The sequence below is a fragment of the Drosophila melanogaster genome, chromosome 2L, assembly GCF_000001215.4.
Source record: "Drosophila melanogaster chromosome 2L".
Classification (NCBI taxonomy): Eukaryota; Metazoa; Arthropoda; class Insecta; order Diptera; family Drosophilidae; genus Drosophila; species Drosophila melanogaster.
In genome coordinates, this window is record NT_033779.5 from 11,639,927 (window position 1) to 11,710,837 (window position 70,911).

At 41.3% G+C, this 70,911-nt stretch overlaps 6 protein-coding genes and 4 long non-coding RNA genes across 13 annotated transcripts; 6 read left to right on the top strand and 4 right to left on the bottom strand.

Annotated features, from left to right (window-relative positions):
- Positions 1–4,692: 4,692 nt before the first annotated feature.
- Positions 4,693–8,913, bottom strand: CG6614 (uncharacterized protein). Of its 3 annotated transcripts, none has more exons than NM_001298916.1 (7): positions 7,524–8,913; positions 7,021–7,463; positions 6,632–6,963; positions 5,994–6,519; positions 5,675–5,935; positions 5,470–5,619; positions 4,693–5,415 (listed from the first exon to the last, which is right to left on the bottom strand). In NM_001298916.1, exons 1-7 carry the CDS (start codon positions 8,851–8,853, stop codon positions 5,281–5,283), a joined length of 3,177 nt encoding a protein of 1,058 aa, NP_001285845.1. In that variant the 5' UTR covers positions 8,854–8,913; the 3' UTR covers positions 4,693–5,280. The 3 variants fall into 3 exon arrangements, with proteins under 3 accessions (NP_001285845.1, NP_001285844.1, NP_609511.3); NM_001298915.1 differs by having other exon boundaries at positions 5,994–6,524; NM_135667.4 differs by having other exon boundaries at positions 5,213–5,415.
- A 2,491-nt stretch (positions 8,914–11,404) lies between these two features.
- Positions 11,405–12,084, bottom strand: CG12307 (uncharacterized protein). Its single transcript, NM_135668.2, has one exon. It carries the CDS (start codon positions 12,011–12,013, stop codon positions 11,465–11,467), a length of 549 nt encoding a protein of 182 aa, NP_609512.1. The 5' UTR covers positions 12,014–12,084; the 3' UTR covers positions 11,405–11,464.
- A 437-nt stretch (positions 12,085–12,521) lies between these two features.
- Positions 12,522–14,238, top strand: CG4983 (uncharacterized protein). 2 transcript variants are annotated; one of them, NM_001298917.1, is made up of 2 exons: positions 12,522–12,643; positions 12,695–14,238. In NM_001298917.1, exon 2 carries the CDS (start codon positions 12,729–12,731, stop codon positions 13,830–13,832), a length of 1,104 nt encoding a protein of 367 aa, NP_001285846.1. In that variant the 5' UTR covers positions 12,522–12,643; positions 12,695–12,728; the 3' UTR covers positions 13,833–14,238. The 2 variants fall into 2 exon arrangements, with proteins under 2 accessions (NP_001285846.1, NP_609513.1); NM_135669.3 differs by having other exon boundaries at positions 12,704–13,911.
- A 3,245-nt stretch (positions 14,239–17,483) lies between these two features.
- CG43167 (uncharacterized protein) lies at positions 17,484–18,066 on the top strand. The gene has a single exon (NM_001259063.2). It carries the CDS (start codon positions 17,543–17,545, stop codon positions 17,921–17,923), a length of 381 nt encoding a protein of 126 aa, NP_001245992.1. The 5' UTR covers positions 17,484–17,542; the 3' UTR covers positions 17,924–18,066.
- Positions 18,067–20,365: 2,299 nt separating this feature from the next.
- Positions 20,366–21,011, bottom strand: lncRNA:CR44497 (long non-coding RNA:CR44497). Its single transcript, NR_124202.1, has one exon. It is a non-coding gene; the product is annotated as a long non-coding RNA:CR44497 (long non-coding RNA).
- Positions 21,012–21,763: 752 nt separating this feature from the next.
- Positions 21,764–22,246, bottom strand: lncRNA:CR44479 (long non-coding RNA:CR44479). The gene is made up of 2 exons (NR_124203.1): positions 22,117–22,246; positions 21,764–22,015 (listed from the first exon to the last, which is right to left on the bottom strand). It is a non-coding gene; the product is annotated as a long non-coding RNA:CR44479 (long non-coding RNA).
- lncRNA:CR44480 (long non-coding RNA:CR44480) lies at positions 22,076–22,478 on the top strand. The gene has a single exon (NR_124204.1). It is a non-coding gene; the product is annotated as a long non-coding RNA:CR44480 (long non-coding RNA).
- Positions 22,479–23,332: 854 nt separating this feature from the next.
- Positions 23,333–23,946, top strand: CG44477 (uncharacterized protein). The gene has a single exon (NM_001298918.1). The coding sequence runs from the start codon at positions 23,385–23,387 to the stop codon at positions 23,490–23,492; it is 108 nt and encodes a 35-aa protein (NP_001285847.1). The 5' UTR covers positions 23,333–23,384; the 3' UTR covers positions 23,493–23,946.
- Positions 23,947–25,314: 1,368 nt separating this feature from the next.
- On the top strand, positions 25,315–25,884 carry lncRNA:CR44481 (long non-coding RNA:CR44481). Its single transcript, NR_124205.1, has one exon. It is a non-coding gene; the product is annotated as a long non-coding RNA:CR44481 (long non-coding RNA).
- A 28,993-nt stretch (positions 25,885–54,877) lies between these two features.
- On the top strand, positions 54,878–56,181 carry CG4988 (uncharacterized protein). Its single transcript, NM_135670.2, has 2 exons — positions 54,878–55,280; positions 55,367–56,181. Exons 1-2 carry the CDS (start codon positions 54,954–54,956, stop codon positions 56,144–56,146), a joined length of 1,107 nt encoding a protein of 368 aa, NP_609514.1. The 5' UTR covers positions 54,878–54,953; the 3' UTR covers positions 56,147–56,181.
- The last annotated feature ends 14,730 nt before the right edge of the window (positions 56,182–70,911 follow it).

Genomic DNA, 70,911 nt, shown 5'->3' on the forward strand with positions numbered 1-70,911 from the left:
CAGGTAGCTGTAACCACAGTCGCAAAAAGTGTCCCATCGCAAAACACTCAGAAAAAACAAATGTTTTTTCTAATCATTCATATATTTTCCTTTATGGCAACCAACATAATTTGTGGATTGCGGTTTTTGCCATCAGTATTCATAATCAACGAATCATAATCATAATAATTAAGTAATTGATTATTTGCTTGCTAAACTCGAGGTCAAGGCTGGCTATTATATTCCTAAACCACAATGATTTTTAACTATACTGCGATTATACACCGCAATTAATATAATTTATATTTTTTTTTCGAATTTGATTCTAAGTGCTTTTTTTATTTTTACATATTACATTATACACAATGCGACTGAATACAAAGAGCAGTTGCTACGATTTTCTTTACGTGAAACAGAGGACATTCAATTAATGTAATTATTTATTTCTAGGACACATAAACACATACAAATTTGTTTTTAAAGTCCGACTTTATGTTTTCTATAATACATAACAGATGCGTTTCTTTTTTGCTGTGCGCACACAATACAGACAACACTCCTGCGGTCAGAAAACCGCCGATATCACAACGCTCGCCGAGGAGCAGAACTTAATCGCTTGCCGCTGATACTCGCATATGTGTGTGTAAACAGCAGCCTGGTGAGTAGCGCTAAGCAAAGGCAAACACTCGAGCAAATATCACACACCCCCACAGAACGGCCCAAACACATGAGTGTGCGCGTTGATTTCTCGAAACCAAAGCCATCCAGCCATGAGACCAACAACTAGCAACAAGCCAGGAGCAGCAGAACATGGGCGGCGGCAAAGGGTCCTGATGGTGCGGCAGTGGCTACAGTTTGTGGCAGGCGACGCATGGCCTTGTCAACGGAACAGTCGGGGGGACAAGAGGCCACAGATAGACAACCATAAATATGAATGCATGTCCTCAAATGGTGGATGAGAAGGGCGATGGGTGGATCACCCAGCGGCGGAAGGAAGTGGGCGGGGGTGGCCTGCTGGTCCGGCTTGTTATTTACAGCCGGTTTTCAGAACTTGTGGCATAATTTAAGCACCTTGTTTAGCCACTGTTTATGGTCTCTCATGTCACTGGTCCATCTGCCAGAGTGCGTGCACAGTGAAAAATAAGATATATTTTTTAATTCGGTGTCCTTCTGTGGAAATGAAATATAATTGATAAGCCACTAAAAAAACTATATGTTGCACTAGTTACATGGAACAGGTGTATCCTTTTGGCAAGGATAATATTTCTCAGTGTGCTTAGAGTGCCTCTCGTTAAAATGCTGCTGTTTCTTTTGGGGTCACGGGGTCAATGATGGTCAGCGCACACATTCATCAGGCCAAGCTGAGCTGGCGCGCTGCCACTTTAAATAATTTATAAATGCGACAAATCTAAAAACAACTTGGCCATAAAGCTGCTGGCAAAAGGATTTAGAGCCCGGCGACGCCCTTCGAACGTTACTTACGCAAATCAACAAACAAATCAACGGCACAAAAGTGGAAATCCTTTCGCCAGACATCCTCGAACGCTTTCTTTCTCCGACTTCTGTCAGCAGAAAATTCTTATTCGGCTATCAAATTGTAAAATGAAAACCGCTGACTTACTTTCCTCTCCAGCAGCACAAGTACACGTGTGAGTGGGTGGAAGTGGGTGGCTGTTGACTGGCTGGCATTATGCAAACAAGACAGATCCTGTGAAAAACCAAGAAAACCCTTTACCCCGTCTCCATTTCGCATTTGCGTGCGGCGCGCATTCAACGTGTTTCGTTTTCGCGTTTTTTTTTTTTTTTTTGGAAGTTGAGAATTTGCAAACATTGGAGCATAAGGGTCCAAAGTGGAGGTTAGCAAATGGAATCCCACCTGGGGTGTTTGTAGCGAAGAGGAAAAGGGAGCACGAACAGGTGCCATTTCTTTTTGGTAGATATGATTTTTAAGTGACGCCACCGATTTCATTTCGCGATTTCAAAGAATTCAGCACGAACTATCAGTATAAGGGAAGTTATGGATAAGTTGAGTGCGTTTAGTCATTATTTTGAAGGAACCACTTCGCACGTGGAAGAAACTGGTTCTTTATGTTAATATTTTCAATATTATATTTATGGCAACCATGAATAACATTAAATATTTCTATAATTAAAGCCTATAAATGACCTTTTTCTTAATACAATTTGCTGTTGCTCGACTATAAGCGTCGATTTCCCCCTGCCAACTTTAAACAATTTCGAGAATACGCTGCTTTCCTTAAATTGCATTAATCGGCAGAACGAACCGCGGGGGTCTTGCCACACCGCACACATATCATATTGATCGCAAGCCCATTAAATATGCATTTGCTGATATCACCTAAATCCGCAACGAATACAGCTTATGCGGCATTCACCGTGTGTACGGCGTACTCAAAATCCGTGGCTTTATCCGTCCGTGTGCGTGAGTTTGCGTGTGCGGTTGACAGTCGTAAAGAAATATACGGCAATCCGGAAAGGAGTGATGGGCGGCGGGTGGAAATTCAAGGAAAATGCAAACAAAACAATAGAATTTAAATGATTTTAATGCGACCATTGGATTTTATTGAAGCCGACGGATGTCGAGGCATTTTGGATGCTTGGTTATGAGCTACACGGGTGTCATATGAATACCAACCAAGCAAACATTCAAACATCCAAACATCCAAACAACCAGACCAACATCCAAGCGAACCCGACTCTTATTCGCACTGACAATAATAATAATTGTCAATTGCAGCAGCTGTCGCACAGGCGGCACACACGAGGCATACCATTTTTTTCATATTGAATTTCAAATGAAATTTTCATGTCATACCCCGGCAAACATTTGCCCCATCCAACGATTCTATAGCCAGTCTGGTGTAAATTTTACGTTAGCGCTTTGCTAACTTAATTCCGGGCGGAATCTTCGCATACTTTTTTTTGGCAGGTTCCGCAGCTGTTGTAGTTTTAGCCACCAGTTTTTTGTTTTTTTTTTATGCGGTTGCGATATTAGCTGGAGCTAAAGATATGTGCGGCGGATGAAGCTGAGCTATTTTGGTATTAAGCTGAGCTGCTTTGCGTCTGAGCTGCTTACAAGGTATTTGCATATTAGCCTGTCCATCGCATATTTTGATTAGAAATTGCTTCAGGTTTCCACACACCACACATTGTATCCTTCCATATTCTCAAGGTTGGCTTGCCTCTCCACTCGGCCTTGTTTCGGAATTTTGGCATATGAAATTCATACGAATTAATATTATGTGCAAGCAAGGTAGAGGCATTTCATATTCCATTTAGGCTATTGGTATCAGAAATTTAACGTTTAGTAGATAGGCGGAACGCAGTTCCATAATGCGATATTAAAGGTTTTCATTTCAGAATGGTTTTTTTTAGCAGAACAATGTAAATCCAACTCTAAAACTGAAATATCCGTTACAACAATAGGAACATTAAACTTGATATTCTTGATTTATTTCACTTGTACAAATATTTGTCTCCGATTACATTCAAAATGATACTGCTCCAACATTGACAACATTCACATTGTGACAGTTTGGCTTAACATCGATTTTGGTCTCATTTGGGTACAGCTTTAATTTCATTTGGTGTTTTGGGGGGGATGCCCACGGGTGCAGCCGCCTAACAGCATCACTTTGAGTGCTGTCAGACAGCAAAGTTCGCATAATGCAAATGCTAATGACATGTGTTCGCAGCCAGACTCAAATGGGTTCCCCCCACCGACCCCCATTGAACCCATGGAGAAACCATGGAGCCCACAAACAACAGCCATAATAGGCACATAACAACATTATCATTAGCAGGCGCAGGCAGCACATTAAATTGCAATTGTTGTTTCGCCGGCCAGTTGAGTGCAGGCATTATGGACGGCATCAGCAATCGGAATCGGTATGTAAATGCAAGTGTCTAATTGATTTTGTTGCGTTGGGGTGACGGCAAGTTGTTCCTTTCGGCAGGGCCCACGCGTCGTATGCGTGATGTTGATGGACCTGAAACGAGCGACTGCTAAAACGCATTTTAAGGCCGTCTTAAAACATTAGCAGCATGTGTCCCGGCTACCTGGCTGGCTTACTTGATTCACTTTATGTGTTTGCTCACAAATTTCATTTTGATGAAGCCAATGTGTGCGTGCTAGTGGATTCTAGTTGGTTACACTGTGCCCCAATGTGTGTGCTCAGCAGCCGAGAGTTGTTGGCCTTAAACTAGCTCAACAGCCCGAGCTGAGTGGCTGTCCCTGCCCCATCCTGACTGTCCCGTCATTAGCATATGTAGTTGAGGGTCAGGCCCAAACAAGACAGGCAAAAAAGTGTACAGCACCCCAGTTCCACTTCCAACCCACTTCCACCACTTCCACTTCCACTTCCCGGCAACAGGACAACACCCCCTGGCTTGGTTTGAGTTGAGCTGACAGCCGAGCTGTCAAAGCGGATTTTAGAGCACTCGCTGCCAGGTAAACAACAACAGAAAAGCCACGTATATAGGCCAAAGAATATGGGATGCCCTTTAGTTGGTGAAAATTGTTTATAGAGAAATATTAAAAAAAATGTATATTAAAAAAAAAAGTATGTTAAACTTGGTCAATTCTAACAGAATATTCATATTATTGAATCTGCTGTGCTAGTAAAAATACCTAATATAAAACAAAACAGTATTTCTAAAAACTTGTACATTACAAATCAAAATTAAACATTTATCCAAAATGGGGAAAACAATAGCGGTAATATTAAAATTATTATTTGGCCAAATAAATTAAACAAAAATATTATGAGAATATTACATAGGTGAACCAAAAAGTTTTTGATTTTCATTGAAGATAGCCAAGCTAATTGGTAAGTTCCTTATACCCCACTAAGGCTTTGCAGAGCAAACACCTGTCATGGGTTGAGTGTTGGCCAAAAGGGTTTAACTACGTATCTCACTTGTTTCTGTTTTGTCGTTGTTGGTTTGTTGGCGGTGTTGCTTTTGTTATTGCTATTGCTGTGGCGGTTTGCCCTTGGCCAAAAATGCATTGTGTTGGCATATGTGCTGCTGCTCTGCGGCTAAAATTTTGACAAGCGCCAGCTCGACGAGGCAGGCGAAGGACATTTAGGGACCGAAATACCTTGTAAACATATGCGTGTGCTTATACTTAATTTCACCTAAGCGCTGGGCACTGAATTTAAGTGATAAATGCTGCCAAAACTTGATGAAAGGCGTGACTTCGGAGGTGTTTGTTTAGGATCATTTTACTCAGTGGCTCATATTTTCTTGGGTAACTGCAAAGCCTTTTGTTTCACCAAATTACAAAGGAATAAAGTCCATTTTCGTCATCTTTTCGGCTGGATTTCCATCATCATCAACAAGGAGATGTACATCCGAGTACTGGATCTTATCAAGTTCGGCATAAACGCTTTTGCTGATGCTTACTTCGGGGTACTTTAAAGAAGTATTTAAATGTAGCAAATAATATAGATCGCTAAATATACTTACCAGTTTAGCCACCTTCCAACATTCCAAGGCCGTCTTATTTCGGCTCAGTCGTAGGTTAATGGTAGCTAAATATCCCCAGACATCTGGTATAAAGATGTCGACTTCTGTGCAACGCGATAGATACGGAATGGCTTCCTCAAGACGATTGAGCTGTTGGTGCGTATGCCAATAAACAGCATATTGAAGCACTTCAATAAAAACTCACATGGTACAGTGTCAGGCCCATTCCATAGTTGGCTATAAAGTTCTTGCGTCTGGCAGGCAAACAGATATTAAATGCTTTTTCGGCCAGTTCATATTGTTTTCTTTGTAAGGCTAATTGACCGAGACGCAGGAAACTCAACTTGAATAGCAAGTTATCCATCGGATCTACTACAGACAATAGTTCCTGAAAGTATTTGAGAGCTTCATCACAGCGCCCACGGGAATACTCTACACTGCCGTTTATGTGAAGTTGGTAACAGCGCTAGACAATAATTTCAACTTAAATATAAATTTCGTTTTGCATAAAAAACTCATCTTACCTTCAACTTTCCATACACACTGTTATCCGTAGGCATCTTTATGATCTGGAACTTATCATCGATCTGGCGCTGCAGTATCTTCAAAGTGGTTCTAATAAGATAGACCTCAGCTTCCGTAAAACACTGTTCAATTTCGGAAAATATGACTTCAGCAAATGCGTATGCTCCTAGGCGGGCAAAGAGTTTAAAAACAGGATAAAACTGAGTATTCATCGGGGTTGAAGAGCTCTTCATTTCAAAGTCGACCGGCAAGTAAAGTTCATAAAGGGAAGTAGGAGTATAGTTTAGAGCCTTGGGTGTAATTTTCGTTAGATTCTGAAATTTCCAGCGCGTCAACTCCATTCCGGGTAAATAACTATGTTCCTTGTAATAGCAGTACAAAAGGATCCAGATTTCCGATTCCAGACTGTTCTTATTCGCAAACTGACGCAGACTCTCGATCATATTAGATTTGACCGTACTTACGACCTCTTCGTCGGTTGATCTTAGATCCATCATATAGTTAATATAGAGCTGTAAGATCAGACTGCGCTATAGAAGTAAAATAAATGTATAAATAAATAAATACAATTATTAGGGCACAAGACTAAATGCATTAAGCTGTATTGGCCCTGCTCAGATCCGAATCCAAAACTCACGTAAAGTAATATCCACTCCAATCGGTTGTTCGGGGTTTCGTGAAGTATCTCGCCGCTTGTTCAAACTGCAGGTTTTCGACACTATTCAGCAGGGTTACAAAGTCGAATACAATGCGGTTGGTGGTGCTGTGGTCAATCTCATCGTACATGTGAATGGCCAAGTCTCGTTGACCAGTGTTGCTGACCAGTCGCATTTCATTCATCATCCGATTCAAGCCATGTTCCTCTTGATCCTGATTCGACGTTGTGACACAATTATTTTTCCAACAGCAGGCGGTAAATACACCCTCAATGCGATCCATCAGTTCCTTATACATGTGCGTCAGCATTTCCTTATCGATTAATGGATAACTTATTTAATACAATTACATTTTCGATTAGATACCCACTCTGAATTCAATGTTCGTTTTTGTTGGCATTCGTACGTTAAAGTCGCAGCCGCATATTTTCAGCACCAGATTACAGATGTTCCCCAGCTGGCAGCAAAAGAACTCCTTTCTATCATTGATGTCTTGCACATCTCGCTTGATTATGAACTCGATTGTATCGGTTATAAGATCATCAAAGGCTCGGTAGAGCTCGAGTAGCACATCACCATCCGTCTCGTCCTCTTTGAGGAACTCCATGTCGAAGCAGCGTCGCAGCTTTGCCCTTTTGAGGAGGCTCTCATTGTATTGGTCCAGGGGTTCATTGCGCTCGCAAATGGGCTGAAAGAAGCAAATCTTGAAGGTGCAGAACATTGGGCCCATTACCAAGGTATCCCTGGGAAGGCTTAGCTTGATGGATGGCTCGAAAACGGGATTAAGCCTACATGCGAAGCGGCAATAATTCACTGGGGAAGGTAATGCGGAACCATGCTATCGTATTGATATCTAAACTTAAGAGCCCTCACCTCCTGGGTAACCAAAGATACTTGGATTAATGACTCCTTCGTACAGGACATTGGTCGGTGTCTCCTGGTACAGTTGCAGCAACAATTCATAGTCATTGTGAACTACAGCCTCCTCGAGGATTTTCCTCATTTGCTCGTTGAGAACGAAACGGTGCAGAGAGTTGTTGATCAAGGCAAGGTCCGAAACAGGATCAATTTTATGGATCTGAAAGTCAACGTCCTGTTCCCAAAGTAGCATGCGAAAAAGCTTTGGAAGCTTCACCCTCGAATTGGTCTCCATTTGGTTAAAACTGAAGTTCATGTTGAGGTGCAGATCCCGCTTGATGTTCTCCCACACGATGATCGTGTTCTGGTCACTGATGATCTGTGAAATGAATCCTGAGTACGTGCACAAGGGAACCACCCTAAAGGCACCATCCGACTCCTCAGGCTGCGTTGAACGAAAAGAAACACTGAGGCCCAGTTCAGCGGATTTTGAGTGGAGATCCTCGGGAACATTGTATATCGATTCCAGGGTCAGAAAGGCCAAGTTCGTAAAGTTAAAGTTCTTCAGGATGGGCAGAATGGAATACATGTGCCAAACGCTGCACGTTGTCATTTTATCATTTATCTTTTTCGAACGATACTCCGGGTACAGATAGATGGTGATGTCGCTGATAAAGCGACGTCTTTGGAAAAGCTGTAGAAGATCGCAGTGGCCACGGGATAGGAGTTCCAGTCGCTCCTCCGAAAAGGTACCTCCCTCACCTTCCTCTCCACCTTCCTCACCATCACGTTCGGATGACCACTTACTTGATCTCTCCTTTAGAACATTTTCTTTACTCTCCAAGGCATCTGTGATTAATTGATTTATTTCACGCGAAGAGGATGTGCGTCCATGCTTCCTTGACTTCCCTTTCCCAGATCCTCCCTTGCGGCGCCTGGGAATCCTTTGATAGAGGGATATCAACAGCGGCTGATCGCTAAACGTGTTCATGTCCTCGATATCGTCCTGCATCACACCCATTGCAAATACGGGCTTCTTCAGATTGAACTCATGCTGATAGATTATGGTATCTGTCGTGTAGCGCTCCTGCATCTTCTGCAGTGTGTTCTTCGGATGGTAGAGGTGCAGCTCCAGAGGATTCCCCGTTTCGGGTAGCTTGCTCATTTCGTTCAGCTGGATGTAGAGGAAGACCCGTTGCTGTGGGGCCTGCCTCTGGTCCAAAGGAATCTCCACCGTTCGCTGCTCGACAGCCTTGTTCCTGCTAATCTCGTTACCTCCTGCTGAGCGCCTCCGTTTTGTGAGCCGAGCAGTTCGACGGAGGGTGTTTCGGATCTTTCTATCCATTGTGAATTGAAATAAAGGTGTGCTACAGAAAACTGGTTTTATCTTTAGATCGAGCTCAGCAGCTGTTGACAGCCGAAGCGCTGATTTCTCAGTTTTTAAGAAGTCCCAATACATACACAAGTGTTTGCAACCACACAAATCCTATCATTTTTCAGTCACACGCAGAGAATAGAGCATTTTGACGGCCAGAACTAATTCAAAATGTTGGAATGCGGTTACACATATCACATATTTAAATTTAAGAAAAACAGCCTGGGATACCTCCTTCACATTTAAAATGCGTATCCAATTCTCAGACATTCACCCAAACCATGCAGAAGTTGAAGAGGTTACTTAGCCGCCTTCGAAGACTCTCATCTGCGTATCTTTTATTCAAAAGGAAAAAATGTTTTATGTATTCTGATGCCGACGCCGCGGGATTCTAAACAATAAACACTTCAACAAGTCGCCTGCTCGTTTCCATTCGCCCTCGCAAAATTCCGAACGGTCTGGCCTAAAAAATCGTATGGCATTTCGACGGGAATGGCGGGGGCTGTGTGGGTTTTATTACTCCCAGACATATAAGTTTTATTAGACACGGTAGGGTCGTAAACCAAATTTCGGCAAAGTGTCAAGAAGCAACATGAACAGGTTGAGAATTAAGCTCGCCAAGTTTTCATTGGTAGATCTAATTTAATCAGTCATCGCTTTGAATTAGGAGAATTCTTAGAATTTACCCAGGGCATGGAAACACTTATTCCGCACATTTCTCTACTGCTTTATCCACACAAAAGCCAAAACAATTAAACATCAAGCTTCCAGTTGGCAATTAATGAATGCGAAAGAGAGACGAAGCGTAAATTGATTTAAATGCGCAGAACTGAAGCCAAAAGAAAGTCAATTTATTTAATTTTGTTTTATGTCTCGCTGCTCCAGTGACTTTGCAGTTGATAGTTGTCGGTTTTGTGGCGCTTTTTGTTGGTTGCCATTTTTTTTTTTTTTTATTGTTTTAGCGAAACGGTCAAAGTCAGTCCAAATGCATTTTTAAATTAAACTTTTACGTCAACTTTTCGCATAAATGTGCGCACACGCAAAGGCAAGGACAAGAACAAAAAAAAATGAAATAAAATAAGAGAACAAAAATTAACTCTTGACCTGCGGGCTGGCAGCAACAAAAAATTCCAGCTACTGCAACTATATAAAAATATTGCACATTTATACAAGCCAGGCGGCTTTTTTTTCGAAGGCGGCGGATTGCGTTGCGTAAACTTATGCCATATATTGCATTTATAACTGGCTCGACGTTCCGAATATTAATATTATTTTTTAAATGTGGGTCACTGCGAATTTGCATAGCGCACTTTTCGGCCAGCAGAGTCCTTTTGCACCCAAGATCGTGTGTGCAAATTCCTTGGCTTTGCCTTCGACTTCATGGCTTCGACTTCGTGGCTTCCTGCATTTATGGCATCGTCAAAGGAGGCGAACTTAAAATGCAGCGCTTGCAACTTTAATATAACTTAATCCTTTTGCGGCTCCTGTGTGTGTGTGTGTGTGTGTAACTTACGAATTATGGCGTTAATACCACTATGTGCTTAAGAGTCCGCTGTCCCTGTGTTTGTGCTGTGTGTGTGTGTGTATGTGCATGTTTGAGCTCGTGTTACTTTAGCAAGTTGACTTTTGGGATCATCATTAGAGAGCGGAGTGGGTATGTGTCAGTGTTTGCCAACATGCAGCTTGCGGTTTGAGTTTTCTCTTTAGCACAATCCCGATGACGTCAGAAGCTTAGCATCGAAGGCACGCCACAAAGAAAGTTATTTATGGAAATAATGTTAATTATCACAGTAAGCAGGAAAGTTGATTCCATAGTAACGTCCATTGCGATGGCATTAATTTGCTGAAATCCTAAACTTTGCTGGCATTTATTTGTGGTTAAATAATAAGGTATGCCGTAGAATAAATAATATAGCATAACCGATGCATCCCTTTCCATCTCCACCCTCAAGCTATAAGCAATGTGAAAGCGGAAATGTCAGTTCACTAATATCTTCGATTAATTTAAAGCCTAGCAAATTCTGATAAATATATAAATCCACGATTTAATATTTTAATGGCATTAGACACTTCTCATAAAACTACCATCACAACAGTCGCTGAATGCCAGTGAAAAAATCGGAAGCCACTAGAAAACCAGTTACAACCCTTTTGCCACACATGCTCCCCCCTATCCACTGATACCACCGGCAGCTCTGCATCAATAGGCAAATGGGTGGTGGTGCTGGGAATCCACTTTCAGTGGCACATGTATGCTGGAACGATTCGACAAAATGCTGAAAACGGAATTTGCAAAATGTCACGTCTGACGTTCGCTGGCAACTAAGACGGAAATTTACCACTAAATGACGACCAACCCCCGAAACGAGGTGCCACTGATACGAGGGGCAACCTCAGAGCTCGATGAAGTGCAAAATGGAAGCCCAGACGAGTAACTGCCATTATGGGGAACTTCTTCAAGAGAGATGAATACTTTTACAGTAGTCATGCAGTACGTACATTGATTGAAACAAATTCGAATAAATCAATCCACATTTAATTTCATTAATTGTTTTGGACAATGTTACAGAGGATAAAGGACTCAATCGGTAAGACTCCAGCCAAAGGTATACGGCTTGTTGGCATCCATTGGCTGCATCATGGCATAGCCGTCCCAGCCGCAGGAATCACCACCCGCATTCGTTGGCAGGTTGTAGTAGCCGCAAGGACTGCCCATGGAGGTTTGCATTTGCTGGCGCTGTAAAATCTGCGCCTGCAACGGTTGCATCATCGCGAGATTGTTAGACGGCGAGTGCTGCTGCACCATGACTGGGCCAGGACAACTCACAGAGCTCTGTTGGCTTGGCTTGGACATGTATGAGGGCGCAGGATACCGGGTCTCCATTCGTTGATATATAGGTTGTTGGACAATGGACTTGGGGCAGTTGGTATGTGGCGCCTGTGGCTGTACCTGCTGCATCTGCATGCGCTGTTGCATTGCTGCCTGATGAGCACCTAAGGGTGGCTGTATTGGCTTTCCGTCCACCAATACCGGATAAACTTTCCCGCCAAAGACGAGCCCGCTGCCATAGGTGACCATGCCATTCTGTGGCACTTGCGGTGAACTGTCTTGCACAGTTGAGTTTTTCATTGTAATGGTGTCTCTTTTTTTTTATTAGAATTTTCTAATTCGAATTTCAGCAACCGCACTCCTAAAAGTTGATCAAAATACTGACGAGAGATTTAGATAGATCTGACAACAGAATCTCAGCACTCGCTTGAAAATCCCTCGGCCTGCTAATTAATGTGGCTTAACTCTGAGCAACCACCCTATATTTGCAAGAAAGAAAAACTCAGAGGATTTTCGACCTTATCATCACGTACACTCCGAATTGATAAACTTTGTCAGCTCTCTAGGAAGCGGGAGTCATTTTTAATTAAGCCGAGAGTAGAACTTGAAGAAGGCACCCGAGATTGTCAGAGATAAAAAGAAAAACAAGAAAGGGATAACCAAGATTACTTGAATGTAAAATAACAATGTGAATTCATGTGGCCACACCAATTATGTATACACAAATAACAGAGAAAGAACCTAAAACAGAGTGATTGCCTTAATGGAATTGTTCAAGACTAGTATAAACTGATTTTTGTGTCAGTTCGTTTGAGATGCCTTAATCGAAAAGCCAATCAAAAATTAGAAAAAAATAGTTTGGCTTTCCGACACAAACACAAGAAATTACCACATCCTGGCCCATACCTTCTAAAATTTAATCCGAATCAGGTAAGTTTTTGTGGGTTCTGGGTGTTTAAGAGGTTAAGGTCAAACACGTAGGTCCCACAGGAAATTGCCAACCTGTCTACCCAACATGTTTCCTGATGACTTCGACGTAGAACCCTTCAATCCATTCAATGTGGGACCACCCAATAGTGGAGCCCGATCTGAATTCAAAATACCTACATGCGTTACGTATCCGCCACCGGTATTCGTACCCAAGTCCGAATATGTACAACCATCAGAGGAGTTGGTTTCCCGGAAGAGCAACCAAAGTATAGGCAAGTCGACTATCGGCGAGGTGGACATTTCCAAGGCCATCAATGAAGAGATGGCCGTGGCCAAGAAGCAGGCCGAAGTTCTCAATGAAAAAGATCGCATTGATGCGGGTGGTGTTTCAACAACGAAGCTGTCCAAGGTATCTCAATCAAAGGAAGCGGTTTCAAAGGACTCTTTGCGCACCCTAATGCCAATAAGGTCAAACCGTCAGGTCAGTGGTGATGGTAGAGCAAATTCCAAATTATCCATATCACAATTCAGTGCGGCATCCAAGACGAGCTGCACAAATAAGCAAAGTGAGGGTGACGTGGCCTCAAAGTCTTCGAACATAACATTGAAACGATCTGCAATAGGCAACAGTATTTCCTCAAATACCACCCTCACTCCGAAGTCAATTTTGAAGTCGAAACATTTCTCAGAAGCAGCCAAAGCTTCCTCTACCACAATGAAATCAAAAGTTTCAAATAAGCCATCAGAAACTGGAACGCAGCGCTCCTTCAAATTAAATCCTGCTGACTCAGACTCGAAACAATCTCTAAAATCTGCAAAACCAAAGCATTCCGATTTTAAAATGCAAGATAAGAAGCTGACCAGTTCTCAAGAACAAGCCCCGTCTGTTGTTGCCACAAGTAATGCAAGGCAAGACTCTTGGAATGATCGTGTCCCTTCAAAGACCAACAAGTCAAATGTACTACCTGAATCCAAGGATGGCCCCAGCTATATTCATTCGGAAGCAGCTTTATCCTACAGACAGTCCTTGAACCAGCAGGCTGCCGAAATGGCGGATCGCCTAAACGCCGGAAATGAAAACTTTAGGCGTTACAACTCCGTGGCACGGAATCACTCGATCAAAGTACCTCAAAAACTTACCGATGGGGATCGTATGACATTTTGGTTCAGCGATGCTGTACTTTCCTAGAAACACATTTCCTTGACAAACAAATTCTTAGTTCATATTTACTGAGAACTGCTAGCTATTAAATAGAAAAATCAAATCGAAAATTAAAAGTTTTTACAATATACTTTACTGTTTGGTTAACGAGTCAGAAGAGAGAAAACTAACCTGATTTGCGGTCTATCATTTTTTTTTTTACTGATGTTCAGTGTCATTAATTCAAATGCGCTAAAAATTTGCGGTCACTTCGTTCTGAATGCATTGACCCATAAAATATGCAAAAAAGGTGAGCTCAATTTTGCAAAATAAATGCGGATGCAAATAAAGTATACATAAAAAGGACGCGTCAAACCAATTCAGTAAATTACACAAATGTATACATATCTGATCATATGAAAAAAAAGGATATACATTTTAAATGATATGGCATAATATGATGATATATATGAGAAATTGTGTACTTATTCCATTATTCTTATTTCTTTAAAAACTTTGTCTAGAGTAAGTGTTAAATTTATTTCAAATTAAAGCCAGCCCAGAACAGCTCAGCTGACTTTTTGTTTGCAAAATCAAATTAATGAGGACAATTCGGTCGAGCGTTTTGTTTGGGGTATTGTGGTTAATTTTACTTTATTTATTACAGCGCAGAATGCTAATTGCAGCTGCCAGCGGAGGCCGACAACAATGTTAGTTTGTAGTTACCCAGCTGCCCAGCTGCCTAATCAGCGTCAGCATTTTGGCCAGGAGCGGAATCGGGGTGGTGAGGCTTGGAATGGCAAGAGGGGTGGTAACAATTATAATAAATGCCTGTGGCTTACATTTAATTGCATGTCAATTTGTAAGCCGCTGGCCCGAGCACACTCGTCCGTAAGTAGGCCACAATAAATGAGGCGAGTGGGTTGGGTGTGGGTGGTATATTTATATGGAAATACGGCGATTTTTATGCTTGTACTTGTACAATAGAGGAAACAACTGCAATAATGGCGCACGGCGCATAAAGTACCAGAAATAATAGCAACAAACAACTTTGCTGGAGTGCAAAAACCAAAAACGACAGCCACGACAGCAAAGGCTTCGCTTCGAAATGAAATGAAACAAACGTTGGTAGAGAAATATATTTAATACGAAAAGTTTTGCAATAACGGAAATGAAATGGAAATGGACGCGCGCCAATAGACATAAATGCGAGTGAACCTAAGTATATGTGAGTATTTTTCGTGTCTGTGTGTCAACAAATACCCAGGATACAAATAGGACACGGCAGCCGGAGCAGCCAACAACTACAAAAACCACAGTCTCAGTGCCCGGCCGTGTAAAACAAAAGCGCCATCGCACAATGCAAAAACAAACAGCTAAAGCCAACACGGATCTCAAAAGTAAAACTAACAACAATATCCGCAAAAAGCAATTGCACAAAGGCAAAAGTGGCAACGCCATCAGATGCAGCCCACATTGCGCCTATAAAGAGCATAAAATATTAAAAAAGGTGGAAATATGTAGGCGGCGGTTTCTTTAGAAATATTCGCAAAGTAATTTGAGCGCCATGATAAAAAGAGGTAGCCCAGCGAATCAGTTTGAAAAGTTGCGACCGAAAGCGTTGCCTCAATTACTATCTACAGATATTTTATGATTATCTTACGCTGGCATAACAAAATTGTTGGATAAATAAATTGAAAAAGTACTTACAACACCAAGTTGAGAACAAAAGCTATCTCTCAATATCTATCAATGAATTGTGCTTGCACTATTTTGGTTCTATTGTTAAGTAAATAAGAACATATTTTTTAATGCACTCTAGACTTTTTCTATTATCTAAGCGCTACACAATTACCCAATATGTTCTTGTGGATGGGTAAACAAAGGTATGCTAATTAATTGCTGCTTTAGAAAGGAGTAAATCAACAGACACACACATCTGTTAAACACACTTCAAACTGTCGCAGTGCAGATATTAGCAAGTATATGCATACGCTGGCTTATGCGGAGATACGCCAGGCCCCACTTTTAGCGCCGACATGTCTTTTTGTGTACGGCCCACACTGCGTATGCGTAATAAAATTGAATTAACGCAACCTACGACACAAGGTCGCCCGAGGCAATAGTAGTATGCCGTAAACATTGCTCCACGCTTTCGAGTGTGTAAGTAAGTATGGATTAGGGACAGTATTTCCTATTAATATAGACATAAATTCGAGATTGTGACTGCCTCGAGCTGGTTAAGTTTTGCCCTAATTATTAACTTATATTTAACAAGGCGACTGATACGAAAGCTGGCCGGCTAATCATAATGCAATTTTCGATTTCATGTTTATTTGACAGTTTCAAAGGGAAATGCGTCACTCGCCTGCAGCTTCAAATTAGTTTGGCTGCATTTAATAATCAGTGTGAAGCGCCCCAATTAAATTTAATTTATCCAAGTCATTGCTCGTATAATTCAACTCAACGCAGGGCGAGCCATAATCATGTACCTACAACTATGGAATAGGCTGAGATCATGATTGGTGTGTACATTTTACTAAAAACCAAACATTACTTTGTATTTGCGTTGGCTGATAATCGCAAATGCACCAGGGGCACGTGCGCAATTTTCCCACAGATCTGAGTTTTACTTGTGGAATTTAATATTTAAAGTGCCTCCTGTTTTTATGGCCACTATTCGCAGTTTCAATTAAGCCTAAATGCAGTTGATTAACGAATTCAATTTGCATGCCGCGACGGCGGCTGCGGTCGAGCGTGAATTTTTCGCCGATGCAGCAAGACTTGCATAATTATCAGCGTGGCATTAAAACATTTACATTATTATCTGCAGCATTCCGTTAAAATTTAATTTATAATTTGCATAATGATAAATGAAGAGCGCTTTTAACAGCGACTACAAATCAAGGCGGCCAAATGGCAAAAGTGAATTCAGAAGAGCGGAGTCAAGTCAGCGGGAAATGATTCATGGTCCCATTGTAAGGCTACGGCTCTGATTTCGTAGTGAAAGTCGACCGAGTCATTTGTCGTCATAACTTTTGTCATTAAAAGCTGTGGGGGCGGTGCGGGCAGGATCGGGTGCCAAGGAGACTGGGCGTGGCCGGTTACGTGCCGGGCGGACAAAGGCAGTCCTTCATTCTCCGCCGTCTGCCGTCTGTGTATATATTTTTCATAACATGCTAAACTTATGTGGCTGTGTTTGTGGTTCTCTCAGGACAGCCAAGTCACGTTCCTTAATATGTCTGTGTATGCGACCGCCTGGATAAGTGTCCACGTTGCCTTTCATATGTGTGGGTGCGTGTGGCTGCGAGTCTAACACATTTTTAATTTATTTTCATCCGACTCCCTTGCACAGTGGTGTGGATTTAGCCACAGCCTCAAGCACCGGGTTAAGAGCCTTCGTGAACCTTTGAGTGCTGGTCAGAAGCAGGCACAATCGCAGTGGCAGGATGAGGCTAAGGCTCAGTGGCAGGCCAAAACTGAATCCTTGAGAGCTGTCCTCCCAGTAAATAAACAATGCACACTTTTGCGTCCTTTGACTTTGTCTCAATGTCTTCACATTGATTGCAGAGAATTAATTTCAGTCTTCCAATTCCAACAATTTGTTAATAAATTCACAAATGATACTTCAAGTTTATTTTTAACATAAAAAATCGAGCAAGAGCCGAAGTAAAGCATGCGGTGGGTTTAAAGTTCCTTATATTACTATCCCTACATTTCTCAGAATATTTCAAGGTGTTCCAGCTAATATTTCAAAAATGGATTCGATTATTGAAAAGCTCAAGCGCTTTATTTCCGTGGCGTTTCTGTTTAATAAGCTGTTATTTTACGTATTCATTTCTGGTCTGTTTATCTTAATTTTTATTCGACTTTTCATGATGGAGCGCCTTCAACGATTGAAGGCAATAATCTGGAGAAGCTTTTCCGAATATGACCACGAATCTGAGCCAGAAGATGAAGGATACATAGATGATGAGTTTCTATTCAGGGACCTCAATCCGGAGCAGAGTGTCGAGTTGCATCGCCGGCAGCGATTGGAGGCGGCAGCTAAAGTATTGCGAAATGTGGCGGACAAGGAGGGATCTCACAAGTGCCCCGAACCGAGACGAAAGAAAACTGAACCAACAAAATCAAGATAAATTATGGATGGTTCCAGAAATATGCCAAATACCTAAGATAATTTCTATTCATCGGGAATTGTTAAAAATAACACATTTGACGTTACTGACCATAACCGAATATCCAAACGAAATGAACTAAATACAATTCCATGCCCAGTCGTAATCCTTTGAAATTAATTTGCTGCCATTGCTATCGTGTCTGGGGTCTTACAATTCCGTTGGCCATTTTAATTGGCTTGCGAGCACATAAGCCGGCCTTAAGTCGCCAGGTGGAACTGTAGCAAGGGTAAAAATGGCTATAAATATTTGTTCAGCTGGCTGGACCCAAGTTCCAGAAAAGGGGCAGTTGACTGGAGGCCTGGACAACTGCGGCGAACGGAAGGCGCTTAAGATTAAAAAGCGTCACGGGTACTGGATGCGATGGCAAAACCACAAAGCAAACACAAACACAAATAGAGATGAGAGGGTATGAGGAGGCTTAAATGGGGGTTCGTGGGTGCCGCAGTGGAAACAGTGGCAAAATAAATATGTAAGTCATAACTAAGAGGGTAGTCGAGGTTGCAAGTACCCCTCTTGAATATATATTTGCTGCAGTTGGGCACATCGAATTTGAGCAACAATAATGGGATACAACATAAAAGTATAATAATAATATGAATAACAGTAATTATTATCCGTTATATGCTAATTGATATCCTTGGCCAGTTCGAGGATAGTTCGACATGCGGGGTATCATCTGGGCGACTATTCCTACTTTAATGCTGCCCACATGTCCAAAAGCAAACATTTTAAAGTTCAAAAGAAGGTCCTTAACCTGCAGCCGGGGGCGGATTGCACTTGCACTCACGTACATCACTCGCAACTGATGTTGCTGCTGCTCTTGTTGTTGATGTGGCTGGTGTTACAAGAGTTGCTGCCGCCGCTGCCGCTGCTGCTGTTGATGCCTTTGTGAGGTTGCAACTGCATCTGCTGTGGGCTGCTAAATGAAGTGAGTGTCAACACAAATGCAAACAAATGGGAGGAGCGCATAAAGCGAAAAGTAAAAGGCGTCGCAAATCAACAGAGGACTTCCATCAAGTTAGGCGACAGGAGTTCCACGCCCCTACGCAACTACGCCCACCAGTGACTCTCCATTTCGACTTCAACTCCCCGGCGAGACAAATGGGGTCAGTGCTCCAGGCTAGCACTCCCATTGTTGTTTAGTTTTAATAATATTAATGCACACTAATGTGAAAAAAAAAACATTTAAATATATCTCGTTCAGTTGTGGCCACAAAAGGCATTTTAATGAAAGTTCTAGAGGTAGGCAAAGTGCAAAGTGCTACTATTAAAATAATAGACTTTCGTTCATTATTAAGCAAATGCATTTTCGCAAAAACGAAAAATGTGGATTGGAATTCGACAAGAATGAGGAAGCAAATATTGGAAGTGCATTACAATAAATGCTGAACGAAATGGATGTTTTTAAATTTGGTCTTTAAAATGTTAATAAACTGCTTAAATAAGGACTTAGTGCATTTATTTTTAAGTTATTCAAAAACAGAAACTTTCGTTATGATTTACTCACTTAAGGACGTTTTTAAAAGCTGCTTGAAACTTATACGACGCTCTGTTTCTTTGGTGTGCAATCTGCAAGCTCTCTTTTTCCTCTAAAAACAAACTTTGAAATTTGCATTTGGCTTATATGCATGGGTAATTATTTCTTGCCTTGCGTTTTCCATTTCATTAGTTGCCACTGCCCGTTTCCCATTGTTTGCTCCTAAAATGAAATTTTTAATTAAGAAAGCAAGCAGAATGGAGCGAAGACTTCGACTTCGATGAGTGGCCGAGTTGAGTGTACATATTTTATGAGCCACCAAAAACTTGGCCAGTCCCTGTTCGTGCGCCACGCCATTTATTGGGTTTCATAAACTTTATGCACTTTGCGCTCGTCGATGCGCGAGTTTGCATTTAGTTTTCATTTATATCCTCTTTTTAAGCTCATTAAGCGCATTTGCACGCTGCTGTGCATCGATTAACAATGGAAACAATATAAATTAATCTTTTAATGAATTTATATTGAATTAATATTAAATTTAGTTGGCATTATCATGTGCGTGCCAAAGTCAAACAACAACGAAAACAAAAATGATTAATTCCATCAGAACTTTATGCTGCAACTCTTTGGCGGATTAACATATAGGGGACATTGTGCCGTAAACATCATAAATAAATACGAGAGGCTAAATGTAAATAAAGAAGAATACCAATAATTGCACATTTACAAGCTAAATACATGGAAGGCCTTTCATGAACGCCTCTTAACAAAAGCAACTAAAGTTTTTTACCCAGTTTAGTGGTAAAATCGACTTGTATCGGTTTACATTTTTCACGCAATTGTGTTATCAATTATTTAAAACAAACTGCAAATATTTATTTTGATGTACGGCTCTTTAACATTTCACTCCAGTCAGTTATTTTAAAAACAATACGATAATTGCATGGTAGATATGAAAATACGTTGTCCTATTCTTCTCGTTTTGTGCATACAAATTTAATATAATTGAATTTCATTCCATTGTGCCATTTACATAATAATAAAAATATTTATTTCATTTTGCGATATGTTGACTTTTGTTCAATTTTACTCGAATGCGCTTTATTTTGCTATTTTCCTGGCTTTTGTACTCCACCTTGGCTTATTATGCCATCAGCGGCGTCTACTAGCTCGGATATTCCATCTCAGATATTTTTAATACGAGTTCGCTTTACACAATGGTGTGAATATTTAAATTGAATAAATGGCAAATTGGATGCCAAAAGGGGCGTGCCAATGGGCGGGCCTCACGTGTCGCCTGGCATTTGCATTTGGCTCAGTTCTACGACTCTTTTAACGCCACCAGACGGCTCCTCAGTAAACCATTCCAAATCCCTGCTCCGGTTGCTTCGGCATACAGTGCATACATCTGTCTTCTGCTTCTTCTCGACGTATTATTTCGTTGCATTCTGTGCACTGAAAGGACGATTCGTGCAGGAGCATAAATGGAAGAATATTCCCGCTGTTCAGAAGGAAGGTACAAGTATTTTAAGTTTAACAAGATAGTGACTGTTCAAAATATTTAACCGACCCGTTTAGAACATCTTTAAATAATAATATTTGTTTTTTCAAAACTCTTCCTTATCACACCCAATTCAAATTTGAGGTGAATATTCTGGAAACTTTTGTGGCAACCCTAGGCCAGGTTCGTATTCGTTTTGGTTTTCACATTTGTGCCAAGCAAGCTCATTCAAGTGGCATTATAAACTAAGTTAAAGCGACAATTTCTCCCGTACCTTATTGCTTGTTTGTTTGCATTCGCTTGTCGCAGCAAATCGAAGTTCTTTCTTGGCCCCTTTTGTGAATGTGTTACCTGAAGGGAAGTGACCTCATCCATATCACATATATTCCTTAAGGAATGAAGGAATTTTTTAAATTGTCTAGAACATACTTACTACGCGAAATATTTTTCAATCAATCTTTTGCTGCCAAGTTAAAGGAGCTGAGAAGCAAATGTATCCCTTTAAACGACAGATAAACTTATAATATATGCGCGCTTTTGCTTTCAGGCTTAGACGGCTCTTGACTTGTCCTAAAGGTTAAGCTTGGCCAGAGCGAAACACAGAAATTGCTAAGAACATATCGATGGCACTTCACTTTGTCGCACTCAGCAATTAGGAGGCACATTAATCATACGCCGCGTTGTCAATAAACTTGTTGAAGACATGAATCAGTGACAGTTCAACGACATTAGCATTTTCTTCCATACACTAGAAAAAATTCAAGCACATTGTCTTAGATGCAACAAAAATATATGAATATAAGCATTAATATTAAATTTTAATTGCAGATTCTAATATATTTTTTCGGTAACTTCATGCAAAATGTAACATCATGTAATATAGCTGATAAATATTTAAAATGCATTCAAAAACATTCTTTTTCTGCGAGTGCTCACTTCAGCTGTCTCTCTGGAGGTCCTTGTCTTGTTGATATTGCATTATCTTAATTGTGGTCCGTGTAGGTCCTGGCACGTGTGCAGAACACATGTGCGCTGCTATTTTCGTGTGCTCCGGATGAAGTGCAGCTAATGACTTTGTTTGCCATGCGCCGGCTGGTGATGATGGATCGCCGTCGCCATCTGCCGTGGAAAATTGCCTAATGCCGCGGTGCATTCAGTTCAGCATCAGTCCACCTGCTGTCCGGGTGCCAATCTGCTTTGCTTGTCCAGCAATGACACACCGCAGCCTGAAGTTTCCTTCGTCCTCGCTCCTGCTGCTCCTCGCTATGCTTCTCTGCCTGTTCGCAGGACTTGCGAACAGTTGTTGCCGCTGCTGTTTGGGCGAAAGTTGCACGGACCTCAACTGCTGCCCCTGGTGTCCAAGCGCAGTGACTTTAGATTGGAGGACGATCTCTTGAAGGATGAAACCCGTTGCACTATGTATACATTTTTGATCCAAATAACGCTTTCAACAAATTTATTTCCCGTTTGCAATATTTCAATGTCCATAATCATATGGGACTGACGATAAAATCGATTGTTTCGAGGACCAGGTTAACTGCAGACAGAGTCCTCTTTATGTGTTAAACACATTCTCGCATTGCCACAGAGTGCTTCATAATTCGCATGCAAGACACATCAATTCATTGCTCGAAAAGCAGAAGGCTGACAAAGTGTTTTCCCAATGACTTACTCCGCCCTGGCAGTTTTCCCAGTTCTCCCAGTTTTCCGACCAACTGTCGACTGAGTGACGGACTGAGGGACTTCCTGACAGCCAATAAATGTCACTTTGGCCCGGCTGATGCATGAATACATCCGTCGCCTGCCTGGTGTCTCCCCAAACAGGACCTGGTAACTCTCCGAAGTGGCAGCTTATAAAGTCCTGCTGTGTCGCCCAGATAATTGACAGCGATGTTACGAAGAAATTGAGGCAGACAGTTGTCTAGATGCGAATTTAAAGGTAAGCAGCTGCAAATGACTCACTTAGGGAGTCGGTCGAATCGAAAGTTTCCATGTCTGGAGCAGATAAAAGTATCAAATCAATAGTGGGCACCACTTGGCAAAACGTGGGGCACCACCAGAAAGTTAGCCAAGTCATCGACATGTGGATGAGCCATGGCAATAGTCAAATGGCCATTTCGCTAGCTCTCTAATTGCCAAGCCAAAATAACAGTCAACAGAGGTCAGCTAAAGTCAAAAGTCTAGACAACAACTGTTATTTTCCACTCCCACCAAGCTGCTCCGTAATGTGCTCCATTAGTTTGGGAAAAATGTGAGGATGACTGCGGATATGGACGTGGATATGGGTATGGAAAATCTGCAGTAAATTCGATTAACTATGCATGCAAATGCCATTGGAAACATGAGATATGAAATTAATTCGACGTACCATGAAACACACGTCAGGAACTCATTTGGATGGCAGAGCTCGATGAGATCCGTGTAAGCGTTAAAGCGCCGACATGACTGCGGACAGGAATTCCGCGTGGTGTAATTCACGGAATGGAATGGAACAGGATGACGTTGTGATGAAATGGGATGGCTTGGTCGTGCTGCAAACCAAATATTAGCTCTGCACAGCTGCACTGTTTTTCAATTAAACTAGCTGAATGCTCCTTCAGTCGTGCATTAAAATGAAAATTTAATCACGCCAACGGCCATGGCTGCGAAATGAATCACATTCGCTGACCAGAACCTGAACCCCGCGACTCGATCGGGGAAAAGGAAAAATGCGAGGCTGAGGCCATGGAGGCGCATACGTATTGTGAGGAAATATGTAATTAAATTTTTCTCCCGTATGTCATGTCTTCGCCTCGGCTACGATGATGGTTTTTTTATGAAGCCTTTATGGGTGGCAGTAGTTCTTCACACTACAACGGCTATCAAGCAATTGGAATGTAAATTATTACAAAATGTGATGGATAAATTCCTAATAAAATGCCTTTTGCCACACTTAAGGGAACTATTACATTTCAAAACTATTTCTTTCCTTTAGGTTTTAGTGGGATTACTTTGATAAAATATAAAAGAACAAAACTGCAGGTTATCATAGCATAGATTGCAGTGTGATTGTGTGACTGTTTGCCGTCCGCGCTAATGGGTAACAATTAATCGTTTCCATGCGAGACTTTGCTTACGTGCTCGTTCATTATTTTAAAATGCGCATCACAAGTGTTGGATATATATTTGTTTATCGCTGGCTGCGACTTGCAGCCCGTTTAAAATGGCTGTGGCAAGACTCTGACCACACGCCCACATTTTCATGCCACGTGAAAAGGGAAAAGACCGCGCACACACGATTTTCCACGCTGATAGAGTGAATGGAAATGAATGAATGAGGAATTTCACTTACCCCATCCCCATCCACATTCACATCCGCATCCGCATTCATGTCCATGGCTGCCGCTTTCTTATCGCAGCTCTGGGCTGCGCGCTGCATTTATATTTAAATGTATTTAAACGACCGACAATTTGAGAGCATCGCCGTTGTCAGTGGCAGAGCTGCATGGTCCCAAATACGGAAAACGGACAACGGACTACTCTCCTCTCATTTGTAGTCCAGACCAGGCCAAGGAGCCAAGGAGAAGGAGTCCGGATGAAGAAGGATCCGCCCCTCCAGCTGCAGTCCCATTTGTTTGTGCTCTGCCCGGCTTTGGCTTTCCCTGGGGTTTCTGGGCTCCGGCTGCTCGGGCTGTGATAAAAGTAAATATGTGGCATTGGTTTGTGGCCTGGCGGATTCTCATTTTGGCTCGCTTCGAATTCGGTTTTCGGACTTGCTTATTTTCCGCTGGAAATGCGTTCTAGCGTAATTTTTAATTAATTCACACTCGGCCCGGATCGCGCCCACTTAATTAATATTTGCATTTGTTATGCGAAACTTATTTTAAAGTGAACATTTCAATAGCCCAACCAGATATTGCTTTTGCCAGAATAAGAATTCAAAAAATATTATTTTTAGGCAAGAATAAAAGGGAGAGGTATTCATTAAAGTTTCCAGATCCAGATTTGGCAACGTTTCTAGTATACCCTGGAGAAGTACATGCAGCTTGTAGACAAGCTCTATTAGAAAAAAAAAAAACACAACACTATTCGTTTGGATATCTGTTTAGTTCGGTTCGACTTTTCCGAGCGCAGCTAATTTTGTCGAAAAGTTTAATACATTGAAAACTAATTTACGCTCGCAGTGGAAAATAAGTTTCTGTTCTGGTAACTTTCGACACATCCTCCACTGCCTGGCATTGCATTTGAAATGTGAATTTAATAATTTGGTTCGGATTCGGCAGCCAGCTAGCTAAACTAATTGCTGAATAAATACGAAAAATAGTAAATGCCAAACGCTTCCACGAATATAATTAACTTTCTAAAAGTAAACACAATCTTGACTGCCAACTCAAGACAACAGCTGTTAATGAGTGCAGTTTGCTGGCAAGTTTGTGGCCCTGCACCCGCAACTTTTACCAAGGAGTCATTGTTCTCAATCCGAGTGCAACTCCACTCGCAATTTACGCATCTGGCACCCCGCAATCGCTGCTGACGCCCGCTTAGTTAATATTGGCCAAGTTTATGGCAAGTGGAAAAGTTTAGCTCGAGCACCCACCTCCCGTCCCCCTACCACTCACACTTTCAGATTCTAGATCCTAACTCCTAACTCCTACCAAGTGGCTGCAAGTGATATGGGTAGCACTATTGATTTACCGTTGCTCAAAGCCATCTTCTGACTAGACCCGCTGACGCTAAAGCCCTGACATCAGACGTCGCGCCGATGTCGCTGTCGCTGGCCATTCCCCCGCTCTCCGCTCTTACAGCACAGTCGTGGCCGTCGCCATGTCTGCTGCCAGCAGCGAACGGAAACGGAAGTCGGAGCAACTGAAGCGGACTCCAAGGACACTCGCGCATCGAAGCGCTGATGCCCTGCGGCAGTGGAATAAGTTAAATCGCAATTTTGGCCGAACAGTGCAAGCTATTCACAATTATTTTAAGTGAAAAAGTAAAGCTTATTTATAAAACAAGTATTTAAGTAATATTTATTATAAACATCTTGGCTTAAACGGCCAGCTGCACACTTGCAGTCTAAGTTAACACAAATATGTAAATCTATGCAGCTAACATTCCCGTTTCATTCACGTTAGTGTATTTTGACCACAACCGAAGCAATCGGTGTACATAGCTCGCAGTTTTTAGCCCTCGTCAGTGGAGTTTTCCTGCCGCTCGCTACTTGCAGGCAAATGTTGGACATTTTTACGGTTTGGCAAGTGTCAACAACACAGTAGCTTGAAAAGAACGAGGGGAAACGCTGTCAGTCCGTTCTAAGACAAACATTTTATTTATTGTTTCCTAGGAAAATCAGGGCGCGAAACCACCACAAATACGAAATAAGACCACTATTAGAATTGGAATTGGCCAACAGAAGTGCAACAATTAGATATTTGAGTGGGAAATGTGTCTTAAATATGTGGCATTATTTCAGCAAAAATATAATGGTGTATCGAGTTTCTCTTATTGGTTTGGACTTCCAAATGGAGCTGGAAACATTGCACTTTTCTTGTTCATGCCTCAACCAATTTCATTTCGCTGTTCGATATTTCAACAATTTTGCCGTGGTGTGGTGGAAAAATATGCTGACAGAATTTGATGCTATGCCTACTACTGGTATTATTATCATCGATGTGCGGATGAAAAACAAAATGCCGCAAAATTGTGTGAAATGCTTCTGAAATGGGCAATAATGGGATTAGGCTGCGCATGGCAAAATTGTCCAAAAAATACAGTACGTATGAAAATAGTCGCAAATCGAATGGAAATATCAGACATATTTTAGATTAGTGCTCTGGTTGGGAAAATTTCAATCAGCTCTAAATGGTTATCAGTGTTCTAAGCCTTGAACTAAAATTATGGCATATGCAACATTCAAAGCCACCAATCATCGAAATTGCCAATTTCGAGAAGCTCTCGACCAGATTGAGCGACTTGAGCACTCTGGGGAAAGCATTTAAAAATTATATCAAAAAATCCTGTCAGTCTTAAGCCGGCATTTGGCAGGAAAACAATGAAACTTGAGGCTGAAGTGCAGCAAAGCTCTTATCGAAATGGCAGACACAGTTGGGGAAAGTGAGGCGAAAGTTTTAAGCGTCTTTGCACGCATACAATTTCTCATGAGCAGCAAATACAATTGCACAACAAAAATTCACAGGACCCAGACGGGAATAAGAATAAGAAGTGCACTGAGACAGCCAAAAGGCTTAAACGAAAAGAATTTTAAGAGCTTGCCATCAGCCAAAGGTTTATTTTTTCCCTTTACATCGAGAGCTAAAGACAGTTTTTCCCCCGCAGTCAAAAATAAAGAGAAATAACCATGGAAACTGAGGCAGTGACGCTTTCTCATAACGCCTGACGCGTTTTTCCAACTGCTTCAGCAGCTGTCATTTCATTAATGCTTTTATGAGCCTCCAAAATGGTGCAGAAACGAGTCCATCGAAATTAAAGGTAAAACGCCAAAACTTTGCGCATTAAAAAAAGGGAGCTTTGGAGCTGAAGCAATGATAGGGACATTCATTTGATTAACTCTTGCAAATGCCAATTAAAAAGGCACCAATTCGAAAGTTTAATTCGAAAAAAAGGCCGAGGAGTTCGTGGAAGAAAAGCACTGCAATGTTCTTTGCTGACCTTTAATTTGAATCTATTACAATGTTTCATTTTTATTGAGTCAACTATAGAAGACTGAATGGTAAATAAATTTTAATTTTAGTACTCGCAAATACATTATTTAAAGGATCTGCCTGCTGGAGGGGAGCAGGCGAAGCGTAGGACAAAGCCAAGCTAAGCCATAAAAATGTGTAAGGCAAATAAATTTTAAGTGAAATACTTGTAAATGAAAACAAATGTAGCACACATAAAACACAACAAAAGTGAAAAGAAAGATGGAGGCAGAGGAAGGACAATGGCTATGGGTCACAAAATCCTATATTACGTATACGCCATGTTCATGTGCAACTGTATGTAATAAATATTGCAAGGACACACAAATAAGATCGCCAAGGACATTGGGAAATGTTTGGCTGTGGCTAAAAATTCGCCATAAATTTGGGCCTGGCATAGGCCCAGCGTAAGCGATAAATATCGAAAATCAACTAAAAATGACCAACAATGCTTTATTCAATTTGGCACAGAAGTGAGGGAAGGGAATTGCTTTTAATTGATATGCGGCAGAGGGCGACTCCTTTTCTGTGCACTAAACATAAATTTACAGCAAGCATAATTTATGCTAAAATAAACAGAAATTAATTTCATATTATTTTTGCCTTGTTTGCCAGCGGGAAAACCAATTCCCATGGACAAACATAATGTTAGAAAAATGCTGAGTTGTGTATGAAAATCCAAAATTATTATAACTATTCTTTCGAAGCCTGAACAATACAACACACATTTCGATAAATTCAATACAATTTTTTTCGCCCATGTGGACTCATAAAATACTATACACTAAACACTCAATACACAGTGTAATTAAAATTAATAAAGCTCCAGCACGCTTCAATGTATCTAAATTCTTTCGTCTAGTTGCCCAATTGGCCACTTGATGTACACTTAATTAAAATGCACTTATTCCTAATTCACCATCGACTATCAGTTTCATGAAGTATTTATCTCTCGACCATCGGGCCATACAAATTGCAAATTTACATATCTAATTACGACCACAAACAATATCGTGCAGGCACTATTAGAAATGTAAATTTGACAAATAAATCCAAAGACAATAAATTGCGAAAAATAATTTATAAATACATAAATAAATATTTCATATGCTACGTTGGCATTAACAGCTGTCGTCTTTTATTCAGCCGCCACTGCCAATGAATATTCAAATAACAAACTTTAATCAATGCAATTTTTATCCAACTCTCTCAGATACAAATGAATATATCCATATATCCCCGCTGCTGCTGTGGATAACCGCAGTCGGACATAAATTCCATTTGTATGACAGGTGAGCTGGAGCCGGGTAAGCCGACCACAAAAGCGACAAAAGCAAACGTTTATCACGATTGTTTTGCAAATGATTTAGAAAAATACGCAGCAACCGCAACACAAGTGATACCAAAAACTTTGAATTCATCCTGACCACAAACGAAAATATTTTACCATTTTAAGATAAATTATTTTCAATTAGAGCTTGTCATAAGTCTTGCGACAGACAGATGTTAGAACTTTTTTGATTGACAAATTCGCAGAGAGCATGGCAATTCGACAGCAAAACACTTAAGCTGGGCACTTTTTTTTACCAAGTTTGTAGGCCAACGTAACCTTTTTTTTGCTAATTAGATTTAGATTGGTTTGTATCGGGTTTAGTAATGAAAATCTGACATATTTCAAAGGGGAAATGGGAAATAGTTTCATTTCTAAAATGAATTTGACCTCCATTCAAGGAGCACTCAAAACGGTTTGATATATCGAGGCCAGACGAAGAATCGTTTGCCTTAGCCAACTGCTCAGATGCCAAATTATAATGTGGGGGCACATTAAGCGACACGTTCTCTTTATCATTTGCATGCTGGTTGTGTAATCACCAGAGAAAGCAAAGGGAAAGCCACCCACTCGGCTGGAAGTGGGAAAATCACAGGACAAGGTGCAGTAGCTGGGCGGCAGGAGCAGGAGCAGCAGCAGCAGCAGCAGGATATCCTGTCACGTTTTCAGTTGACTTGACTGCTCCACGCAGTGGGAGTGTGTGCCGAGTACTTAACCGTTCAAGTTGCTCCGGCTCCGGCTTCGACTCTGCCTCCAACTCCAACTACGAGACCAACTCCGGTTTACTTGCCTCTGGGCCACTGTCGTCAATGTCTGCGGCTGATACTACGACAGCACAGGGAATAAAAACGTGAGAGAAGAATTGCATTTTGTAGTATGCTCATCGTAAAAAAAAATTTACCTTTCAATTTTATTAATTCCATCATTGGACAGATCTTAATTTTGGTTGCCCATTTCTTAAAATCTGGTAACTGCTTCAAATAGTTCAGTAGTTGGTGTATTTTTTCAAAATTAATTTAATCAAGGTCTGTATTTGTTACAGTGCAACTCCAACTGGTTGGCTTGGCACCTCGCCTTGTAGTGGTGTGAAAATTAAAGGAATTCCGTTATTATTTTGCCTTTTTCCATTTTCCCCAGCCCCATTGCATGTGCATATTTTGTGGAGCACTTCGTCGCAAATTAAGTCGGCGCAGCGCAGCAAATGCTGCATATGCATGTGGCATGGGGCCATGTCACAAGTGCTTAGTAGACTCATGACAGTTTCTTCTGCATAAACAACAACAGCCACCCTATATCCATCCTCCCTCGAAGGATGTTGCCTGGTGTGGATGTGAATGTGGATGTGGATGTGGATGCAACGTGCAAGTAATTTGCAAAGTAGAAGCTGCAGACGCCGTGTGCTGGTGCAACTTGCAGCTCGGTGGTGCAGCTTGCTGCGCGATGTCTTTTGCTGGCAGCTCATTATGAGGCGGCTTTTGTGCGGCTTTGATATATGATTATGACGCGCTGGCTCGGGAAAACATGAAAGGAAAGAAAAGGGTTCCGTTTCGACCATAAAAGATTTGAATAAGCCTGCGAGTCTAGTACTGCAATAAAAAACAAAAGCCAAAATAACCTAATGTCAACAGCGGTGTAAAGATAACACACGTAAAAATGTATTTATCCAAATTAAAGTGATATTTACAAATCGAATATTTAGTATAAACTTAAAATATTTTATTCAAATGTCAACATCAAAGGGAAAGAGCAACATTGAATTCCAATGATTCCCAACATATCCAATTGGACAAATCCACCTTGAACAGGGGCATCAACTTTTCCTGACTTAGACCGACCAACATCATCAAGCATTTATAGACAGAGCATAGACAGTGATTTGTGGGCATGAAAAAGGCTTTTCTATCGGAAACTCGAAGGTGGATGGAAAAAGCGATTTCGAGCAGGAAGAACTGCAGACGAGCTTTTGCTGCAAGTTGCAGCCAATCGAAAAAATGTCACCAAAAAATTGGAGGGACTGAGCCGCGCTAAGCTCTCAAATTTTCCTATTTTTTCCCCTGTCGGTTTTCCCTGTGGGCTCCTGGCGTCTAGACGGCATTTGTCATGCAGCCAAAGATACATTTGTTTGACTGCGGCCAGGCGACAAATACGGCCAGAAATATTAATGCCGAGGAGCGAAACTTTAAAGTCCCCAATCGGGTTCACCTTCGCCTACGCCCAGGCATTATTTGCACTCGCTTCTTGGCTAATTACACGGTAGTCATTAGCGCTGCCCCTTTGGGTATTGGTAGTTAATTTAAAATCAAAATGGCCGGCGCCTAATCGTTATTGCAGGGGGAAAGGGTTAAGTTGCAGGTGGCAATAATTGAAAAACTTTCGGCCAGCCTACTAATTAAAAGTTTTTTGGAGCCCAGTCATAATCAGGAGCAGAAACTGGAACAAAAACAGGAACAGAATTGGGATTGGCTGTGGGAATTGAAGTTTATTAAGATGGCTCTGAGGTTCATGACTTGCGTTTATTAAATTAAAAGTTTCTAGCCTGGCTGTTAACGTGATTAGGCCAAGGACACCCTATTCGAGGGTGATGATGGCTGACTTATGGCCAACATTTGCGGCAGGACGGGTATTGATGGCCACCTCTGTTTTGCAACTGAAACCGATGGCAGCCGAGCATTTCATTGTCTCCGATGACATTGGATAACTGCAGTTCAATGCCTAGGCGATTGTATGGGATAAAGTCGAGGGAGTTCTCCCTTTAATCTCCCGGGGAGAGGTTCTCTGCTGCTTGTGGCATGACTGCTAATGAAATTGTGCATTCAATCGAGTGGAACGATGGGAAAAGTCAATAAAATTGATGTAGCATAGAGAGCAAGGCGTTGCCAGAAAATGCACTCTAAGGCAGGGAAAAGAGGACGGGATATATATCTCCATATATATCTATTCAGCGAAGCAGAGATCGGGGGTTGGTCCACTGCCAAATGAACTTGCCGGCACAAAATGGAAATTGTTGATGGGGGAATTCGAAATGCAAAAAGCGCACAAAGCCGAACTATTTCGGAATTTCAGCAGTTCAGCAATGCAATTGCAATCAGCAAAAAGTGAAGCGAAATTAAACTAATATTAAGTATGCGACCCGTTAACCAACGGACTTTAAGGATAAATATAGAACATTTCAAAGCTCCAGAATATATATCTAAGATTGATTCAAATGTTTTGCAAATTATGATAATAGTTAACTTTAAAGGAGTTAAAAACTAAAAACATATAGAAGTTTATATTTACTACTTTTCTTAAGAGAAAAAATATTTATTTACTTACCCTAAAACATTCCTTCGTTATATAACATTTTTAAAGCCGTTGGACTAAGTTAAAGAGTCACAATACATTTTTCTGCCTTTCTTTTTCGAATATTTTCGCTTCTTTTGATATCTGGAAACATTTTTTCCGTATTTTGAAGGATGGCCAAATAGAAGGCGCCGCGGTGACCCAACTCAACTATGGCTTATACAATCGGCAACGCGAAAACGGCAAGTGCACTTAGCTAATAAATCTTTAATGCTGCCAACATTTTCTGCAATGCCGGGCATTCGTTTCAAGGTTGTCCTTTCAAGTGCTAGGAGGCGGAAAGGAGGAGCGCTGGGAACCAGAAGGAAAGCGCGAGTGCTGTCAAAAATCTTTCTTGAATAATTTGTGTGCGATTCGGTGGCAGTTATTTTCATTTTTTTCTTATTCAGCCTCTCAACTTCCCTTGCTGCTGCTGCTGCTAACCTTCGTCAGTAAGCCAATTATGGTATTAAAAAAAAGCGTAAGGATGGATGGCATTAAGAATGTGTAGAGGTCCAGGGAAACGGCAAGGTCGGGTCACAAGTTGGCCGCCTGTCGCCAGTCGACGGACTGCATTTAAATGTAAATTGAAATTAATTTCCCTGGCAGCAAAAGGGAGCACAGAGTGGCCAGACCAGCCCCACCTGACCTGGTTAGTTTGATGTGGGTTACCTTAGCCCAGTTTCCAGTCCACGGATCGATGGCGCAGCCCATCTGAAGTGGGGGTCATACTATTGACGTTTCTGACACTTGGCTGCCATCGGAAGCGGCGTTAAATTCAATTTAAATTGAATGTACTCGACATTCGACATAGCCAGCTGGAAAAAGTCTTTACTTTCCAAAAGCCAACAAGCTGTGACTTAAAATCCGCCGGCTTCAAAGGGCTACTTGAAGCTAACTCCAGGATTCCCATTCTAATAACCCTAAGTGCTTTCTACTTTCAAATTGAAAAGTCAACAGAGGGCATTGCAATATAGCGCACAAAAATGGGATGGAAAGACTGTACGGCGCGACTTAAAATTACAAAAGATTAAAAAGCGAAATATAAATATTTATTTGCGGTGCGAGCTTGAAGTCAGGCAGGCTTGAATCGGCATGCAAAATAGTGCTGGGATATGGCCTAAGAAAGACAAAGGTGTCCTTTGTGGTCCGAACGTTCCCGACACTCTGAGCTCATGTAAATCCATTTTAATTAATTCTAGACAGAGGTTATTTCCCAGCATAATAATGAAGCCGTGCTGAGGGGATAAGAGCTACCAGAGCGAGTCCCTAAACCCTTAGGTGCGGCAGGATTTCGCAAAGGATTTGCATTTCATTTGAAGTGGATGAACGAATCTGAATTGTCGCTGCTGCTTCTGTCTAGGAATTAAAACTGTACGATTAGAATAAATAGTGACCGAGTCAAATTCGAGTCGCTGCTCGATCAAAAATGGCAAATTTTATTACATCAAATTGAAATGGCAAATGGGATTTGAATATTGATTGCAGCTTAGTGCCGTTGAAATCGGTCTATTTGCATATTGCTTTCTGAACGACACGAACTTTTCGAGCTTGGCAGGCGACGGTCTTAGCCGCTTTGTTCGACAATGCTGCCAAATCAGCTTACCGAAATTACAGGCCACTCGGGCGTATGCTCGATGTGCCCCGCCCCTGTAACTGTGTCCTTTTCATGCCACGCCCTGCATCTGCAGAGACCCCGAAATCTGCACTTTCTTAACTACATTACGCTCGTTGCGCAAATAAAATAAAATTTGAGGCCCGGCAGCAGTATCAGGAGCAAAAACTTCCTAAAAACGAAGGCACGTAAAAGTTTCTGCAGGATGGAAACTGACTAAACCGATTCGACTGTACAGCAATTTGGCCTGGCTCATAACAGTTGGGCCAAGCTGGCCCATCATTTATGCCTTTGAGCGCATAATTGCCTTTAATTAAGGTGTATTGCCGACTCCTGCAGGCCGGGGGCCCAAACAAAAATTCGATATCGTGCCAGGGCTTGCAAATTGCCAAATGCTGCTGCATCGGCAGAAATTCAGCCCCAACTCTCCAGAAATGCCGGGCAAGTGTCTTTGAGCTGTCATTAAACGCCAATCTGCAAATTGACAGGCTGCTAGTTAACCGAAATGAGCTGCATTCGTGTCCTGGCAGCCGGCCAAAAATGGGGCTCGTAATATGTAACCGACTTCAATTTACTTGCGCCTCTGGGTGGGTGGTCCTTTAAATATGCAGCGATTAATGCTCAAAGAAAAGTTGAATTAATTATTCGTTTCGGGCATTTAGTCGATGGAATGCCAATGCACATTTTAAATTCATTTGCTGCAGGTTACATAACGGCGAGCGAACTTTTGCCAAGACAGCTGCGCCGTGTGCAAATGTAAACGCCTGTCCCCGGGCTAAACACGAGCCGGATAATCAAACACACACACACACTCATACTTGGAAGCCAGGAGCTTTGTTTGTTAATTAAGAGCCAGAAACAAAGTCATAAAGAAGACAGCAACATTACAAGTGGAACAAGGTGAAGGAGAAGAGACGGAGAGAAACAAAAATCCAAAAAGGGATTAAGAAACAGCCGCCGGCGTGTCTAACACACTACCAACCTAAGCACTAAACAATAACCATTTTTATAAAAAATATAAAACTGCTTAACTGAAGCAAAAACGATAAAAAAAACGACTTAAAAACCTATTAAAAATCAATAAACAATTTTTTAAAAATATTTTTTTTGCGAAATCTTTGACTTCTTTTGATACTTGTACAGCAGATATACTTAATTAAACATTTAAATTTTTTTTTAATTTGTAATTGTTTTTCTATAATAACCGACTTTTGGTAAGGATACAAAGAAAACGTAAAAAATAATGAAATCCATGTGTGTTACATGAAAGCATTTCTGCCAGCCCTGAATATGTTTTCCGCCAAAGGACCTGCTGAAAATGAAAACTGACTTACATTTTGCCCCTTAGACTTTATCCGGTGTTTTGTTGATTTATTCATAATTTCTGGAAATATTGAAGCCATCTGTGTTTTGCGTTTTAAGCAATGCTGCAGACTCACTGCGACTGTCACGTTATAATGAGGAAATTCGATTTCATTGTCACGCATTTCCAGCTGCACTGCGTTCGGCTCGCTTTCCCCAAACGCAATCGCAAAAATTACACATACGCCCCGTGTGCGTCAAACGTGTCTGGGAATCCATTCTGGAGCACATCACTTAAAGTAAAACCGAGCACGGCGCACGGCTGAATTTATTAATATATGCGCAGCGCGTTTCCCGTGGCCATTGGAGCGAAATGCCGTTGCTGATGGTTTCTGGACATGGACTTGAACCACGGGCAGAGTGTATAATTATGGATGTGTGTGTGTGTGTGTGAGCTTGTGGCAGCCAAAGAATGAATTCCTTTGCACAGAACACTGTGTGCCACCGTCGAATACGCAAGTGCAGTGGAAATTATGACGCTATATATTTTGATAAAAGTTAATTTTAATCTGTTAAATAATAATGCTTTCAAAGCACGATATTATAAAATCAAGAATGCTAATCAAGCTGTAAAGTTTTGAAAATCAAACAAAACTCTCTGACTTCTGGTAAAAATTACACTTTCAGTGCAGCACAACACAACATCCGCAAAAATTGTCTTCTTCTGCCACAACATCTTCCACAAAAGAAGGCATCAGCAGCAGCAGCCGCAGCGCAAATGCATATGCAAATTCGGTTTTTTAGCAAAAGCCGCACATACTCGTATTTGCATGCCTCCCAGACGCCAGGAGGAAAATAGGACCTTCGATCTCTGCCCCTGGATTCCCGGACTCCTCTTCAGACTTCGGCAGTAAACAGCTTCTTTATCTAACCCGTTTTTCGTTCGCTTCGTCGCTGGTTGTGGTGCAATTTTCGGTCTTAAGTAGAGCGGAAAATTAAAAACAAATTTGCCACAAATTTCATGTTTTCACTTTACTCTCTGCTGGCCCGTTTTGTTCTTTGCTCCTTACCTGCTGCTTTTCACCTGTAAATTGCATTTTTCATGTTGTCTTTTCAAACGATTGTTGGTGATACACATAAATTGCAAGAGAATTACCAAATCGTATAAATGTTGGTAGGTAACTCATCTTAAATAAATTAATATCTAACGAAGTTCAGAAAACATAAATTTCTTTTTTTTTTTATAAACTATATTTATTTTATATTTATATTTGTATATTTGTTTATTATTTGTTTATATTTGTAACGATATATGAACTATTTTCTGAAGAATTTAAAAATAATTCTGCCTTACTGGTATTGAACTTCTTTCGCAGGCAGATGGCACGGATTCCCATCGTTCCTATTGATTTCTGTATCCATTGATATCTAAGACGACTTAAAGTAAAACTTCCACACATTTTTACCCAGCTGGCTCAAAGCCATTCCAAAATTTCGTGTCTGAGGCACGTTACCTTTAAATAGAAACGACTCAGTAAAATGCTCCCCTCATTGCGCATTCATACAAGGACATTTAAAGCAATTACGCCCCCGAGTATTATTCAACTGCAACTTGCTGACAACGGCTAAGGCAGAGGGCCAAAAAAAAAAACAAACAAAAGTGTCTGCAACTCCGGTTTCCTCTGCTCGAGTTTCGTTTTCCAGGACCCCGAGTTCTGAGTCAGCAAATCGAAAGTCGAGCAGGCCGCAGAGGCACCAAAGCAGAAATAACTCGGCAGGCCATAGGATATAGAAGGGCTGCTCGGAGAGACAATAACATTTAAATGATTTTAATGGCAGCTGTTCGATTTTATTGACTTACGCCCGTCGAGGACGATTCGTTCTTCGTCCTCTGTCCACCCATTCCCATTGTGTGCAAATGTTATTTGCTAACCGAGAGTAATCAGTGGCTTGGGCTCGAGGTGGTCTCATAATCATAAAAATTATGGTTACTAGCGACCAAAATCTATGTCACTGGGTTTTTTGTGTTTCCCCCACTTTCGCCGCGAACATTCTTGCAGAATCGCCGTCGGCAATCGAAATGCGCAGCCAAGCGAAAGTTGCTCGAGTGGAAATGCAATGAAAATATCTGGAAGTCAGGCGAAATGCTTGCGGCGCACCAAGATAATCAAGATTTTGCTGCAGCACCATGTTGTCTTTGTATACTTTTTTTTCGACTCAAATATTTACCCCTATACGGGCCGTTATGGCAATTTGGTCAGCCTTTGCCGGCAAAAGCCGTTTTTTTATTAATCGATATAAAAAGCAGGCAGAGATGGTCCAAACAGATATTAAATCTGAACTATAAGCTACACGGCACTTTTTACCAATTTTATACGGACGAAAAACTCACAATTCCATCTGTCAAAGAGTATTTGTTGTACCCCTTTATAGCCCCCAAAATAAATATTGTTTAAATTATGAGCACACTGAGCACTTTAAAAACATCAAGGTTTTTTTCGTGCTGGTACCCATATGACAACCCTGCGAGTTTGATTTAAATAAATAAATAAAAATATTTCATATACATAAATGGAATTTTTTCACAGAGCGGTCTGTATCACTTATACCGTGAATAGTTTTGTAAAAGAGTTGGAAAAAAAATGATTCGACACAAAAATCCAAATGCCAATGGTTATCATTACGATGTGTGAAGTAAAGACAGTGAATTGAAAAACACATTTTATTACGATAGGTAAATGTACTGTAAGAGGGCTTAAGCAGATCATAAAAACGTAATGCCAAAAATGGAATATGTACTGTGTAAAATATGTTGTGTGGTGATTATAAAAACTGTTTCTTTCGACGTGCAAAAAAAACTGTACGAATTCTAGCTTTTAACTACTTTTAAAAGATTTTATATCTTAATGAAATCAAAAAATGTATGCTCTCTTTGGACCATTACTTTTGATTTGGACTGAAAAAGTTATGATATAAGCTTAATAATTAAATATATCTTACTTACTTACTTATCTTACTTGCACTAAATTGGTAATTAATTTGTATTAAATTATCTATAAATTTATTTTTATTTTTATTTTTAACCAACTGAGATATAGCCTCTTGGGCAACACCATTTTCGAATGTAGTAAACTGTTCTGTTATCAATGAAAGTCCCTCGGCAATTGGCATCCCTTATAATTAATCCTTGCTTCCAGGCATTGCACTCCATTTTCTGGCTCTGTCATTCAGCTGGTTGCATAAGGGGCTCATCGTAATTTCACAGTCAATTTAAAATTAATACGCGCCTGTCAGCCAGCAGCCTGCCAGCCGCCTTGTAAGATCCCCGACAAACGTCTTTGCAAATGCAAATTGCATTTTGTCATAATCCCAAATGCAGCTGTGGGAAAGGCTTTGGGGCGGGGTAGCATGGTTGGCAGGATTCTGGGCGAGAAGCTTTGGCAGGATAACAGGCGGAGTGGCAGGCTGACTGCAGGGGTGTCTGGGCTCACATAGGTGCAAACAACCTTCAGCCGGGATAACTGTCTTGGCGCAGGATCCGAAGGATCCTCGTATGGGCGTGTTTACCCTGTGTCTCTGTGCAATGTAGTGTGCAAAACCTCAGCTGCGTGTCAAAAGCACCCTGGGCAAAAAGGATGTGGGGAATGACTTTGTTTGCAGTTGAGTTTAATTAAAAACGGATCTAACATTGAGGCTCAGGCTGGGCTCAGACCTCACATGGCATCCTTGTTTGCAAGTTTAATTGAAGCGCAGCGCTGGCTCGAAATCTTGACATCTCTACAAATTTTCGGCACATACGAGTAGGAGAAGTTGGCTCATATTTCGGGCGAAACGTAAATTAATTTCGTTCAACTTTTAGGGCCCCATAATTAATTGAGGGAAACAGCGGCGTCAGGGAAATACGAATACGCAGTCGAATCGCACAATAAAAATGCAATTCCCATTTGCGGAATCTTTTGTAAATACTGATGAAAGGTTTCATTTAAATATGGCTATGGGGTTGCCTTCGCAATCGCATTCGCTCTACATTTGTTTTCTATTAAACTTATTTACAAATTGTTCGTGAGTACCTGGAAAATTCGTGAAAATAAATTAAAATCGGCACATTTGTTTGCCGTTGAGTGCAAATTGGGTGATCAGAAGGCGGTAAATAAGTCAATAATGTGAAATGTGTGCTATTGCCACATTTGCTGATTGACTCACCGGAGGTGATTGCAAATAATATTTTTATATTTTGCACCCATTAATAATTAAGAGTGTTATGTAAGTAGATTTCGCCATGTTTGTTGTTCATTCGATGTGCTTGCTTTTTGGCAGCAGAAAGTCAGGTAACAAAATTTCAAATTGAATTCTTTATGACTTCAAAACCATGTAAGGATGCACTGTGAGATGCACACTAAATGTATTTGATTGGTGAATGTTTTGAAGCAACCATTTGCATTTCAATCTACTGGGATGTTATCCTGATTTAGGACAAACATACAACTGCCTGCCTTAAATTCTCCTTCGCAGCACTCACATCAAGATGTGTCCCCTTGGCATTTTGGCATTGGCCAAAATCAAACACATTTAACAAGTCATTTAAAACGCACCCAGCCACCCACTTGGCCATCAATCCCCATTGGGATAGAGTCCCCAAGAGGATCACCCATTTGCCAGGCCAAAATGGATAGCAGGACTTTAAATGCAGTTGCAGCTGCAGCTGCAGCTGGCAAGCAAACACTTTGGCAATTTGACTTTTGGTCAGTAGTGTCAACAGCATCACACACACACACTTTAACAGTGATTGAGAGGGCGTGGTGGGACGGACATCGCACCAATCCTGGGTACATTCATTAATTTTCGCCACAAATTTTTGCAATTAAAGTTTACTGTTTGTTTATCTGTTTCGACTGGTATTCTCTGGCATGAAAATCAAGCGCCATGAACACGAAGTCAATAAAACTTTTGGCGCTACTTAATGCGAATTTATAGTGTAAACATAAACACACATAGACGGCGAGTCCTGGAAAGGACATGGACTGCTGCCATTGGCGCTGCTCTTGCTGCTCCTGCTGCTGTTGACAAAAACGACAAAATTGTGTTACCAACAATTGCATAACAATCATTTCAAGTTTTCCTGCAAAATGGTACAAAAAAAGTTTTTATTGTTATTATGAAAACTACAACAGCAGCAGCTTTTGCTTTTGCTTTCGCTTTGACTTTGTGTGGGCGGCCAGGACATTCGGGACTGCGGCAAGGACACATACATATATATATATATGCGCTATGTACATTTATGTATGTATATATATCTGTGTATATAAATGGCCGCACATCCTTTCGCCAGCGCTCATTTTGGCACCCTCAAAAGTGGAAAACCGACAACGGACAACCAGCAACATTCGCATAACTATGCAAAATTGTTGTCATTGTCTTTCGCTTTGTTTTGTTTAGCTTTTGATTTTGCCCAGTTTTGTGTTGCCTTTGTGTGAGTGTGTGTGTGTGTGGGTATGACTTTGCTTGGAGGTCGACACTTTTGGGATCCGCGGTTTCGGGGGAGTGCGTCAATTGCAGTCCGTTTTGCGGTTTCCGTTTGTTACTTGCAATTCCGTTCGCTTTTTTGGCAATCGCCGTTTTCCAAAGCGGATGCGGAAGTGGATTGCGGATCCGGATGCGGATGTCTGCCATTCAGCGCGACAATTTTGCCAGCGGCTCCTTGCAACTTTTACAACCCCCGGCCGCCAACGAGTTCTCCATCTGCTGATGATTTTTTAATTGCACTTGCCGCGAGTCCTTCTTTCGCATGTTATGGCACGCTTCATTAACGCGGTACTCATCATTAAACGGCAATTGACAGCGAACACTGGCCAACCAAGAATAGCCTGTTTTTGTGTAGATTAGTGGTGTCAACATTTTAGCCAGTGGAGTTGTTGGCCTGACCTTAAATAGTACCACAAGTCCCAATTAATTTTCCAAATTTTATTATTTTATCTGTTAGTACCTAAAAGTCCTGCTACTTAACCCTAAGAACATCCCAGAGCGTACCGTTTTCTGATCTATTAGCTTGGACTAATAAGTACCTCGTAATTCCATCACCCTTTAATTTCTGTGGAATTGTGTGCGGTACTGCAAGTTACCAACGCAGTTTACGTGCTATTTAGCACTTGTCCATATGGCCTGTGGCCGCTTTTGCTTTGCGTTGGCGATTGCTTCTGCTTTGGCGATGCTGCGGCTGTCGATATCCATAATGATAATGAAGATGCGGCTGATGAGGTTGATGTGGTGCTGGGAGCGATGATTGCGATATTCGGGCCTTGCCAAAGGGGCCATAACAGTTCGCTGCACTTTGTGGCCAATTGAAATTGCGTATTTTGGACGTTCTCGGCTTAATTATGCGACCGGCCCCTGAATATGCAATGCCAAGTTTTTGCATTGTCAGATCGGACCAGCTGACTTTGAGTCGATGGCGGCGGGGGCGCTGGCATACGGGTTAGTGGAGGTGTGCCTGTGCGTATTGGGGCTATGATAGACGCAGGGTCGATTGGCTGAGGGTCGGAGGTCAAATGGTCGGTAGTCGAGTCATTGGCATTATGGCAGCAGCTGCCGTTGATTGCGAGTGCAAATTATGCATGCGCCTCAAGCTGACCGCTTGCGAGATTACACACAGAAAATTAATGGCATCGAAATTAAAACATTAATATTCAAATTATATAATTACATTTTATTATTTTATTTGTGTTTCCAAAACTACTAGTCACACCTTTTATAATATATTTTTAAAAGAACTATTTAATTTATATATCAATTCAAGAATGACATTCTGGTCACCTCTTTAAACACATTCCTTAATCAGGCAACGACTTTAATATGTATTATTTCAACTGTATAAGGCAAGTCAGTCAGTTATTGGCATGGCTGATTGGCCAACTGGTCGGCTGCGTAATGCCGGCTGTTGCCAGCGTCATAGTCGTGGCTGTTTAGCGTAATTGAATTACCAATTTTCCGTTCACGGACTTCAATTTATGGTTATTAATGCGGGGCTAAGAAAGCATGGCCCCTCCGCAAGTCGTTGACTTCTTGCGCTCCGGCTCCGTAAGAAAACTTGTCTGGCTGCTGTAGGGAAAAGTTAAAGAATTTGTATTTCCTGAGTGGGGTGGGGGCATTGGTAGCTAGAGCTAAAAATATGTGCAAAAACTTGGGGAAAACTCGACTGCAAGCCAGGTGGGGGCAAAAACCGAATGCGAATGCAATCCAAACTCCAAATAACAACAGGAAAATGCTCGGCGAAAGCAAAACTCGGCACAAAGAGGGAGCTTCGGCGAATAAAGAGCAAAAAGCAGCCGCAAAAATATTTATAGAAATTCGAAACAACAAAAAACGTGGCCAGAGGAAAGAAATTGAAAGCTCAAAATGCACACAAGCGTAAAAAGCAATAAAAAGAGAGCTGAGACGAATATTTTCCACAGGACCTGGCAGAACCTTGAATACCCTAGGTCCATGTAGATGAAACGTCAAATTGGGTTAGTGAAAATACCAGGCTGGGTGATTAGGGACAGCGGAGTGCATAATAGTTCCTAGGAATAGTTTGAAATCTTTGCGAATGCCAAGTATTTGGCATTTCTCTCGTCAATTGTAGTAACATTTCCACCATCTGATGGCCACGACTAATGAAGAACATTACCGGTGAACCGTTCAGAAATTTCTAAGAACCCTTTGAGTTTGGCCAAAGTCAATGGCAGGCTTTGCGGTGGCATCCCTAATGGATTTCTTGGCATAATTAACCCCCCCATTCCCCTCGCCAACAGCAAGGTCAAGCGCTCGGAGTGAGTGGAGGGATTGGTAAAGTGTTGATGGTTTTCGGCAAAAATGCCAAAGGCAGCGCCAAAAAATATATATTTAAGCCAAGTCATGCGTGGCAATTTCCAGCTGGCTCGGCCACAATGCACACACCATATTTATATATGTATGTTTATATGTCCTGAACGGTGGAGGATGGAATCCGATTCGCACTCAATGACATTTCTCATGCGTGGCAATTTATGTGGAACGGGGGTAACTTTAATTTGCTTTAGCCGAAGTTTAAACTATTTGCCGCCGAAGCGAAAGGCGAAAGTTGTAGTCAGTCGCACATAAATCATTTCCCTAAAGCATTTATGTTATTTATACAATTTGTGCTTACAGCACTTGGAGCTGCGAAATCGCCGGGGAAATGTCGTAATAGTGCCGGCTGCTCCCATAGAAAATCCATAAAGTGCCCGACCACTCGTATCTGTTTCAATTTGCATATCTTTGATTCGCCAGCTATTGTTGGTGCCACATCTACTCTTCGTCTACTCACTTCTGTTGTTCCTGCTGTCAGCACAAGTCTCCAAGGACACACAACACAATGCCACAAAATCTACCACGCCTCTTGCTCCTTTTCGGTCTTGGGACCTTAGGTCCTTGGGTCCTTCGGATTCTGCGGGCTCACGCTTGGGGCTAAGGGATCAAGGCTCTCGGCTTTGCAGCCAATATCGCCACTAAGACGGGGAAACCATTTCATTTTACGTTTGACTAATAGAAAGGATTCATTATGAATTATACATATGCGCTGGCCTATGCGCTCTTGCTTGTGTGTGTGTTTGTCCTAAGCCCAACCCATAAGCAAGGATATGCCATGCGTGTCCTGGATAAATTTGTTTTCGCCGAACGTGTCCCTGCTGGCGTTGTGGTAATTTTTTAGCCCTGGTCATGGCCCAAGTCCCTGGCTGGCAGTTTGCTGCGGTTAATTTTCAGCGGAGATTTGCCCAGGACTCTGGCTTGATTAGAATTGATGAAGTTGATGTGGCCAAGTGTCAAGGGTTGGGCAAATGTCCCACTCTCGATTTCTTGCCTTTATTATTTATGAGCCTGGCCAACTGCATGATTGCGTAATGACTGCAGTGTCACATTCGTTACTATAAGTAAATCAACTTTCCATTTTTGTTATTAATTTATTTGATATAGACAACTTTATTTAAATAACTTTATATGTGTAATGCTGTTATTAAATATTATTTAATTAACTTAATTTTGGTATTTTTCTCTCACAAATATTGTGAGACCTACCTACTATATATAACTTGCAAACATTTATTCTCTTCTCTGGCTCCATTTCATGCCCAAATGTAATCGAACTATCCTATGTGGCTTTTTAAATTAACCTTCAAGATTAATTCCCAACATTAATTCACCTTTTGAATATTCCGCCATATTAAGTTTGGCCATCCATTTGGGTGTCTCCCACTCATTTTCTCGAACAATGGCCAAAATCCCAAACTCTTGGCACATAAATAGCATATATAACCAGGAGACAAGGCACTCAAGTGTGTGCACACCCAGGAATACACACACACGCACACACAAAGTAAGCCAAGGAGCGGAATGCAAAACTATTTTTGATATTAATTGTCGAGGCGACAAAGTTTCGGTTAGAAGGACCCCAGAAGCAAATGGGTGGCCATTAATTTCCGGTCAAGTGGCTGATAGACAATCATAATTATTTATTTAGCACACATCAAATTGACCAAATGCACACGTGGTTGTGGTTCTGCCAATGGGATGGTGGGCGGTGAGCGTTGGGTGTTGGCTGGTTTTTGAGGGTGGTGTGGGAGACCTGCAGGATGAAGCGGTTTAGTTGTGCGGTTTGCCAAGGTGTTGAAATGTTTACTTTGTTCGAGGCCGACAACTACTGCGACTCGGAGTTAATGATGCATAACACTTGCGGTTGTCAAAGGCGTCGGATGGGGGCGTGGCCCCACAATATGTGTGTGCTTACAATTTATAGACCATAATTGCAACAATTTTGAGGCCCCTGCACTTGCCCGCCGCCCTTTTGATGCTCGCCCACGCACTTAACATTCTGATTTATCCAGTAAATGCACTCTGAAAGGGGCAGGTGGGCGTTGGGCAGGGGGCGTGGCCGCAGGATGCCGAGCAATTTTAATGACATGCTGGCAGGCATCCAATCTATATGTTAAAACAAAGAGCAAGACTAAAAGGAACCTTCAATTTGCGCAATAGCTTGGAAATAATTTATAACAGTTTTGCAATGGCATCGTCGAAAGAAAGAGAAAGGTAAAGGGCTGAAAGGGAAAGCAACTTCTAAGGATATCCGCAGCGACATCAGGTCCTTTCGCGAACCCACATATTTACTATACGTGCGGTAAAAAAAAAAAAATGAAATCCAATAGGTACACGACATTTGTTATTGGGAATTGGATTTTTGTTTTAACAAGATTTTTATTTTATTAATGTTCCTCAACGAAGGAAATAGATTTCCCACTTAAATGGAATCACGAATAACGCAATTTATTGGAAATAAAATTTTAACCACAACAACATTGAATGCATTGAATGGTATGTATACATTTAAACTTTGCCGCTGGCGCTCATTAAAAGCGACTTAATTTCTTCTGTGGACCCTGTCCCCAATATATCATGTCAGCAATCAAGTCACAAAGAGGAAATCTGCTGACAGTTTGCATTTTGGCCGGCGTCCGAGAGCGAGAGTCCCTCCTAGGAGTCCATCCCTCGGGCCTGGTAATTTCATGCTTGGCAACATTTCGCCAGCTCTTTGAGCTTTCTTCCTTATTTTTCTTGTTTTTTTTTTTTTTTTTTTTGGTTTTTGGCCAGGAACGCGATGATTTTTTCATTGCCGGTCAGTGGGAGACAAATTAAAAAGTTTTACTCATCTAACCCGCCCTAGAAATGCCGCGGCATTATTAAAACTTTTATAATTTATCAAATATTCTGGGCTATTTTCGGACGAACAACGACAATTGTTTGCCGGACACATGACTGTCACGTCGCTGTCCGCACGCTTCTTTTGTAATTGCCAATTGGACTGGAACTTAAGTGGGTGAAATCCAGAAATCAATAGGCAAATTATAAGTACACGCTTCGACAGTTCATTCTTTATGCATAAGCAGTGGCGGGCATTGGGGGGTTCAGCAGCTGGGCGCACTCCCCAAGTCACCTGCCACTCGCTGGCCCATCAATCTTGGTCTATGATAACGCCTGGGCAGGTAGCTCGTAAATCTCGGCGCTATCTGGCAGCTCCTTGGCTCACCCACCACTATTTTCACAATTTTTTCTGTTTTCGGTTTTTGTTCTACGCGGTTCGCTCCTATTTGCGTAGCTGTCAGCCCGCACATGTGGCCATGTGAGTGAGCGATGAAGGGGACGGATCGGATCTGAAAGGAGTGGCTAGGAACGGGCATCAAAGTGCTATCAAATCAATTCTGGAACGGCCCTCAAGTTTGCCCCGACGAAAGTTCGTCTTCGTCGGGCTTCGATCAAAATATTCATTGGCCGAGCTGGTTACATATTCATATTACCAGGCCACATAATGTAACACACTGTGGTGGTGTCTGCACTGCCAAGATATACCACACACAGCAAATTAATGTTTTATGGATGACTTTAAAGTTGTAAAGATTGCTCATAATTAAATTCTTCGAATAAACCATAAGTAAAGGACGAAATCCTTTAAAAAGCGTGTAACATTTCTATGCCCTATTACAGGTAATAGTAATATCTTCAATTCTAAGAATTTGCCCAAGTGTAAACCGCCTGTCTTCGCACAGAGAACAATCGCTGTATTAGCAGGTGCATCTCATGTATGAGTGCACTTCTGGTCTGGTCGGGGGCTTAACACGCATCGAAGCCTTTCATTATTGGTAATCGCACTACGCCATACGGCATCGATCAAAGGCAGCCGGAGCTGCTTTAGATGCCCCAACCTCTGAGGTTATTAATCAATGGCCGGGTTGGGTCAAAAGGTGCATTAGTAAGCCACTGGCTTAACTACCAATCGAGCGAAATCAGTGCTCGGACATTGCATTGCTGCCAGCGAAGCGTGTGTACATGGTGCGTATACGTAATGTACCGAAGCCAATGGATGAGCTGGCTCAAAGGTGTGGCAACTGATTCGACAGCATCAGACCCACGCAGATCGGCAGATAGAAGTCCGAAATGAGCTCCTAGCGCGTTATTAAGTTGCATGCAATTAAAATTACGCGCGTAATCAGAGCGAAAAAAAAAAGATAAATTCGTGTGATAAATATATTTTCACGCTCTGCTTGCCTCACGCGTGCTTCGCGAAAATGCGATGGTTCTGCGGCGGGACGGAGTTTGGTTCTCCAGCGTAATCAGGCTGCCGCACTGGGGGCTAATTAATTTCGCCACTTTACTCCGTTACGGGATCTCCAGGGAGGAGCTTTGGCTTAGCGGCTCCCCTCCGCTGGGAAAAGCGCTTGTATCTATCTGTGCGCCCAGCTTTGATTTTCGCTCGTTTTCCTTTTTCCATTTTCCGTTTTACATTTGGTCTTTGTTTTCTTGTTTGCCACAGCTACACGTTTTGTATTCCACATACCAGCGAAGGTTATATTGGACCTCCATGGAACTGGCATAATGACTGGGTCTTAACAAAGAATCACATTTTTATATATTTTTTTAATTGTGTTAGCTTTTCGGTATCATGCCACTTAAAAACAACAGTCAAATTAATCCGGATTTATACAATCGTCATTAATAAGAGACTGCCAGTATGTACAAACCTTCACAAAACAGCTTTTTTGGTGATACACTCAACGATTTTAAAATACATTTTTCAGCGTAACACGCTGTCGATTCAATTTCTCAATATGCTTAACTCCTTTCTATTTATTTAATTTGGGCTTCTCTGCTACTTATAATTTTTTTCCTCAACTAATTAAAATGGCTTATGTAGATGATGTTGCCACAATTTTCTATCTTCAATAAACTAAAGTGCAGCAAAAGTTTAAATGCAATTTCCCAACGTGCTTACTTAACTTGCTAGGCACACGACCAGGACCATAAAAATGGTTAAAGACAAAGAGCTGGGAATTGGAACGGGAATTGGAATCTTGGCCTCAATGCGTACGCACAAAAGTTTTTCTAGATGTTCTCATTTGGATTTCTTTTTTTTTGTTCCGAGCCAAAATAGTGAAGTTGCAGGCTCGACGGTCAGCTGATAAAGAGAATGCATGGCAAGAAGTGCTGATAAAATGTAGCCCGGCAAAGAAACGAAAAATGTCAGCGGGCCAACTACAAGTTTGAGTACAAAGCGCAGTGGGCGGGTAGAAATAAGTTTTCATTCGGCCGAAAGGGGGCGTGGCACGATAAAGTTTCCCCTCTGCCCGAGGAGCAATGGTTCTTGGCCAACTGGCGACACTTTCGAGGAGCATGCAAAGCGAGTTCCCCGGGCAAAGTTGGCAAACAACATTAGTTGATGGCCCAAATGGGCCAACATGGCGCTCGTGGCAGTCAATAATAAGCAGGCGACATGTTGGCCAGAGCACACTTTCGGCCATCTCCCAAAAAAAAGGGTAAGAAATAAAAAGAAAGGAGGCAGCTTAAAAGACCTGCCTTGGATGTAAGTGTAGATGGAGATGAAGATGAAGACTTCTTCTCAACAAGTTTAAAGTTGCTGTCGAACTCTTGTTTCCTCCCAAATGGAGGGTAAAAAGTTGTAACTTTCTAAGAATTTATGTAAATTCGTGCTGCATTAAAGATACAGAAGGCGCAATGAAGAATGCACAACTTTTATTCGGAACAAGCTGGATCACGAAGAGAAGAACTTCCTTTCCTCCTAACAGCATAATCAATAATTCGATCTATGTGAAAAGAGAACTAGGCCGCAAGAAAAATCGAGCACATCTTCATGATTTCGCTTTTCAATTATAGAGGTCAAGAGTTCGTCCAGTTGAGCAGATAAAAATACGGTTAATTAATGACTGACACTGATGAGCTGGCCAACTTTGGTCATGCCGCAGCGCTTTCATATTTAACCCATTTAACTCCTAATTAATACACTTCACACAAATTCATTTTAATTACACAAAATAAACCAAATATGTATGTAAATGCCGACTGTCACTCACTCGTATGCGCATATTTTCATGTTAATTATGCAAAAATCCGGCGTTGTGGGGGCGCCAAGCGGGAAAATCCTTTCACCAGGCCAACGACTGAGTTTGTTTGCCTGTCAGCACCATTTGGCGAGCGATAAAATTAAAAAAAAAATAAGCAAATAAGGCAGAAACCAGCCGACAATACCGCCAACGTAAAAATGAAATAAATTTTATTTGCGGAAATAAAAAGGATTGCTTACTTTCCGGCGAACAGGACAGTCAGGGCGACTTAAGTGGTATTTTAAAATCAGGTTTTTAGGAGCTTATTATGTGATCAAAACTCAGTTAATATTAAATAAAATGCACTCGATAACTCACATAAAATGAAATAAGCGAAGAACAGTTTAAGACTAACTACAACTTGTAATGCTGTTGCAACAATTATTATAAATACATTCTTAATCCCAGCGCTAATAGACATAATAATCTTGCGATATATTGCTCAATTAACCATGGGTTCAGATATGGTAATTTGTTTATTCCATCACTGCTTTATATCCAGCTATTCAAGGACCTCGGTGGAAAAGAGTGGAGCTACCTCAACACCGCACACCCACACACACACACACACTCCATCAAACAACCACTGAAGTACAAACACATATGCACATTTCGTTTGTAATTAGTGTCGCAGCGGCTGTTTCGCTTTTGTCGCTGCCGCGTGTAAATTCAGAACATTAATTTTCTTAATTAGAGTATGCCAGTGTCCTTAATTGCCAACAAGGCGTCTCGCATATGCGACCATGTGCTCCATCTGGCAAATAGAGATCCAAATGCAAATGCTTATTAAATTAAATATGTATCTTTGAGTCGGTCGCCCGCTCTCAGTGCCATATAATTGAGTCGCACAAGCGAATAATTCAGTTTTTGGGGCAAAAGAAATCTAGCCGCGATTTATACGCATTAATGGGAAAGTCGGCGAAAAATTGGGTGGATAAATGGAGAGAGGGGCGGCAGTAAAGTAGCTCAGCCACATGCTGGTCGGCGAATGTTGGTCCATTATTTCATGATTCCATTGCCATTTATCACCTGCAGGCACCGACCGCAATCGTTGGGTGAAATTACAAATAAAATGAATTGGTAACCGGGCCGGGAATGGATGAACATGGCCTCCAGGGTTGGGTGTCTTCACTGCCATCCATCCCATTGGGTGGGCAAAACAAAAGGGCTCTCACCTGGACAATTTGTCAAATCGCCACCGCAATTGCTCTGACCAAGCTTCGATTTCCGGCAAACGTCTTGGTAAATTTTCCGCACTGCCATTGTGGGTGAAAATTAATTGAAAAACTTTGTGCAATCCACGCGGTTAGCTAATCGTCAAATACTTCAAATAATTGACCGAATTAAAATCCTGTCGAGGGCTCTCGACTAATTTAGGCAAAGTGCACGTGAGTATCTGGCGAAATACTTGCTTCAATTATGGCAAAAAAAAGTCAACGCAAAGGACATCACTTGGGTACCTTTTTGCACATGAACATGTCAAAGCATTTCTAACAAGTTATGAGACGAATTTGATGAAAAAAACCGAATTTTTTCCATTCCTCAGTTTAGTCTTTAAATGGGACAAAGCGAGCATAGTCAATGAATGTGAGCAGCGTTTTAGAAGGCCACCCACATGAAATTCAAATTCCAAGATACCGTGCCACAATGCCGGAATATGAGAGATATCTGTAAATTGTCATTCCGAAAACAATTCCCTTTTCTTGCACTGTCAATATGGTACACCTCCAACTAGACCTACTCCTCCCCGAAGGCCGAAATTGTACATTTTCATATGCCATGTTCCCATGCCGGAATTCATATTTCTGTGCATATGCATGTGCACGGGCAGATGAAATTGTTATTTTCTTTTTTTTTTTGTCTGTTCTATAGGCATTCCGCACTGCCCTCTAACTTAACACGATTTTGCACTTGTCCTGCAGGAGTCCTGCGAAAATGCAGGATACAAAAACCCAAAAAGACTATATTGCATATAAAGTGAGCTTTTCGAGTGGGAAAAGTGGGACAAGTGAACAACTATGTAAATGGCTCTTCATTTGGGCCATGTGACAGGCCAACTGCTGTCGCATTTATTTTTGGCACATTGCACTGAAAATATTTTGCAATATTTAGCCATTGATTTGCCCCACCCTTCATTATTTTCTTGTTTTTTTTTTTTTTTTGCGCATCACTATTGGAGCTTTAATCGATTTGGACAGGCATGTCCGAAGCAATTTAAATTTGAAATCGTGGCACTGTGAGCGGTAAATAAAATCACCAATTGACGGTTGAAGAGCTAAATTTTCACCCGCTGACAGGCCAATCAAATTGGCATAAAATGGCCAAGACCGATGTCCGACAAAACCGAAATCCGAAATGCGGATCTAATTGAAATTCACGCCGGTGTTCGGCTTAATTTTAAATCAAATTGCAAAATGCCAAACAAATTAATCGCCGTCAATGTGTTTAAGTCGAGTCGGATTTGCTGCCACCACTCTGCAGAACAGAACTCATTACAATTTTTAATTAATTTTGACAATAAGTTTCGTTGGCCAGGGAAAACGATGTACGGTCTTTTCCCCACTTTCGGGCTGACAGTTTGATTGAATTTGGCAAGGGTAAGTCTCGGATTTTCACTGCGGATTGATTTTGGGCCCCAGTCGACGCGGGACTTACCTTTTCCTTTGATTTCCCCAGAAATGTAAAACAATGTCAAAAGTTGTTAATGCCCGCAATCAGAAAAGCAAAGTCCCGGCCCCAATAGTGCACCTTTGTTTTCAATTTGCAAAAGGTAAAAATTGAAATTCGCATACACAGCTCTCGACTTTCGAATACGCGTGTCTACAAATTAAATTCAATATTGGAGTTTCCCGAGTTTTCTTGCAAAAGGAAACTGCCTAGCTGGGGAAATACCGAGATGATGACCACGGCGACGCCGCTCTCCGCCTGTCCATCAATCAATCAAAGCACAAAGGTTACCTGAGGGAGAAATTTGCATGGGTTCACGCAGCGTTACCGGCGACGTCCCAAACAATTTGTGCGGCTTGCCTTTTTTTTTTTGATTCTCCTTATCCATTCCCTGGGTGGTTTTCTTATAGGGCGGCACAGGGGGATGTCAGATCCACAGCCTTGAATGGATGGGTTGAATGGTCCTGGCTGGACCAAACTTAACCGCAGACGTATGGTCAAAAAGCTCTGGAGAATTGGCTCATGTTTTTTGCAAAGAGCTGTTTCTTTGCCTGCATACTTGCTGCGTACAATGTAGGAAAGACAGGGTAGCTCAGCGATTTCAATACTATCTAATAATATTTAATACAATTTATTAGGGACACGATTGGATAGAGGTAACCATAGGATAACCTATCTTGAATTAAGTAGTAATATCTGTAAGATATTTTATGCTAGGCTAAAGGAAATTCTATATTTAAGAATATAATTCTAGTAATAGAAGGGGTATTCAGTTGGCCCATCCCGTAGTTCGTTTTCCATTCGATTTGCATGTCCATTGCTGATTTCCTTTTGCGTTTTGCTTTATTCCAGCCAGGCCTGAAGTGGCCGGGAAAGCAAGTACAGAAAGCCAAGAGAAGAAAACAGCCGGGGGTAAAAAAGAAATAGAACTCGATGGCCGGGCGCCGTGTGGTAAATGGTTAAGGGCATGTCATGGCAATTTGCATTTTCAGCTTGACAAAGGATGTGCAGGACTATATAGCCGACCACGCCCCCCGCGCCACCACCCACTGATGGGCAACAAGCCCACCGTCTCTATTCAATTTTTGGCCGGGCAGCAGCTGCTGTTAATATGCAAACTGGGATTTCTTTTGTGGCTTTGATTTCGGTCCGATCCGCTGGACAATCACCGCTCGAAGCCACGGTTCCCATCCAGCTTCATATTCAATATCATGTTCAATAATTTGGCCTCGTCCTGCGCCACCGGACATATGTATGCATATGTATGTATGCATACATATAAAAGCAGATGGGCAATATTTGTGGCCGTGCCAGCATTGATTGCCAACGCTGAGCGTTTAATAGACTTTCAAATATTGCCACTTCGGCTTCGGTTGGATACTGCGGAGGATACTGCGGCGAGTGGGATATGGGCCAATAAGATAATTAATGTCCTGGGAGTAGGCCAGCACCCCGCCGCACCCCAAACACCCCCAGCCGTGCAAATTTACCACAGCGCTCAAGGCGCCGACAAGGACGAACTGAAAGCTGGACCAACGCGCTGATTGCCTGCGTTAATGTTAATTGCCCTTGATGAGTTTTATGCGCTGCGCTAATGAACAAATGACTGCACATTGCCAATATGTATGAAAGGGCCAATACGGCGGCTACATCCTTGCACACACAGAAACTATGGGCCCCATAGGGTGTGTTTTGTGAACGTGGGCGCATATGATCCTGCCATTGTTTGCCGGAGGCAAGGCAACATTTAATTGCTGACCAGGGTCGTTTGGTTTGGAGCGTTAACTATATGGCCACATACATGAAGGTGGTTAATTGAATATTTAGGAAAGCAAATTAAAGTCAGTTCTCAATGGGCTTTAATTTGTATGTGGATTATCACTTAATTTACTAAAATCTTTTTTTTTGCCAATACTATGCTGAGATGTCCATTAAGTACACTCATCTATATATTTTCATTTAATTTGGCTTTAAAGGCAACGAAAGCACTTCCTGCGTAACTAATATTCATGCCACTTATCAGTTTCCCTTTGAAAAACTATTTCCGAAATATGTATTGCCCCTGAAGAATAGCTATTCTATTATCTACTATTATATAAGTATACAAAACAGCGAAGCTGGGGAAAGTCACACCATCAGGACTTGCGGCTGATGTCCTGCCGCGTATTCGAAATTTACATACAACAGACTACAAAGAGAATTTGAAACCGAAAACAAAACCACCGCTGATGGCTGTCAAAAATAAAGAAGCGAACGTTTGCTAAATTAAGGAGGAAACCAAATTCCTGCACCGCGTTGTCCCGGAATCCACTGGCAAGTTGCAACTTGCAACGTCGCCTTTGTGCGTTAATGTCGGCGACTTCTACTTCATTTCCTGGCCGCAGGACCACCCAGAGCAAGACCAAGATCCAATTTGCAAGGAGCGGTCGCATCTGCTTCGTAGGCGTATACATAATATTGTGGGATAGGCAAGACGGCAATGCACAAGCCGAAAAATGTGGCAACAAGAATGTGCCACTCCACAACCGCAATCACAGAGTTTTTCGGGTGGAGCCAGCAATTTTAGCCAAGAAATTGTCTAGCTGTCTCTTCCTTCCCGGCCACTTAATGACTTCCGCAAATAAAACGCTTTGTTCTGGGACAAGTTTAAAGCATTAGCACATTGCTACGAAAACCCAGAAGCTTCTGCAGTTGTTTGTACATATTTATCAGACTGTTTTTGTACTGCAATCTGCTAATGCATTTGGATGTGCGTCTAATGAATATTAATGACACCAACGACCGTCGAGGGCCGGGGCCAAATGGCAATAAAAATATTTCAATTAGAGCTCAGCTGCCAACACACGCGGCAAGATCAACGACTTCGTTAATGCCACAACAAGCTGAAGATGCAACTGAAACCGCAGACAAACCACACAAATGGCACACAAAAAGATAAACCGATGCCAGCACGTTGGCATGCATAAATGATGGCCAACTGGGGAGAATCGGGTAATGCCGGGGCAATACCCACTTTAAAAAGTCCAGGACAACACTTGCTGTAAAGTAGGACATTTTTCCTAAATAATATGTATATACTTTTTAATAGATTTTAAATCAAAATAACCTGGCATTTTCTATCAATTTTTAATGAGGTGAAAGGAATCACACCTGAGGTTACGAAAATGTCTATCACCGTAGAGGAGAGAAACTTCGGACTGGCCACGAACCCACTTACCGAAGCCCGGCAGATGGTTCACTCCTACACCCTAAAGAACACCAAGGGCATGTCCGTGACGGTTATTCAGCTTGGGGCCACCATCCAGAGCATCAACTTTCCGGATGGCTCCAAGAAAGTAGAGGATGTGTGCCTCGGGTTCGACGACATCGCTGGCTATGTGACCAACAAGGCGGCCTATATGGGTGGTACCCTGGGGCGAGTGGCCAACCGAGTGGCCAGCGGTGGGTTTACATTGGATGAGACTACAGTAAACCTGACTAGGAACGTTGAGGTAATTAATTAGATTTTAGTTTTATGTGTTTAGCTTAAATAATGGTTATAATAATTTCATAGTAATACAAAACCCGATTCCTTTAGGGCCAGTTTCATCTGCACGGTGGATTCTTGGGATTCGACAGCGTCATTTGGGAAGTGGTGCAGAAGACACCACAGGGTGTTGTATTTCGCCATGAATCCCAACATGGTCACGAGGGCTATCCAGGCATTCTAACGTGCCTTATCACCTATCGGCTGGACAATGAGGACCGTTTGTCCATTAGTTTCGAGGCCACCACTGACCGCCAGACAATTGTCAATCTCTCGAACCATGCCTATTTTAATCTAGCTGGCCATAATGCAGGACCCAAAGGTCTTGCAGAGCATACGGTGGAGATAGCATCCAGTGAGATTGTAGAAACGGATGACCGGCAGATTCCAACAGGGGAGTTAACCCTTGTTGACAACACGGCTTATGATCTCAGGTCACCTGTGGTCCTGGGAGATCGCCTCAAGCAGTTTGAGAACTGTCCGATCCAGGGTTTCGACAACTGCTATGTGGTCAATGGAGGTCAGCTGTTGAGATCTACCGTCAAGGTGGCCAAGATAGTGCATCCGCCAAGTGGTCGGGCACTCGAGGTGTGGACAAATCAGCCAGGCATTCAGTTCTATACCGCGAATAATATAACCAAGATAACTGGCAAGAAGGGATTATTTTATGTGAAACACGGCGCCCTTTGCGTTCAAACGGTGAAGTTCCCGGACGCCATAAATCACCAGAATTTCCCGTCAATCAATCTAAACCCTAATGAAACATACCGGCACGAAGTTGTGTACTGGTTTAAGGTCGAAAAGACCTGCAGGTGCTGTTATAAAAAGTAACCACTAGCCTCGTAAATAAAGATTCCTTACACCTTAGATTGATTACAGGTTTTTATAGAACATTATTCGTATTATTTTCACCATTAAATAATTTAATGAAAATAATAAAGGAAATGAAATTTATAGTTCAAGTGCTCAACTCCACAAGTTTCGTTAAAAATTTTCAATTTTGGTTACGAAACAGCTGCAGGGGCTGCGCGATATCCATGCTATAAATTCACCACAAACAATATGCAGTTAACCAAATTTTGTTGCACCAATATTCCACCTACCTGTGCGAAAGCTCTCTAGTCCGTATGTCCGTATGTCCGTATATATGTCTGTATGTTAGTCGGTATTTGCGGCAAACCCTTTGGGGTTATCAGCTAACATGGGGCCACCTTGTCAAAATAAACCATTCAATTAGTGTTGGAAAATTGAATTTTCCATGCAGCCTGTTGATGCGGTAGCTGTGATAAGCTGCGGGCCATCGACACCCTCCGCATTTCTTGGCCACATCATGGCACAAGAAATTTCATTAGCCTAACGAGTTGTTTGCTCGGCAGGCCGAGGTAAAAACTTTGTCATCTCTCGGACGACTGAAGTTGTGTTCCTAAAGCTAAAGACCTTGTCTGCACTTCAAGTTCTTATGAAAAAAAAGCCTGAATAAGTGATTTTTGTGGAGAAACCGAGCGAGAAAAATGCATTACCAGAGAATAAAAATTTATGGAAATAAGTTTGTCTCTATCAAGATTGCACGAAATCAATCAAAATTTAAATATGTAATCTAATCTAGAAGAAAATAGCAGGCACCCTAGCATGTCTATCAATTACCCCACCAGAAAGCTTTCATGGCACCCTTACTTTTCTGAAACCTCAAGAATACTCTTAGATGTACTAATGATGACAATTCCCACAAACGACATTAATCTGTATTCAGACAGTATGCTCTGGTCACATTATGGGCCCGCACAAATAATGTTAACAAGCCCATAATTAAATATTTGCACAATATTTTTCGTGATTAAAATAAAAGTCAAACAAAGCAATACAGGACAGGAAAAGTTGTTTAAAATGCACAACACACATAAACATGTAATGATGACAGCCTCGGCTTCAGGTTAACCGCACAAACGAAGCTCACTAGAATATATAAAAAAAAAATTAAGCTCGCCGCTGCTGATTACCTAACAAACCAAAAAACCCAGAATAATTTCCATGCGAAAGGTTAACAGATTTTGTTAAAAATAAAGCAGGGAAATGGTGAAAAAAGCCAACACAAACAGAACGCTAAACAATCAAGAGTAAAACTTCCATCACCACAGCTTATGTTGCTCTTTAACAAATTCATTATAACTTTTGCTATTAAAAACATTAGAAGCGACTGTACGCATTCCGTTCAGACTTAAAACCGAGGACGATTCCCCCAGTTTGCCATACATTCACATAAACAGTTCGTCGGCTTGCCAGCCGGAGCAATTTAACCCAAATGCTTATCATTTAGCCATTTAATTTAACCTTTTGCCCGGCACACACATGCCACCAAAAATGAAGGGGAGCAAAAATTGGTGGCTAAAGGATATTTTTGAGTATGCTCTTTTGTCATAAGGACATATACAATATGACATGAATGCATTCAAAGAATTTCAAAAATTAAAAATAGTTTTGTCTGTTAGCAAAAAAAAAAAAAGAAATAGTACTTAACTTAAAATGTAATTTAAGAGTTCGGTAATTAATTTAGCTAGTGTGAAGTTTAAATAGGGTATCCAAGTCGTCGATTCCTAACTGGATTATTTTTCGAACTTTTTGCATATCACAGTCCATTCTCTTTTTTCTCTGGCTTTGTTTTTAATACAAACTGCTGCTCATATTGCTAATGATTTTGGGTCACAGTCATCCGCACACTCTCGAACCCTTCGCACACACCCACACACACACACACCCAGATGCCCCAGCAGCAAAGCACATATTCACGTAACACTTATGGTAACACGTACTTGGGGTCCGTTGCCAGTTTTTTGGTTGCGTTGCCAGCCGTCGTTAAGTATACGCCGCATTGCTCTGTTTTTTCGGGTTTTTCGGGTGTTGTGTAATGTGGAACCGTTCCTCTGAATGCCCCCATCCCATTCCCTCTCACCTTCGTTGTTGCACAAATTAAAAACGCGCTACTCTATCTCATTTGTTGCCACTGCGACTCCAGCATTTTAATAAAATGTTGTTGCTTTAAACGTGATCCCAGGTCTAATTGTTGTTACAACAAGGATGCTGCCAGTGTGTCTGTGTGTGTGTGTGTGTGTATGTATGGAGAGGATATACAAAGAGAGAGAAAAGTGTAGGAAGCTGCTTTATTTTTAGTAAATGTAGCTTGTGCAAAATTGTGTGCAATTAGTTAGTCGGCAACTTTCGCAGATGAATTCCTTTTTTACCAACCAAAATTAGTGAACCAGGTTGTGTAATTGAGAAGTGCCTTGAAAACGAAACTCGCTGGGAAGATAATGGAAGAAGTGCAAGTGCATGGTTTAAATAAACTTGTAAAAATTAAATAGTTTGCTACTTTTTAAGCCCCTTATTTTACAACCAAATTTCATTCAATACTTTCCATGCGATTTTTACCACAAATTATTAAGCTGCTTGCTCATATTTCACCAAGAAGCGTTTCAAGAGTTTCTATATGTTGTACTACAATGCATCACCTTATGAACATATCGAGGCAGCTTTAATGTCAACACCAAATTTGCCTAAAGAGACTCCTTTCAGCCAGACAGGATACGGATGAGCTCTACTTGAGCTCATGGTTATGCATCAGCTGCATTTGCCGGTTCGGCCCAACCTGAGAGATAACTATTCTGAGGGCGAGCTGGCATTAGGATGATTTTGTTAATTGAAATTCGACGGCAGAGTGCACAGGAACAATTTCCTTTTGTTGCACGTGCGTTGCGTATACGCAGTGTGTAAACCGATGACGATGATGGTGATAATGATGGTGATGATGCTGCTCCTGGTGCAGCTACAGGAACAATGCCAGGCATTCGCTAATATCGAAGAAAGCTTTTGTAGTCCGCCCAGTGCGCTTCATTTGACGCAATCCTTGCCTTTTGTTTGCTTTTGCCAGCTCCTGAAACTCGACTTGCTGTTATGCCCACGTTAAGAGCACGTCCAGCGATTGTATTTTCATTTTGCTTGTAAGTCTTACTATCCTTTACTGACACTCCTGGTCCTCGTGGTCTTTCAGCCTGTAACTGCCCGACAGGACCTCCACTTTGCCGCCTGGTCGCTTGTCGGTCGTCGGGCGTCCAGTTGGGAACAGGTTTTCCTCGCGGCTTTTCCCTTTGTGTGTGTGCAGCACAATAAGTATCCTTCCGCTTGCTTTGCACGCCATTGAAAACGTTAAACTTACGCTTATTGGTTTTGCCAGTATGCAGTTCACTACGTAATTACACCACCCGGCAAGGTACTGAGGTACTCGCAATGAAGTCTCTGCAATGAAACCGTAATTAATGTAAGTTAATATTTTCAGAGACCCCATTTTTTAAAAGATCATTTTTCAGTAAGGAATTCAGTTTTCTCCATCACATGTTGGCTCATACACTTTCTTTTAGATGTTACGCAAACTGATTGACATGGCAGCAACTGAAATTCATTTGTTTGTCGGTTGAAATCCACAGTTTCTTTAACTATATATGAGTTTCATAAGCAATATATCTACTAAATACAGACTATATAGGAATGCCAAGCGTTATGCAACAACCATTATGAGACAGCCAAAAGCATGCGAATAAAAATGCTTTCAGTGTAATGAATTCCTCTATTAGACTTCCTCATTCTACAAAGGCTTTTGGAGCTGCACTGTAAGCAAATACATTGTAAGTATAAACAATTTGTATTTAATGTTAATATCTTAATCATCATAATGATAAATATAATCAGCTTATAAATATAAAAAAATATAATTTACATATATGAAGAGACTCCTATTTTTTATGAAACTATTATGATAGAATTTAACAATTTACAATAAAGCTCTTTAAAATAAAATATACATAGAAAGGAACAATCAATTTCTCTAATTCCTTTGTTAGCAGAAGAGCAAGTAAATAGCACAGTGCATTCATATCTAGGATATAGAGAAATACTTTGGCTGACCTCCCTGTCAGAGTGATTGTGACAACTCGACGAGCCAGTCAGCCTGACTTTCAGTTCCAGGACGTGGTCCAGAGACCCGATGTGCCTTTTGGGCCATGCATTGCTAAAGGCAAACAGTCAAGTTTACGGCTTGGCCTGGATGAAGACTTATTCTGGTCGAGCACTTTGTGCTGATTAGGAAAACGTTTCAATAATCTCGACCGGGATGGGAATTGTCTGTGGACAAAAAGCGGGCACAACAATTGCAGTTCAGGGCAATGAAAACAGAAGACTTTTAACCCAACCAACTTGGCCTTGCCGGTAATTAAGGCTTAAATATCAACAATGGCCAACTGTTGGGCCAAGCTCGCTGGTTAATTAGGAAACTGCCCTTTGTTGAGTTTTTATTCACTTTCGTTTTCGTCAACAAAAATCATCAGTCAGATTTAATCAGGGAGCCGAGAATACCGCATTGTTAATGCGGCATCAATATTAATTAAGCCCCTTCTCCATTTCCACAGGGCGTATGCGGAATATGCCGAAAAGGGAACGTTGACTCGGCCGATCTGAGACAACTGACACAAATCTGACAGCACTTTGACAACAAACGCACTCTAAGCTGGCTACCGCAACATAAGCGACATGTCAAATGCCAGGAGTGACTCGTGACTAAAGGTAGGTCCTGCGATATCTGAACGATCTGAAGTTGGCTCCGAAGCTCCCGTGGCGGCTAAAACTGCTGCTGAAGTGGCTGACACTTGACAGAAATCCCGATAAAATTGGAAGCAGTGGAATTTGGTTAGGTTCAAAAATAACTCAGCAACCTGCTGCTCGAATAGGAGTAAAAACTTACACGAACTACTTGCAGAATTTAGATTCTAGAAATTTAAGAATTAATTTAAGTATCGAATATTTCTATTAAAATAAGGAAGACAATGCTTGGAGCAAATACATATATAAGTATAAATAAATACTTTAAAAATGCTTATATACATTACATATATATTCTTTAGTATACTATTGTATTTCTACCAAATTCAAAATTTTATTCCGCACAAAAAATAAATGAAATTTAAGTAATACTTCTTGCGTAATCTTCGACCATCATTCTTCACTGTGTCGCGTTGCCATTATGTGGCAATAGTTTATCGAGGCCCAGCAGCTGCTTGGCCTGGCAATATTATTAATTATTTTTGCAATTAACGCGTCATTGTTGCTGCATCACGTTGGTTAAACGGCCGCGTAAGCATTTTGGTCTTTTGCGAGCGAGTTTCGGCTTACACGCGTCATAATTAGCGGGCTTTGTGCGCGCGATTTCGCTCATTTGGAGCCTTTCAAGCCAGGTCGTCGTCGGGCAGATAAAGTTCGCAGCAGGCAGTGCCATTGGCCATGCCCGAAGTAATACCAATGGCTAAGGCTCATCCACCGCTCAGCCGGGCGTAATCCGCTAAAAGTGTTGCTTATCGGGCGGAGGCAGTTCGTCACATGCAAAAACTTCCGGCGACGGGAGGCGGAGGAGCAGACGGCATGGGTGGGCGGGCACATAAAAAGTTGACGCAACACGGCCAGAAGACATGTGAACGTTTTATTGGCATTAAGGGATCAAAGGCAGCTCCGTCACGAGGGTGGAACGAAACTCTTTGTACGTCGTCAAGTAAAGGGAACAGCGTCGGCCATGTTTGCACAGGCATCCACTGGTACTTTACTGAAATTTTAACGCTGACACAAGAAAGATTTCAAGAACGGCAGACTAACAGACAAACAAAAAAATTGATGCACATGAAGAAAACGAGTACTAGAAGCTTACAAATCATATCGAAAGGCTATGTTAGCTTATCAGCCTGTCATATAAAATATGTTTATAACAACTAAATAAGTATCAATCCTATGTACAATATAAGATACTTTGCCAACGTTCTCAGAATTTTTTTCAAGTGCCGCAGACGGCATGGAATGGCAACTGACGGCGAAAAAGGCAGCCATAAACTTTTAGGGCACACGCTGCGTATACGCAATCAGCTCTGGGCAAACATTTACCCAAATAGTTTTCGTTTTTAAAGCGCCAAAAAGCGCCGAAAAAAGAGCTTGCTTAGCTCGGCGTTTTATTAGCTGCTTATATGTGAATGAGAATTTAGTCATAAATCTGTAAACGCGCCGCCGCTCTGCGCACTGTCGCATGAAATTGAAATATAGTGTGATTTTCACTTTAGCCACTCGTCGAAGCTTCCGGACCACGCGAAAATCTCACTTCCTCCTCATTCCGTGACCACTGAACAGAAAAAGCAGCGGAATTCGGTGTCAAAAGCTCAGAAATGCCAAGGAAGCCAGCAAAACAAGTGGTAAAATGTGTGAAACGTACTGCGAGATACCCTTTTAGAGATTCTGCAAGTTCCCAAGATATTTTTTCCGAATCTCATTGCAAAATATTGTGATTATTTTCATTAACATACTTATTAACAAATTTAATCAATTTTAAATTTTTAAATGATATTGGAAACATGTACATAGACATACATATTGTTAAAAACCTCTGTCTTGAATTTACTGCGAACTAAATTCACAATAAAATTCCGCTTTTGAAATTCTTCTCGATGACAGGGTGTGACAAAACAAAGAGCCGAACGACTGCGAAGGAAGCCATTATCCTTGCGTTATTTATGACAATTTCCTTATGAGTATTGCCACCCACAATGGATCGCCACCTCCGACCTGCCATTTCCCCGTGCCCCATCTATTTTCGCATGGACACATGTGCGTTTTCACTTTCTGAGGCATTTGGGAATGAATGGCGACGCCTTCGGCGTTTGACTTTAACGCGGACAACTCGGTTGCCAGCTTTTCTCCATTGCGTGCAGTTTTCTGGCTGGAAATGGCCGTGGAAATGGGAAATGGCGAATAGCAAATGCAAAGCGTTTCCTTGCGTGACTATCTAAATGTTATTATTAGTTATCAGCGGCGTTTGTTATTAGCCCACTTCGCCACTCGATTAATGCTTTTCTACCGTGTCGCATGCCATTTGCTTTGCCCGAGAATATTTTAGCAGGCCATCCCATCTAAAATGCAGAAATGTGAATAAAACTACCAAATAAATGCAAATAAAAACGGTAGTTAAAGTGCCTGCGTAAAACGCTCTTAAATGAGCCATTAAAGACTTGAAGTACTTTTGGTATTCCACTTGAGCAATTAGACAGAAACTTGTTCAACTTCGTTGAGAATAGGAGGTCAAAGAGCTAATATTATAAATAAGTCCTTTCTGGAAAGGCATTAAGTTGAATAACTTAGAAGCCCTCCAGGTGAGTCTCACAAATTCAAAATCATTTTAATGGCTTATAAAGTCAGCTTGCAATCTTGATTGGCATAAACTGTGGGAAAATATTTTGCATTTCCAGCCGCTCTTGCCGCCAAATGTATATTTACATATTTGTGCGGGTGCTTTATCTTTGTCATGCTGGTCACATATATATTTAATTCGCATGTTTACTGCTCCGACATGTGGGGCACCCGATGTGGTGAAATGGCCAGTGCAAAATGATAAATATCCTGCAGGAGCATGCAACCTAATGGGCGTGTCACTCGAATCGCGCCGTGTGGCGTGCTCATGTCATAATTCTAAAATTTGCGGTTGTCATGCTACGCGGAAACAAAATAAGCATAATGTGGAGGTGGGTTCATACATAAATAATGCTAACACTCTATTCTTATAACTAACCACTTTAATCTGATCAGATTCAACGCGTTCCGGCCATTAACTTTATTGTTTTTTATACAGTTTCAAAATAAATATCATTCTTTAAGCAGATAGTATCTTGCTTAAGCTTTTTAATATATATATGTATTATATATATTATATATATTTATATTTAGAATGAACATTTCTTGGCTGAATAAAAAGTTCGAATAAAACCGTCTATAGTTCGTTTTATTTAAATCCATTTGCTTGGTTGATTTGTGGGAAAGCGTTTGAGTCATGACAGCAATTCCAGTTCGATGAGCTCCAGAAAGGAGCAAATGGGAGCTTCTCAGACAGATAACCGTAACCATATACAAACGTACGTATATCTGTGATGGTTAAAGAGCCCGACCGAACTATGTATCTTGCGAATAGTTTAAGGTAATTTGCTCGGGCTGCAGATGAAGAAACTGCTGTGGGCGGAGTGTTGTGGCACGGTTGGCTGGGGCAACAACACTTTTCGGCTGCATAACAAATACACTTCAATCAATGCCAAATGGCCGGGCTGGCAATCACAGGACACTAACACCCATACATGTGCACACGGGGTTTGCTGATGCTCGTGCTGGTGTGTGTGGGCGCCACAAAAATGAAAACAAATTTTGGCATGATTGCTGATTGTTTGTCTTTTTCATTGTTTGGCACGAATGCTGCCGCTGCCATCGCAGGCGCACATTTATTGCTTCCCAATTGGAAATAGGAGTGGAGGAATGGCAGGCAACCAGAAAAGAAGGCTTACCATGTAAAAAAAAATGCGATGGCCGTTTAACTTTAGTTGAGAAAGGAACATAAGCTTGATTCGGCAAGCCGAAGCTACATACCTTAACTGTAAAATTATATTTAACAAAAACCTCGTATGATACCGAATAAGAACCATTTATGATAATATTTATTAAAATTGTCAACTTATTTTTCAAATATTGTTATGCGATGCTAACATCTGACCTAAATCAATATACCCTCTGCAAGGGTGTTATAAACGAGTAAGTTTTGCCTAAAGAGAAGTGATTTTCAATATTTGAATACTCTTTTATTAACAACGTTGATTTATTTAAAAGTTGGTATCAAAATTAATTCTACACTACTACTACTATTTGCTAGATTTAAAATTAAGGTTGAGCTAACAAGAAAAAGTGTACGAATTGGCACCATTGATAAATCTTGCGCTCATTGGCATCATTGGTGCAGTGTTGTATATTCGATTAATTTCAGTCAGGACCTAACACCTTATACCTAATATATTTTTTGGAAATGATTGCCATTACCAAGTGCAACCAATTCGCCAAAGGCACATACCCCATTCAATCTGCAGTGTAAGTCGGCACACTCGAGATATACAAGGTTTTCTTCTTGGTCTGGCTTTTGATTTGATTTGCTTGGCGGGCTCCATTTTTCGCTTTTGCCCCGTTTGTTTCCCCTTCTCGTGCCTCAGGGGCTAGGTTGCAAACATTTGCCGCTGACTCCGGGCTCTGCCGTCACCGCTGATTAAAACAAACACAATGCCTGCGTAATGACGACATATGTACGTCTGCGGATTGCTGGACCCACCGAACAGCCTCCAAGCGAAAAAATTTCCCAATCCATCGCCTTTTTTCCGCACAATTGTACAATTTCGTCTGCTTTTTTTGCGCCACGTTTTTTGTGTGCGGCTTTGCCGTACGCGTTTTGGCTTTTTCTTCGCTCTCGAACATTGATTCATAATTGATTAGCATTACTTTAGCTATTGTTCGATTTATACTTATATAGGTACATAGTGTGTGTGCGTGTGTTTGTTGAAGAACATTGCCCTTGGGCAACGTCTGCGATGTTAAATTAAGCGTAAATTTTTCGGTTTGCTAGCGCATTTTTGATGAATTTTATTGCTTTGTGCAATTACTCTGCTGATTTTATGTTTATTTATAGTCACCCAATATATATTTGCCTTGATTAAACAATAGAAATGCGTAGGGCAACATCAATACCAGGATATATCATAATTTAATGGTTGCTTTAATCTTGCAGGAATCAGATACTTCATTCCATTCGCCAAGAGTAATTTGTTGAACTTTTCCTTCGTAATAAACTACGAGGAGTCTGCATGAATATTAAATTTGAAAACCTATGCCCCAGAAGAGTGTGCTTTAATAATTGCCAGAACTATTCCGTTGCTCCTGCAGCAGCTACATTACCCATTTATAATTAGACTGGTTGTGCATAATCAGCTGCAAGTTTTTCTTGCCGAACTCCTGGCGAACGGACCTCGCCTAACGAACTGCGTGTTCCTGCTGCATGTTGCATTTAAAGTTTTCTGTAGCGTACAATGCAGGAAATCATTTTAACAGTTTTCCACCTCGCCCCTCCCAATTTATAATTTGCCTTCTGTTTCGCAACTTTGCTCGTATTTTCTATACACAAGTTCACTGCACTCCCAGCACAGACAACCTGAAAAGGAGCCCCAACACCAACTTCTCCTTTGTGGCACGCTTGTACGGACGGCTGTATAGTGTGGTACCCATTAATCGGAGGGGTAGATCGGTGGTAGGGTGTAGGAATACGCTTGCTGAATGTTGGGCAGGCACAACTGAAGAGCGCAGTCCTTAAAAAATTATGAAGTTTTAATATATGGTATCATCAGTTCCATGAATCGGTTAATATTATTTAAAAAGTCTTGCTCTTTTTTGCAGCCGCGATGGCTTTTCTTCTCTGCGGTGGTAAGTTGTCTGTAATTATGAATGGCCAGCGGGCTAAAAAGAAGGTACAAAAGTCATTGACTCGCTGCTCCTGCACTTGCCTTTTTGTTCAATTAAAAGTTTATGTGAGCTATCTACCTGTTTCATTTAATTTTACCGCGAGTGCTGTTAATCAGTTTTATATGCTTTCAAAGGAAGCATAACCTGTTTAATTGACAGGTCAATTGCAAGGGCAGCAAAAGGAACTCTGGACAAAACGTGTATTGTCATTTACATGCAACTGCCGCAATTTTGACTTTCCACAGTCACACGAATAAAAACTTCCAATGGCAGGATGAAAAAAAATATGCCAGAAGTAACCTGCTGCCCTTGGGTCAAAGTGTAATCGATGTTCTTGTTCCCTAATTGCAATGTAAAGTGTTTAGACACAATTTAGTTGCTTCGAGGCTAAGACTCTTGGAATTTTTCCTCCCCATCCTCAATGTGTGCTCACAAATTTTCCAAATTGGGGATGTGGGTTGTAATGCCTGAATTGCTCTGCTGATTTGTTAGATAGATGTAACGCACTTATGGTCGTTGCTCACTTTTGGAAATTGCCTTAATCGTAAGTGGATGGTATGTGGTTTGACCCTTCAAATTAAAAAAAAATAGCTGAAAAAATTGCACTTCAATCACTTTAATTACTCATATTAATATACGATATTTAAAGATACCAATTAAATTTAATGTAAACCAACCTTATTGGTTATTGAAGGACACTTCATAAACAAATTTTTACAAAATTATCACGGCAAACAAAAAAAAACGACTTAAAAAGCGCAATACATTTAGTTGCATTAAATTTGTACATAATTAATAAATCAAGTTTCAGCATTTTTTTTTGTCAATTGTCAGTCCATTTCGATTGTCATTCACTTCCGACCAAAACAACTTGAATGTCCATTGATTGCGTAGAGCAAGCGTAATTGAATACTTTCTGTATTTGTTTGGTTTTAGGCGCTTCTATCGACGATTAAATACTCCTAACTGATACCGGGGCTACCAATCCCGAAGCTATGACAAATAGTCGGCCATCAAGGAGCAGAGAAAAAACGCTTTTTGTTTGCCGAAATTTTATCTATGCATGCCTCTGACCCAAGTCCAAATAACGACCATCAAACAAACTTTGATTTATGACAATCTAGTTCATTTGATTATTGCTGCCGACAACTGGGCACACGCAAGGATAAAGCTAAGGAGATTTTATGTGAATGTGTGTGTGTGTGTGGAAAACATTTTCATTTTCCATTCAAATTCAATGCTAATCTACTTGCACAACAAGCCACATTTCCTTACAGGCCTAGCGGCTCGCTCGAGCATCATTTATCAAGGAACTGGGGACTGTTGTCCCTTTTTTATTTCATTTTTTTTTTTTTTTTTTGGTTTTTCTGGCCATTCCGGCTAGAAGGGCCTGTGCCGGGCATTATCAACACACATCGAGTTCATTATTTTTATCGTACAAGTGCTTGATACTTCCGTCTATCCCGGGCTTATATCACTCCGACCAATACGCGCCGCACATTAAGCAGCCAACCGTGTTTTAAAAGGGCCAACTTGTATATTAACTCTGTGCAACTGTGCGTATACGTAATCTGAAGAGTTACTACTTCCAAACGGGTAATAAGAAAATAGGTTTCGGAAGATTCTCAAGGGGTGTGTCCTATTTGAAATGCAAATTTGCTACAGCTACCTTTTGAAATCAATAACATAGGTTAGCTCTGTATCTGAAATAGTTAGTTTACATATTAATGTAGCGAAGAAATAGAATCAATAATAATAATTTGATTTTTTTTCATCATCTATTTATATATCTAATTTCTTTTTAAAGTATTTAATATATAGGTATAGAGTTATCTTAGATGTGCGGCGATTTCATTCTCCTTAATTAAGCGCATACATTTAATACGGAAGTCAACTGAGCTCCACGTTTGATTCCATTTCAAAAAGCATCTACTGCTTCTCACTTTCAAGTGTTTGAAAGCCCAGCAAGTCAGGCCTTTGAGTCAATTCTCGCTCATTTCTATGCGTCTCCTTGCCCTCGGAGTCTGTTTTTAATTTACTCCAGCTTCGGAACGAGTTGAGTCCGTCTTGGAATCATAGGAATCATAGAAACACGAGGAGACCGTCAGCTTCATCGCCGCTGGCTGCAGGTTAAGCGTCTACTTGAACCTCCGAGTGGTGGCGTTACATGAACTGAGGTGTTTGTTTGGCATCTGGCTTTGACATCTGCACTCGCATATTCCACACATGCCCATAAATTGAAGGAGTGTCTGTGCTTCCATGGGACATGATTTTAGTACCCATTATTCGTTATTGTTGGGCGCATTTCTGACAAAAACATTACTGACTGAAAATGTAAATAATGTAAATATATTATATATTTAAAAGATTTAAATTCAAAATTGCGGTGTATTATTGTTGGATAGTTCTACTAAGGGGTACTTTCTAGGCGATCTTTCAAAGTGGAGCTCAGCATTCCTATTTTTAGTTTTGTCTACAAACTCGGGGCAATATGGGCTTGACCCCTTTTAGCTTCTTTGGCACTACTCCTGTTTAATGCTTTGCTACTAACAAACTGCAAACATATTGGTAAAATGTCGACAGTTGCTTATGAGAAAATGAAATGGTGTGAGCACAGCTTTAGTCGTCGAACAGATTATGTTGGGACTTATCCACTGAGCTCAATGAGGAAATACAGGATTTACTGGACATAAGCCTATTAAAAATCAAAGAAGAAAATAGGAGATAGTTATAATGAACTGGAGAAGGGCACGGATAATGAAAAGCTGAGAGTGAGAAAAGTAGAGCAAAATAAAACCAATAAACAGTTTGATTAAACTTACTCCTTTACTGCCCCAATGTTGTAATAAAAGTATTGCGTTTTTTTTTTATTAAAAATAGTGAAATGTAAATTTTCGTATGATGTAAGTCATAGGTATAAAAAGCAGCTCAGAAATATAAGAAAATGTAATTAAAAAGTTGACTCAACTACCTAGGCGGTGCAGAGCCGACAGTTGTACTTTAAGTTGATTGAATAGATTTCACAAAAAGCTATTCACCTTTCGTTAAATGCCGTAGTATGGCAACTAATCCCTCTCCATAAAATTTCACCCATGTCCGGGGCTTAGTCCACGTGGACTTTTCTATAATTCCGTGTGTGTGACGCAAAGAGCCGTCAGCAAGTGGCTACACCCCGAGTCCGGCAATCAAAGCCCCGGGTCCAAATACTCCGGCTATCGGACCCAAAAGCCTAATGAAGCAATTTCGTAAAGCCGCAAGCAGTGGACAGATGATGGAACAGCCAGCGAGCAGCTAATTATATACGTCGCCGAAAAGAGGGCTCTATGGCAAAGCCGCTTTAATTGGCGCACGCACACAATTACAGCCATGATTTTGCCCCATCTTTCACATGTGCGTTTGTGACATTAGCTGCGATTTCCTGCGAAAAAAGCCCAACAAAAAATGAAATTATTGAAACTCACAATATAGAAGCTAGCAAGAATTCATCAGCTAGCAAGAATTCATTTAATATTTTTACATGCGTATTAAACGGGTCAAAAATTGTATAGTGTAATAATGTTTATAAAAGCATAAAAAAAATCGCTTGCATTAGAAAGAAAATTAAGCCATTACTTTCTTGTTTTTCCAATTTATTGGTATATATGTATAAATAGAATTATTTATAATAGCCTGCCGAATAAGCTGTGTCCCCAGCCAGGTGTCGGTCAAAGATGAAATCTTTTTGCGGATAAGCCTGCACCTAGATTTTCGTCATGGGTGGCGTAATTAATTATTTGCGTCACAAAGTTGCACCATTTCCATTCCGGCCGCATATTTTCGCCAGCCTCAATCTGCCCAGTCGTCTCCGACGTCGTCTGATTGCTCTTTGCATAATTCAGTCGTGGCCAGGCTGGTCACGTATCGGTTGCAAACGGCGTGATTAGGGTTTCTCGGTTTTGGCCGGGAACTCAGCCAGCGACTGCTGCCGAAAAAGAGGCCGGAAAAGCCGGGAAAGCCGCAGCATGCGTGTGGTATATATGTACATAGTGCTGCTCCTTGTTTTTGCCACCGCCTCATTAAATGGCCAAATCAAAGCCGATTTCTGCTGCTTTGCACCAGTGTCACGCCATTTTAATTGTTAAGGTTTATTGATATTTGTGTAGCAATGGGGGCACTAAGCACTAATTTTCAATTATGCAAATGATACTGACAACATTTTAATGAAT

What these genes read in the sequence shown, in the direction of transcription:
- CG44477 (NM_001298918.1), top strand. Translation starts at nt 23,385, where the DNA reads ATGACTGCGGACAGGAATTCCGCGTGGTGTAATTCACGGAATGGAATG.
- CG43167 (NM_001259063.2), top strand. Translation starts at nt 17,543, where the DNA reads ATGGATTCGATTATTGAAAAGCTCAAGCGCTTTATTTCCGTGGCGTTT.
- CG4983 (NM_001298917.1), top strand. Translation starts at nt 12,729, where the DNA reads ATGTTTCCTGATGACTTCGACGTAGAACCCTTCAATCCATTCAATGTG.
- CG12307 (NM_135668.2), bottom strand. Translation starts at nt 12,013, where the DNA reads ATGAAAAACTCAACTGTGCAAGACAGTTCACCGCAAGTGCCACAGAAT.
- CG4988 (NM_135670.2), top strand. Translation starts at nt 54,954, where the DNA reads ATGTCTATCACCGTAGAGGAGAGAAACTTCGGACTGGCCACGAACCCA. An exon ending in ACCTGACTAGGAACGTTGAG is followed by an intron (nt 55,281 to 55,366) that starts GTAATTAATTAG and finishes CGATTCCTTTAG; the next exon opens with GGCCAGTTTCATCTGCACGG.
- CG6614 (NM_001298916.1), bottom strand. Translation starts at nt 8,853, where the DNA reads ATGGATAGAAAGATCCGAAACACCCTCCGTCGAACTGCTCGGCTCACA. An exon ending in AAACGAACATTGAATTCAGA is followed by an intron (nt 6,964 to 7,020) that starts GTGGGTATCTAA and finishes TTAATCGATAAG; the next exon opens with GAAATGCTGACGCACATGTA. An exon ending in TGGAGTGGATATTACTTTAC is followed by an intron (nt 6,520 to 6,631) that starts GTGAGTTTTGGA and finishes TCTATAGCGCAG; the next exon opens with TCTGATCTTACAGCTCTATA.